The sequence below is a fragment of the Cricetulus griseus genome, assembly GCF_003668045.3.
Source record: "Cricetulus griseus strain 17A/GY chromosome 1 unlocalized genomic scaffold, alternate assembly CriGri-PICRH-1.0 chr1_1, whole genome shotgun sequence".
NCBI classification, from domain to species: domain Eukaryota; kingdom Metazoa; phylum Chordata; class Mammalia; order Rodentia; family Cricetidae; genus Cricetulus; species Cricetulus griseus.
Genome location: NW_023276807.1, coordinates 211852616 through 211921732, shown reverse-complemented (window position 1 = coordinate 211921732; position 69117 = coordinate 211852616). Strand labels below are relative to the sequence as shown.

Sequence of the window (69117 nt, the reverse complement as noted above, 5' to 3'; positions counted from 1 at the left end):
GGATTAGGAGGTATGCTCTCGTTTGAGGAAGTGTGTCACTAAGGGTTTTGAGGTTTCAAAAGCCAATATCATTCCTAGTTCTCTCTCTCTCTCTCTCTCTCTCTCTCTCTCTCTGCCTTCCACTCCAGAGTCACATGTAAGCTCTCAGCTACTGCTCCAGTGCCATGCTTGCCTGCCTGCTGCCATTTTCCCACCATGATGGTCATGGACTCTCCTACCCTTCGGAACCATAGTCCCTAAATAAATGCTTTCTTTTATAAATCACCTTAGTCATGGTTTGCCTTCACAGAAATAGAGAAGTAACTAAAAGAAAGCTATACTTCAAGACAAAGAATATTACTTTAATGGCAAGTAAGATAGCTTAGTCAGTCAGTATAGTACTTAAATGCAAGCCAGAACCTGAATTCATATACCTAAGAACCACACAAAGAGTTGGGCATAAGGGCACATCATTTTTGTTTGTTTGTTTATGTTTTTTGAGACAGGGTTTCTCTGTGTATTCTTGGCTGTCTGGAACTCACTCTGTAGACTAGGCTTGACTAAAACTCACAGAGATCCACCTGCCTCTGCCTCACTACTGCTGGGATTTGTGGGTCACCCCCCACCCCACCTCACCCTCCTAAACCCTCACTCTCCCTCCCCACCCCCCACAAGTTTCTTGGTTTGAGACAATTTTTCTCTACATGTCCCAGACTGGCCTAGAACTCACTATTCTTCTCCTCAGTGTGGGAATTACAGATGTGTACCAACATACTGGATCCCTGAATTTACTGGATTTAAAAAAAATAAATTATTGTCTCAGGATCCTGGGAAGATTACTGAAAGTTTGAGGCCAGCCTTATCTCAAAAATTAAATAAAGTAAAATAAAAAGACTTCTATCTTGATCATGTTGCATCTTTGATTCTTAAGTAAATGATTATGTTAATTATTTTTGTTTCTTTCCTTGTGTGTGTGTGTGTGTGTGTGTGTGTGTGTGTGTGTGTGTGTGTTTAAAAACAGATTACCTCAGCCAGGCAGTGGTAGCCCACACCTTTAATCCAAGTACTTGGGAGGCAGAGACAAACAGATCTCTGTGGGTTGAAGGCCAACCTGGTCTGTACAGTAAGTTCCATGACAGCCAGAGCAGTCACACATAGAAACACTGTCTCTTAAAAATAAATAAATTACTGTGGTGTGGTGGTGGCACACGCCTTTAATCCCAGCACTTGGGAGGCAGAGGCACATAGATCTCTGAGTTCTAGGCCAACATGATCTACAGAGTAAGTTCCAAGAGAGCCAAGGCTACACAGAGAAACCATCTCAAAAAAACAAAAATTAGTTAATTACCCCCAGTATGGATGTGTAGCCTTGGATGGCATTGCCCTCCAAGAAGGAAGAACTTGGCCTCTTGCCTCACGCTCTGTGCTGAGATTATAGGCTTGTACTCCCACCTTTGGAGCAAGCACTTCTCTGTATTGCTTTACATATTAAAGTGGAGGCTGGAGAACAGCTCTTGAGCTGCTTTTGCAAAGGACCCAGGTTCAGTTCCAAGATCCCTCATGTTGGTTCACAGATGTCTATAAACTCCAGTCCAAGGGAATCTGATGCCCTCTTCTGACCTCCTTAGGCATGTAGTACCCATGCATAAAACTATGTAAATTAACACAGAAAATATTCTTGTAAATAAATATTGAAAAATCCTAGAAGTGAATATTTATCAAAAGATAAGTAGCTTAGGAAAATATGTCTACAATGCTACTCAATGGCCTACAGGTCAATTTCCAAAGGCACAACCTTAATCCCAGCACTTAGGAGGCAGAGGCAGGTGGATCTCCAGGTTCAAGGTCCACAAAGTGAGTTCCAGGACAGCCAGAGCTACACAGAGAAATTTTGTCTTATAAAAGGAAAAATTTAAAAGACAGAAAGAGAGAGAGAGTTACTCAGTATGTACTCTATGTGGCCTTGAACTCTCTACGTCAGTGGTTCTCAGACTTCCTAAAGCTGCAACCCTTTAACACAGTTCCTCATGTTGTGGTGATCCCCACCCATACACTTGTCTGCACTGCTACTTTCATAACTGTAATTTTGTTACTGTTAAGAATTATAATGTAGGCCAGGCAGTGGTGGCACAAGCCTTAAATCCCAGCACTCAGGAGGCAGCACTCAGGAGGCAGAGGCAGTCAGATATCTGTGAATTCGAGGCCAGCCTACTCTACAGAGTGATGGCTACACAAAGAGACCCTGTCTCAAGCCCCCCCCCAAATAATCATAATGTAAATATCTGATATTCAGGATATTCTAATATTCGACTCCTATAAAAGGGTCATTCGACCCCTAGGTTGAGAACCACTTCCCTACATATGCCAAGTCACCTTGCATTTTCAATGCTCTGCTGCTTCAGCCTCTAAATCCTGGGATTAGAAGGTGTACTACCACACCTGGCTCCCAAGTTCTTAAACATTCTGCCTACTGTTGGAAACAAAGAATTATCTCAGTGTTGCACAAATAGAACACACAAACAAAGCACAAGTTACTTAGCTAGGCGATTCTTTTTCCAAAAAGTGCGCCAGAATCCAAATGGCTATCAATGCCCCAGGGTAGGAAGTGCATTTGATTTTTATTCTAATGTGAGTGGTGACCCCATTTGAGTCTGACCTCAAAATCTTCTGAGAGAGAAGGGGTTGGGAGCTTCACCATGGGACAGGGAGATTTTTTGAGGTGAAGACCTTAAAAGATTTGCATAAAAGCTTTATAAGGCAGGGAGATTCTTGATGGCCTTTGGCAGGCAAACTACCTTTAATAGAAAAAAAAGTATTTACCACACTACTGAACGGACCAGTTCCCCATTTCAGCAGCCAAAACAGCCTAACACATGCCTGCCTGACCTTGCCTTGGTCACTAGGAGGTCAGATGCCTGCCTCATGGCAAGGAACCAATCAGAAGTTAGCTGGTGGTACTACGCTTTATGGCTCTGGGTGTGCTTTACAGATAAGTGCACAGCAATGACGTGCGGAATTTAGCAACGGCCCTGGGAGGGCCTATAGGCTATAACAACCAGTTGACCAATAAACACAGGGCAAGTCCTCCAAGCCTGGAGGCACACCAATCCAGAGACTGTGCTTACCCCTTGACACTCCCCTAAGCTGCCCTATAAGATCTTTGTCCCATGGTTTCTTGGGGTCTTTTCCCAGCCATCCGCCAAGGTGGATGGATGAAAGGCCTGAACTAATGGGGTTAGCTCATTTGCCTGGTGATTGGGGTCACCCCGGTCCTCGGCCAACATCCTGGAGGCCTGAGCCTCCAGGGGTCTTTCACTACCAACCTATCTTCATCTCAAGTTTCCTTGGAAGACATACACTCTAGAATCACTGGATGATAAATTGCAAGCCTTCAATTTCTTCTAGGCAATTTCTTAGGTTCCTATAATTTCCCTGAAATTAGTATTTGGTTTTGCTTTGTTGTTGTTATTGCTTGTTTGTTTACTTTGTCTTGGAGAACAGGCTTGGCTTATTTTCATTTTTTGTTTTCTGGTTTTGGTTTTGGGGTTTTTTTTGGTTTTGTTTATTTTGTTGGGTTTTTTTGTTATTTTTGTTTTTGTTTTGTTTTGTTTTAGACATGGTCTCTCTTATATAGCCCTGGCTGTCTTGGAACACATTATGTAGATTAGACTGCTTCTGAAATCACTGACATCCACCAACCTCCACTTCCCAAGTGCTAGAATTAAAAGCATACACCCAGCTCTGTTTTTGTTTTTCCAGACAGGATCTCCTGTAGCCCAGGGAGGCCTGGAAGTCTGGCCTTGAACTCCTTACCCTCCTTCCTCTGTCTCTCAAATGATGAGATCACAGGTGAGCATCACCACTGGTAGCTTTTCTTTTTTTTAAAATAATTCATTTTTAAAACAAAATTCAGATTTTTCACCTGAGACTAGGTATGAGATGAATCCTTCAAGGGTCCTTCCAAAGAAGGGTTTGAAACTATGATGTAGACTTGAATGTGAAGAAGTGACAATGTCTGGGTGACAGATTTGGTCTCGTGATGAGTGTTTCTCAATCTCTAACTCAGACAGGATCTTGAGGTCTTGATGATCTTCCTACCTCAACCTCCCCAAGTGCTGAGATCACAGGCTGGAGCCATCATGTCTAGCTATTTCTTATTTTCAACAAAGTTGAATGTGAAAGACCCCCAGAGGCTCAGGCCCCCAGGATCTCAGACCAGGACTGAGGAGACCTCAATCACCAGGCAGAGGCGAAGACTTGATGCAAACAGAAAGAGGCTTTATTCAACCAGTGCACTGAGGTCCAAACTCAAGCCCACACAGGAGTCAAGGAGTCCGAGCCTGAACAAAAGTCCAAGGGCTTCTTAAAGGCAAAAACCACAACCAGGTGGGGCCAGGGGAATGTAGGGAATGCAAGGGTAAACTGTTCTGATTGGCTGGCTCCAGGTGGCTGGCCATAATCTCTGGGCCTATGGGGTCATGGAATGTTCAGGATGGTGACTTCCCTATTTCTGAGGATCATTTGCGGGCAGAACTGTTACCAGCAATAGAGATCTAACAACTCAATGGTTCATTCAGGTAAAGGTCCCAAGTTCAGGTTCCCATACATCTGTAAAGAAGACACCTCAGGCCAGGGTAGAGACACATTAGAACACATTTTAGCTCAGGGTCCTTCAAATGCAAATCCAATAGGAAGAAGGGAGGTGAGAAAAGGGGTGAGAGGAAGAAGGGTAGAAAATGAACAACCCGTGCTAATGAAAGGCAGAGAAAGTGGAACTGCCATCTATATGTATGGCATTGATAAGAGTGTATGTTAGTAAGTTGGTAGAAAATTAAAGCTTTATTTATAATTGCTCTGCTGGAACTTCCAGCTTACACCTGCTTGATCCAGAAAGGATAAGTTTGCTCCTTCCTTTAGCTCTGCCTTGTGACTTCTCCAGCTGATCTCTGGAGCTGGTTAGCTCACCCCAGAGTTGCTTTGCTCAAATATACCTGTTCTTTTACTTCTGCATCGTCGGAGAAGCCTAATAACATGTTACAGAAAAACTATTGATAATGTCCTACCATCGCTGGGCGTTGGTGGCCCACAACTTTAATCCCAGCACTCAGGAGGCAGAGGCAGGCGGATCTCTGTGAGTTCGAGACCAGCCTGCTGTACAAGAGCTAGTTCCAGGACAGCCTCCAAAGCCACAGAAAAACCCTGTCTCGAAAAACCAAATAATAATAATAATAATAATAATAACAATAATAATAATAATAATGTTCTACCATCAATACTCCATAGAATCAGATATATATTAAAGTTTAAAATAAAAATAATTGTGGTTCCATAAATAATTTAATGCCAGAACCTAAGGAACAGAGGAAGATAGATCTTTGTGAGTTTGAGGCCAGCCTTGTCTACATAATTAATTCCAGGGTTTTATAATGAAAACTTGTCTCAAAAAAAAAAAGAAAAGAAAAGAAAAAACAAGCTGGGCAGTACTGGCACACACCTTTAATCCCAGCACCTCAGAGGCAGAGGCAGGTAAATCTCTATGAGTTAGAGGTAAGCCTTGTCTAAAGAGCAAATCCCAGGACAACCAGAGCTGCTACACAGAGAAACCTGTCTTGAAAACCAAAAACCAAACCAAAACAAAACAAAAAAACCCAAAAAATTCTAAAACAAGATAGCTAAAACAATCTTGAAAAAATAAAGAACTGCGGGAGGAATCATTATCCTCAATCCCAAATTGTAATATAGAACTATAGTAATAATAACTGTTGGGACCTCTCTTGGAGCTGCCCTCTCCAGACCCCGCCCCTGAGAAGGTCAGCCAAGGGTCAGCTCCTCCCCCTGAGGTTCTTAGGAGCAGGCCTACAGGCTATTTAAGATTCGTCCCACCTGCTACATGGTTCTCCCTAGTGGTTTCTCTTCTTCCTCTGGGACCACCTGGGAATGCTTTGCGCAGATTAAAACCTGGACTTTGATTCAGTCTAATCTGATTTATTGCGTCAGTTGAGAGACTTAATATCAGGGTATAAAAACGTATCGGTGACATCATGGACAGACTCCAAAACTACATAGAGAAACCCTGTCTTGAAAAACAAACCAACAAACAAACAAACAAACAAGCCAGGATCCAGTTAGGCCATTCTTGAACAAGTACCCAAAGAACTCTACATCCTATTACAGAGATACTTTCTCATCCATGTTCATTGCTGCTTTATTCATAATAGCCAAAAATTGGAAACAGCCTATATGTCTATCTACTGAGGAATGAATAATGAAAATGTGGTATAGTCAAAAAGGAAATATAACGTGAAGTTACAGGTTAGGATATCTTCAAGTAATACTGGCCAAGCACCAGCCAGAGCGTGCCCAGAGGCAGCAAGCTAGGGAGGCCAGAGAAAAGGGGCTCCCCACGTGTCTGCTGCTCCTTAAGAATACCCCCCAATATCCTGAACCTCCCCTGACCACGCCCTCACGGGTGTAGCCAGGCACATCTGTAGTGGCTCCCAGGAGTCGGGGCTACAGTGTCTCCCTACAAGGAAATATTACTGTTTTAAGTGAAAGCATGAAATTCAAAGGTAAATGGATAGAACTAGAACAGAATCATCTGAGTGAGGTAACCCAGACCCCAAACACAAATATGGTATGTATTCTTTATATGTAGATGTTATTTGTTACGTTTTCTATGGACATGCTACAATCCATATAAACAGAGGTTAGGCACATTGAGTAAGAGACTATGAGGGAAGGGAAGGCTCTTCCAAGGAAGGGAAAATAAAGCATTTACTTATAAAAAGACAGGGGTGTGGGGACTATAATGAGAGGATTAAATGGAGAGAAGGAGTGAGGAGAAGGTAAGGGAGGGAATACAGGGAGGAACAGCTAACATTAAGGGGCATTATTAGAAGGGTCATATGGAAACTTACCTCAGTAGAAGCTTCTCAAAATATATACATATATGAAAGAAACCTAAGTGTAATCACCAAATAACAGGGGAGACAAAGCTCCAACTAGACTTCTCTTGCCACCAAGTGAAACCTCCAGTGCCAGGGAATGGGTTACATCTAGTTGAGTTGTTGGCCAAAGGATCCCATGGAAATCCCCAAAGAACTCAGACTATTTCCAAGTCTATTGGTTGCTCTCCACAAACTGACGGTAAGGCCCCATCGCAAAAGACAACACTTACGTATCTTATTGAACACAGGGAAGTTGAGCTGATGCCTTACTAGAGACTTCACCCCAAGTGACTAGTGTTTGTAATACTGGAAGGTACTTGTACACTGCCAGAGGAGAAAGATAAACAACAACACAGCAATAAGCCCTTTGATCTACAATAGTGACCTGACTGCGTGATGATACTGGTATACCAACATCACAAATATTGTGGGAGTAACCGATCACTATCTGACTGGGTTTAAGGCCTACTTCATAACATAGAACCCATGTCTGACACTGTGTGTTTTCATTTTGAGTCAAAATCTTGATATGTAGCCTTGGCTGGCCTGGAAGGTGCTATATAGATCAGGCTGGTCCCAAACGCATAGAGATCTCAAACCTTGGTTCACTTTTTAGTTTATTTTTGTTTTTGAGAGAGAGTCCCATTACATAACCCTGCCTGGCCATGAATTCACAAAGCTCCACCCACCTCTGTCTTGGGCCAATAAACAGGCCATGGACCTAGGGAAAAACTAAGTATTATTGAATTGCTAAAGGAACATAGAAAGATAATAACAACATTCTGCTATACCTGTAGATCATGTATAGCTCATCCATCACCAGAGAAGCTTCTCCCCAAAAGAGATGGGAACTAAAACGGGGACCCACAACTGAATAATATAGAGAGAGTGAGAGTCCTTGGAACACTTGGTCCTAAATGGGATGTGTTCATCAAACACCTCCCTCAGGGCTCAGGGAATTTTATGGAAGAAGAAGCAAAAAGATTCTAAAAGCCAGAGGTCCTCTCACCTCCACATGTGCACCATGGCATGTATGAGCACATGCCTACACACACACATGCCTAACAAAATGTAACAGCAACAACAAAAGAGGAAATACCTTAACCCATCATCAGCAGTTAACTTCTTATACCCATCTGGTGGAACAACTCGTGCCCCTCTATCCTGTCCTTGATGGAATATTTATAGACCAGTCTTGTGCAGAATTCATACAAGAAATCACAGCCACTGTGAGCTCAAGAGGACAAAGACCTTGTCATGTCTAAAGGACAGTGTTTCCACAACAGGAGAGTGTGTGTATGCATGGGTGGTACCACCACTTGGATGGTGGTCCTGGGTTCTCTAAGAAAGCAGTTTGAGCCAGCCAGTAAGCAGAACTCCATGGCCTCTGCATCACTTTCCAGTGATATTTATGGTTTTTAAAGCTTGCCTCAGGGTTCAGAATTCAAAGCTAGTCACAAGCCATAGAGCCAGGCAGTTGTGATACACAACTTTAATCCTAGAAGCCATACTTGCTAGCCCTAGAGCGAGGCAATGGTGGCACACACCTTTAGTCCCAGGACTCAGAAGACAGCCAGATGGATCTCTGTATGAGGCCACACTGAGCTACTCAGAATTGATCCAGCCCTAAAGAGGAACAGCTCACACAAAGGTGATCTCAGCAATTGGGATCACAAGCCTTAACCCTAGGATTTTAGAGGAATAAAAAGAAGAAGCAAAGTCAGTCTTGGAGATTTATTCTCCAGCCACTCGGAGGACAGGACAGCCCTTTCAGCCTAAGGTTTTGGTAAGAGCTAGTGGTCAGCTGCTTTGCTTCTCTGATCTTCAGCTTGAACCCCAATATCAGTAACTGGGTTTTTATTTATGTTACATCACTGCCCTGAGTTCCTGCCCTGATTTCTTTAGGCAACGAACTACAAACTATAAGAGGAAACAAACCCTTTCCTCCCCAAGTGCTGTGTTTTGTTATAATAGAGACCCTAACTAAGATAATTTTCAATCAGATAATCAACTATTGAACTTATTTATTTATTTATTTATTTATTATGTACACGGTGTGCTGCCTGCATGTATGTCTACATGCCAGAATTCGGCACCAGATCTCATTATAGATGGTTTTTAAGCCACCATATGGTTGCTGGGAATTGAACTCAGAACCTCCGGAAGAGCAGTCTGTGCTCTTAACCTCTGAGCCATCTCTCCAGCCCCAGGATTGAACTTCTAATCTTCTGCTTTTTACCTCCAGAATGTTTTGACAACAGTGATAAACTACAACCACTATTTTGGGATTTGTTTGTTTGGGTTTGGTTTGCTTTGCTTTTGGTTTTTCAGGACAGTTTCTCTGTGTAACAGCTCTGACTGTCCTGGAATTCACTCTGTAGACCAGGCTGGCTTCAAATTCACAGAGATCTGTCTACCTCTGCCTCCCCAGTGCTGATTGCAACTATTGTTCTATTCAAGGTTACTCACTGAACCTAAAGGTTTATGCATATTAGGAAAGCACTCCACTAACTGAGCTATACCTCCAGGCCTGTGCTAGATAAATATATTTTCAAACATTTTAAAGGGTTTATCTCTTTTTAAAAAGATTTTTTTTTTTTGGCTTTTTGAGACAGGGTTTCTCTGTGTAGCTTTGGAGCCTATCCTGGCACTCGCTCTGGGGACCAGGCTGGCCTCTGCCTCTGCTTCGATTAAAGGCATGCACCATTAATGCCCGGCTTTTAAAAAGATTTTTAAGTGGGTATACATATTTATCTACATGTATGCTTGTATTCTACATGGGTGCCCACAAGGGCCAGAAAATAACATTATCTCTCCTAGAATTGAAGCTAAACATTTACACAACGTTCATTGGTAAGAAGCAATGACATCTTTAAATTTTCAAGCAAATGGACAAAACTAGAAAAAAACAATCTGAATGAGGTAACCCAGATCCAGAAAGACAAATATAGTATGGACTCACTCATAAGTGAATACCAGACATAAAACAAAGTATAACCAGCCTACAAGCCACAACACCAGAGATACTAGATCCCTCTTCCAGAAACAGATGGGAGCAGATGCAGAGATCTATAACTAACCATTGGACTGACCTCCAGAGTACAGTCGAAGTGGGGGAGGAGCAGTAATATAAACACAGGAGTCAAGACCATGATGGGGAAACCCACAGAATCAGCTGACCTTGCTAGACCCCCGGAAAACTCAGGCCTCCAGGGTCTCAGCCTAGGGCCTCGGTCACCCCAATCACCAGGCAGATTCGAAAGCTTGATGCAAACTGCACGAGGCTTTATTGTTGTTTAACGAGCTAACCCCATGTTAGCTCGGGTCTTTCACCCAAACACCATGGCAGATGGCTAGCAAAGACAGCTCGAAGGGGCTGCATAGAGATCTTGTAGGGCAGCATAAGGGGAGTGTCTAGGGGTACGCACAGGCTCAGGATTGGTGTGCCTCCAGGCTTGAAGGGATTGCCCTGTGTTGATTGACCATGTTATGGCGCATAGGCCCTCCCAGGATGGTTGCTATGCTCTGTGCGTCATTGCTGTGCGCTTGTCTGTAAAGCACACCCAGAGCTGTAAAGCATAGCACCACCAGCTAACTTCTGATTGGTTCCTTGCCACGAGGCAGGCATCTGACGTTTTAGTGACTAGGACAAGGTCATGGCAAGCACGTGTTACTGTTATGGCTGCTGAAATGGGGAGCTGGTCCTGAAAGGACCTGAGCTAGTGAAAGATCACTGAATCAGGTCTGACAAATGGGGAACCTGCATAAGTCAGAACTAGACTCCTTAATATAGGTAACAATGGTGTGACTGGGACAATATATGAGGCCACTGGCATTGGGACCAAGATCTAACTATAATGCATAAACTGACTTTGTGGAGCCCATTTTCTATGGAAAGATACCTTGCTCAGCCTAGACATGGTGCGGTCTTGCCTCAACGATGTGATGGGACAGACTTAGTTGACATCCTAGGGGAGGCCTTACCCTCTCTGAGGAGCAGATGGGAGGTGGGATGGGGGGAAGGAGAGGAAGGAGGGGGAACTGGGATTGGAATGTAAAAATTAAATAATAAAAAGAATTGAAGTTAAAAATGGTTGGAAATCATCTGTGCAGTTGTGGTATACACCTTTAATCCCAGGACTTGAGAGGCAGAGGCAGGTGGATTTTTCTGAGTTTGAGGCCAGTCTGGTTTACAGAGTAAGTTTCAGAAAAGCCAGGGCTACAAAGAGAAACCCTGTCTCAAAAAACCAAAAATAAATAAATAAATAAAGGAAAGAAAAGATAAATTATCATGTAACAAAAAGTTTTAATTCTAGAAAAGTGACCCCTCCTTGTGACAGTCTACTCCCTAGAAAGAATTGCTATAGTTTTTTTGTAATGCAAGCAATTGTTTCATTTTCTTTCTTTCTGCCTTTCTTTCCTTCTTTCTTTTTCCTTTCTTACTTTCTTTCTTTCTTTCTTTCTTTTTTTGAAACAGAATTTATCTGTGTAATAGCTCTGACTGTCCTGGAACTCTCTAAGTAGACCAGGCTGGCCTTGAACTAACAGAGATTCTCCTGCCTCTGCCTCCTGAGTGCTGGGATTAAAGGTGTGCTTAATGTCCGGCTAGTTGTTTCATTTTTCAATCTCATCTTTAATCCCAGTACTCAGGAAACAGAGACAGACCGGTTTTGAGATTTCTAGATCAGCCTGGGCTACATAGCAAGACCCTGTCTTTAAAAAGAAGGGGCGGGGGGAATAAAAAAAGAAACAGAAAAAGGTGATCACAACTGAGGTTTTCTCCACACTCATAGGAACACATGGGCACCCATACGTTGAAAACCAAACAGAAAGTTCCTCTGGCTGGTTTCCATCTAATGAGGGTGCATTATTATGTAATAAATGCATCATCTGAACTGAGCCTTCTGCTTGTTTTGGCTTGTCAGCAAAAGCCTCTTACTCTCCCAGAGCTGTCTCTGGCCTGGAGGTGTGCTGGGTTAAATTCAGGCTTCCCAACTCATGCTCCTCTATTTTCAGGTCCTCCAGGGTTGCTCAGTTTTAGACATTCCTATCCCTCATATCTGATATATCCTCCTTCTGCTATCTGCAGGAGTAATCACTCTCTCCCCAAAACTCACACCTAGTTTTGAGGCTGGTGAGGTGTGGGCTTGTCTGATGGTAGGGCAGCCAGTATCTTTTACCAGAGCTATCTGGTCTACTTGTGAATGAAGCTTCTGTTTCTCCTCAACCTTGTGGGAAGCCCTCTAGCTGGAGTTATGTTCAGCTTTGCCATCTTTCTATATATTGTTTGCTTCCCTACCCCAGCCTCCCAGCCCCCCACCCCCCAACTTGGCAGTTGTTTTACAGTGCCTTTGTGAATTTCCAGAGCTCTTCTCTCTTCTATGTCTGGAATAGGGTCTCTCCTTCAACTTCAACTTTACTGGCTGTTTTTCTTCATACGTGGTGGATTCTCATCCACTGTCTTATTTGGCAATGTGTGCTTTTTATCCTTTGTTTTATTAATTATTCATAAAAGTTTTTGAGATAAGTTCTCACTCTTTAGCCAAGGATGGCCCAGTGTTCACTGTGTAGCCCAAACTGGCTTCATCAGCCTCTCAGGTGTTGGGATTACAGGTATGTGCTACCAAGCCTGATGAACTGTCTTTTATTGAGTCTTTTGTTAGTAAATTCAAAACAAACTTCAATAAAGTTGATGTCACCAATTTTTTAACGGCTATCATTTGTGCTCTTGTCTGTCTTAAGAACTCTTTCTAGGCTGGAGAGATGGCTCAGAGATTAAGAGCACTGACTACTTTTCCAGAGTAGTCCTGAGTTCAATTCTCAGCAACCACATGGTATCTCACAACCATCTGTAATGAGATCTGGTGCCCTTTTCTGGCATGCAGGGATACATGCAGGCAAAACACTATATACATGATAAATAAATCTAAAAAAAAAAAAACAAAAAAAAATCTTTCCATCTTTTAGTATAAATCTCTCTCTCTCTCTCTCTCTCTCTCTCTCTCTCTCTCTCTCTCTCTCTCTCTCATTTGCTCACACATACTCAGATTGAACCTAGAGCCTCATATGAGCTAGGCAAGGCAAGGGCTCAACCACTGGTATGTACTCCCAGCTCATTACCTATTATTCTGAGACCTGATCTGAGTTCTTTAGTGTGTCCTCTTGCCACAGCCTACTGAGGAAGGACATTCAACTAAGGTCTTATACATGCAAAGCATATGCTGTACTATACCTTCATATACCTTCAGCTCCACACTAGTATTTTCCTGTTTTGAGACAGGTTGGCCTCAAACTCACTGTGGAGGGCAGAATGGTCTTGAACCTCTGAACCTCCTGCCTCCACCTCTAGGCTTCTGGGATCGCAGACTCAGTTTATTTGGTGTTGGAGACCAAACCTAGGTCTTCATGTTAGGCAAGTACTCTACCCTCAAGCCATATCCTCAGGTACCAGATTAGAACATTTTAAACAGAATTGTGGAGTCTTAAAATTCATCTGAAATTGATTTTGTGGGGAATTAAGCCACTATCCTATGCCATTATGTCAACAAAACCTACAAATGCATTGTTTTGTTTTCTAGAGGCTTTGTATGAAGAAGGTAGCTGAAGGGGACTCCCACCCAGTGGGGACTACCTTCCAGACCCTGGATTAGGCAAAAAACATACCTAATCATCTGTTTTCACAAAGAATTAAAGTGGCTGCTTTCTGACTTGAGCAGAAGAACAACAGGTAATGCCATTGCAGGAGTCATTCTTAAGAAGAGAAGAAAGGGAGGTCTGTGTTAGAATGGGTTAGGGTGCTGTGGTAAAGGAGACCGGGGACAAGGGAGAAGTGGAAGGGGACAAGGGAAAGAGGCAGGGATATTTGTCCTGGAGGGACAAAGGACTGCCTCTGAACAGAGAGGAGACAGACATGGCCCATAGGCAAATGGTGGCTTATAAAGGAAAAGGGGGATGAGTGGTGTTAGCATCCAGGCACACCTTGACCAAGTCCCTTGGGGACCTGACACAGTGTGTCACCCCTCTGCAAATGGCAAGCAGTACCCTGGCTCTACACAGGCACAAAAGATCCCTTTAAGAGACAAGCTCCTCCTACCTCCTCTCTTTCCTGCTGTTCCTCTGCAGAGGCCTTCACCTCTCTCTCTCCATGTCTCTTTCTGTCTCTCTATCTGTCTCTATCTCTCTTCCCCTCTCTTTCTCTTTCTCCTCTCTCTCCCATTTCTTCACCCACTCCTTCCCTTGTCTCAATAAAACTTCCCATGTAGGGACTGGAAAGGTGGCTGAGAGGTTAACAGCACTGGCTGCTGTTAACCTCATGTGAGCAACCACATGGTGGCTCACAACCATCTGTAATGAGATCTGGTAACCTCTTCTGGCCTGCATGCATGCATGCATACAGGCATGCGACTGCATACATAATAAATAAATAATCTTAAAAAAAAAAACTTCAACTGGTTTAACTTCTGAACCATCTCTCTGGCCCCTGCATATGTGTGTGTGTGTGTGTTTTTGTTTTAAGTATGCCTTACAATTTTTTTTTTTGAGGTTTTTCAAGACAGGGTTCCTCTGTAGCTATGGAGGCTGTCATGGAACTTGCTCTGTAGACCAGACTGGTCTCGAACTCACGGAGATCCACCTGCCTCTGCCTCCCAAATGCTAGGATTAAAGGCATGTGTCACCACCAACCAGACTGTTTTCTTTTATTGTTGTTATTTGTTGTGTTTTTCAATTTAAAAAAAGTGTATTTATACATTGGTGTGAGTGTTTGTCATGTGTGTGTGGGTGCCCAGAGGGGACAGAAGGGGACCTCAGATCTCTTGTAGCTGGAGTTACAGTTGAGTGTAAACTCCCAGCACAGGTGTACACTTTGTGTATATGTTTTGCCTGAATGTATGTATGTGTGCCACATGAGTGTCTGGTGCCCATGGAGTTCAAAAGACGGCATTAGACCCCTAATCTTGGACTTACCGGTGGCTGAGACACCATGTATGTGCTGGGAACCTAACCTGGGTCCACAGCAAGAGCAAAAAGTCCTGGAGCAAAAAGTTCTTAACCATTGAACCAACTCTCCAGCCACAGATATGTTTTACTTTAGTGTGTGTGTGTGTGTGTGTGTGTGTGTGTGTGTCCCTGCCTACATAGATTAGGTTAGGCTGTCAGTCTGCAGGAGTTACTTGTATTGTGAACCACTTAATGTGAGTACTGGGAATAGAACTCGTGTCCTCTAGAAAAGGAGTGCCCACTCTTAACCACAGAATCATCTCTCTTGCCTCATATTTTTCTTTTTCATGCCATGTCTTATATTTATCTAATTTTACTTTCAAACTCTTTCATTGCTTGTAAATCTTATTTCTCTTTTTGTTTTGGGAGGCTTTTGAATTTTTATTTATTTTTGAAATTTCGTTTTGTTTTTTATTAGAGAGGATCCCATATATAGCGCTATTTGGCCTCACACTTAATAGAGATCTTGTGCTGGGACTACAAGTGTGAGCCATCAGAGCTGTCATTTGCTTGGTAGTTTTTCCTGAGAAAGGCTCTCATACAGCCAGGCTGGCCTCAGATTGAACTTGAACTCTTTATCCTTCTGCCTTAACCTTCAAGAGGTTGTGATTATTGACATGAGCCTCCACTTCCTGGTTTCCTTTCCCCCAGATCATCCTTCTGTGCCACTTCCTTCTGCCCCCATGGCTTGCACTGCCTTCATCATTTCCCCGGCTTCCACCTTTATCTCTATCATTTATTATTTCTACATTTTTTGAGCTTAATTTATTTGATGTATGAGTACTGTATCTGTATTATGAATTCAGGCCAGAAGAGGGCGCCAGATCTCATTGCGGATGGTTGTGAGCCACCATGTGGTTGCTGGGAATTGAACCCAGGACCTCTGGAAGAACAGCTCTTAACCTCTGAGCCATCTCTCCAGTCCTATTTCCACATTTATCCTAAATAGTTTTATCTTCATAGCACATTCTATATCACCTTTTCCACTGTCTGTTTTATAGTTTCTGATGATGTATTAGTGGATTCTCATTGATTTTTTTTTAAATGTATTTCAATATTTTGATCGGTTTCATGTTGTTCCTGTTTCAGCAACTTGTTTTTTTCTTCCCTGGATGGTACTGAGAATTGAGACATCACAGCGGGCTCCTCAATGAGAAGACCTGTATATAAAACTGAAGCAATAATCAAACCAGGAAATAACATGACTCCTCCAAATGATCAGAACTTCTTAACTTCTGAACTCAAAGATGCTAAAAATAGGTAAAATGCAAGAAGAGATCAAGAATTTTCTATAAAAAAAATGGTCAATGGCCTCAAAGGGAGGCTTATATATATGCCTGATACAAACAGGCTTATGAGTTCAACCCAGAAAGGCAGCAACAGAGAGGGGAAAAGTCAGCAACGTGGAATAAAAGAATTGACAGAAAACTGGAATTGTAAAGAAAAATAGAAATGTTGGAAATGAAAATTCAATGAATCAAAAGAACAAACACAGTGAAAAGAATTACTAATAATCTTGACCAAGCAGAAGGATATCAGTATGGAGGGCAAGGCCAAAGAAATACTACATTCAAACAGCAGCAAACCAAAAATTATTGAGCATCACCACCATAGCTTCCAGGACCCTGGGATATGATTAAGAGACCAAACCTAAGGATCCATAGGATAGAAAGGGAGCTGAGTCAGTTCAATGAGATTATAGCAGAAAATCTCTCAAATCTAGAGAAAGAATTGAATATCTGAACACAAAGGACATTTAGAACCACAAATAGACGTGCCCAGAAATGGGCAGGCTGTAGGAAAAGAAGAATGCTCATACTCTATTGATGAAGATGTTAACTACTGCAGCTATGACAGAAATCAGTGTAGAGGTCCCTGGAAATTACACTGACCCAGGCAGGGTGACACACATACATCTGTGGTCCTAGCACTAAGAAGCTGAAGAAAGAGAAATCAGTATTTCCAGCTCATGCTTGGCTACACAGTAAGTTTGAGTCCATCCTGTGTTATACGACACCCTGTATAAAAACAAAACCAAACAAAAACCTAAAAGTAGTACTACCATAGGATGAAGCTATACACCACCTGGTACAGACCTGAAGATTCTAGATCAACAGAACAACATGAACATCCAAGTTAACTGTTGCACTATCCACACTAGCAAGGAAACTGAACCAGCCCAGATGTCCACAAACAGATGAGTGGATGAAGAAATTGTGGTTTACGAAAGGGAATGTTTTTCAGCCATAAAGGAAAATGAAGTCATACGTTTGCAGGAAAATGGATGGAACTGGAAATAATTATGTCAAGTGACATAAGCCAGATTCAGAAAGGCAAATACCATATGTTTTTTCTCATATATATCGTGTGTGTGTGTGTGTGTGTGTGTGTGTGTGAGAGAGAGAGAGAGAGAGAGAGAGAGAGAGAGAGAGAAGAAGAAGAAGAAGAAGAAGAAGAAGAAGAAGAAGAAGAAGAAGAAGAAGAAGAAGAAAAAGAAGAGGACGACGAAGAAGAAGAAGAAGAAGACCATGAGAGAGGAGAAGTATGTCTTAACAGGGAAACAGGGAAGGGGTAGGGGACAGAGTATAATGGAATTCATATAACTTCATGTTAGAACGGAGGATGATTTCGGAGGAGGAAGGAGAAGCAGCATAAGGGTGGATGAGGGCGAAAGGGGAGGACAGGATGGGAGGGTAGTGAGTTAGAAAGACCTCTAATGCCGGGCGTTGGTGGCACACGCCTTTAATCCCAGCACTCGGGAGGCAAAGGCAGGTCGATCTCTGTGAGTTCGAGGCCAGCCTGGTCTCCAGAGCGAGTGCCAGGATAGGCTCCAAAGCTGCACAGAGAAACCCTGTCTCGAAAAACCAAAATAAATAAATAAATAAGTAATAAAATTTTTTAGACCCAGCAATTGAAAACTCTTAGAAGAGTTCAAGTTCATCCTCAACCACATAGTACATTCAAGGTCACCTGCCGAAATCAGAGTTCAAGTTCATCCTTGTTGTGCCGCGTCACAAGGATCCCCAAAGAGACCAGGGAGACAGGCCACTGATGCAAATGCACGAGGTTTATTAAATTGTTTATCCTACACCAAGGGAGGGACCCCGACCCCGTCTATCAAGCTGAGGCAGCAGCCTCCAGAGGGGGTGAAGTTCCCTGTCTACTGCTAGGTTTTAAAGACAAGAGTTACAGGATTATAACAGTAGGTACAGGTTGGTTTCTGATTGGTTGACATTTGGGAACAATCGGGAGAATTTTTCAAAGCCATATTTTGGCATGAAATACCTGTGTACCAGGTATTCTCATTGGTCAGTGCTGAGAGGGAACATTCTGTGGTCTCTATGGTTTTGTCTTGTTACTTGCAGGTGGCCTGTTGTTCGTAGATACCAATAGTTTTTAGAACTGTATCCTGGAGACTATCAGGTAGGTTTTGGTCTCCCCTGGAATTTCTTTTGTGGCCAAACAGTTCCCAGGAACCAAGTACCTAAGAGGCTGGGGTGGGGGAGTCTGGAGTTTCTTTGTGTTTAGTTTTGGCCCTAGGCTCCAGGAGTTTATTTGTGTCAGAGGCCTATGTGTCTTTTCTGTAGCCTGTCATGGCTGCCAAAGCAAGGGCTGAGTGAGAGTCTGGTTCCTTCATTTCTAAATTATTAGAACTGAAGCCTTTGAGTTTAGTTTTCCCCTTTCAATCCTCAACCACACAGTACATTCAAGGTCAGCCTGCCTAAATCAGAGTCTGCCTCAAAAGAAAAACCAGGGGCTAGGGAGAAAATTCACTTTTTGCTAAATCAAGAGAACTCAAGTTCAGGGCTGGAGAGATAGCTCAGAGGTTAAGAGCACTAGTTGCTCTTCCAAAGGTCCTGAGTTCAAATTCCCAGCAACCACATGGTGGCTCACAACCATCTATAATAAGACCTGGTGCCCTCTTCTGGCCTGCAGGCAGACATATAGACAGAACACTGTGTACATGATAAATAAATAAGTCTTTTTAAAAAGAGAGAGAGAGAGAGAACCAAAGTTCAAATCCCAAACCTCGTGTCAGTCTGTTGGAGGATTCCTGTTACTCTAGCTCCATGTTTGATGCCCTCCTGCGGCTTCCTTGGACACTCCAATGTGTTTTACATGCTCGCGTGTACACACACACACACACACACACACACACACACACACACACAGAAATATTTTTAAAAGTTGAACAAAGAAAGTACAAATCGGAGTGGGAGACGTGACTCAGTGGTGAAACCAGTGCCAAGACAATAACGGCTAGGGTGTGGCAGTGCAATGCCTTTAATGCTGCCTCTCCCTGTTTATGTAGTTCCGGGAAGTAAGGGATGCCTAGTACAACCGTGTCTTTAAAAAGAAAAGTAGGAAGAAAAGAGAGACATAGGTCTGTAGCAGGGCCTGTGAGGACTTGAGGAGGGAGTGGTTAGTAATTTTTGCCTTACAACCATTTCTAAGCTTAGGGAGGATTGGGGAAGGCCTCCCAAGCATAATTTCAAATGGGTGACACCTTTTTGGTACCAGGTGCACCCGGCCCTTAGGAGGGCAAAAGGTAGAAGTCTTCCAATTTTTGTGAATCTTAAGGATATATTTAGTTAAAGTCTCCTTTAAGGACCTATTTATTGGGGCTGAAGGGATGGCTCAGTAGTTAAGAGCACTGACTGCTCTTCCAGAGGACCTAGGTTCAATTCCCAGTACCCACATGGCAGCTCACACCTGTTTGTAACTCCAGTTCCAGGGCTTCTGCAACCCTTCCAGAGACATACATGCAGGCAAAACACCAATGAACATAAAATAAAAATTAAAAATTATATATAATATATATATAATATATTTTTTTTTCTGCCCTGAACTCTGGGAGTTGAACTCAGATTCTCATGCTTGTATTGCAAGCACTTTAGTTAACCCCACCTTTCAAGAATAAGACCACTACCACAATTTAAAGCAAATTTGAAGCAAACTTTAAATACTGGTCAGGTGGATGGGGGTCTGGCCAGGTGCATCTCTGGTTCCCCATAAAAATGGCCCAAGTCGCAATTTGCAGCTGCTTAAGTATTTCCTATCAAGTCCATTCTGGGCAAGCATACATCCTAGTATTTTTTTTTTTTCAATCAGGAACTAGAGTATGTCCTGACTCATTTCCTGCCTGTGACCCTCCCACCCATATGTGATCGAACAAATCCGGTGCAGATAGATCAAACAAACTTGTTTAGGGGTGTGAAAACATGTAGCTTATTATCACCCATACACAATAGCCTCCAGCATTTCAGGAACTATCTGTCCTTAGGCAAGGGGCTTGCCGATCAGAGGCATTTTTGTTTCATGGATCTCTTAGGCAAGGTCATTAAAACTTTGGCTTTCACACTTTATCAACTAAGTAATCTCCAAGCTCTATTTTCTGAAGTCAGCTTTTTATGCTAGCATACAAAACAATGGGTTTCCTCATGGCATCATTATATGTATAATGACATATGTGTCATTATCCTGTGTTCTCATTCCCCTCCCTCAGGATCTCTCTATTCTCCCAGCGATTCCCTTTCTTTCCCCAGTTAGTCCCCACTTTTGTATCCATTGCACACAAATTGTTATCATTTATTTACCACCTCCTTTAAGAGACATTTCCTCAGCCTGGCGTTGGTGGCGCACGCCTTTAATCCCAGCACTGGAGAAGCAGAGGCAGGCAGATCTCTGTGAGTTCAAGGCCAGCCTGGTCTACAAGAGCTACTTCTAGGATAGGCTCCAAAGCTACACAGAGAAACCCTGTCTCGAAAAACCAGAGAGAGAGAGAGAGAGAGAGAGAGAGAGAGAGAGAGAGAGAGAGAGATTTCCTCCTGTCTCATGATTCCCTTTCCAGCCTCATGATCTAAGTACATACATATAAATTTATTTTATTTCATTTATTATATGTGTGTGTGACAAGGGAGGGAGGGAGGGAGGGAGAGAGAGAGAGAGAGAGAGAGAGAGAGAACAACTGTGCACTATGGCATGCATGGAGAGGTCAGAGGACAACTTTGTGGAATCCTTCACCTTTACATGAGTTCTGTGGATGGAACTCAGGTCAACAAGTTTGTATGACAAGTGCTTTTATCTGCTGAGTCGTCTTGGCAAGCAAATGTACCCATGCATATAAACACACACACACACGTGTATGACCTTAAAATTTTATTTCCACACATACAGAAAACATATTTGTTGGGGACTGGAGAGATGGTTCAACGGTTAAGAGCACCAACGGCAACAGCACTCACATGGCAGCTAACAACTGTCTGTACTCCAAGTAGCTGTCTGTAACTTCAAGATTTGACACCTTCACACAGACATACATGCAGGCAAAACACCAGTGCACCTAAAAAAAATAAAAATAAGCATGTTTGTCTTCCCAAGTCTGGCTTATTTTGCTTAACATAATAATTTCTAGCTCTATCCATTTTCCTGAAAATGTTGTGGTTTCATTTTTTCTTCACCGGTGATAAAATCCCATTGTATGTATAATATAGTACCACATTTTCTTCATTCATCTTTTGATGGACATTTTGGCTGGTTATCACTACTGGTTACTGTGAATAGTGCAGCAATGAACATGGGATGTGCAAAAATCTTCAGTGCTGACATAGAGGCCCTCAGGCATATAGTAGTGAGTGGAATTACTGGGCTGTATAGTAGCTCTATTTTTGAGGAACTTCCATACCAATTTCCTTAGAGTCTTTACAAATTTACATTCTCATCAGTAGTGGACAATGGCTTTTCTTTTCCCATATCCTTGCCACCATTTGTTGTCATATTTTCTCTTTTTAAAAGATTTATTTATTTTCATTTATTTATTTATTTATTTATTTTTCTGTCTGCATGTGTCACTGCAGGCCAGAAGAGGGCACCAGATCTCATTACGGATGGTTGTGAGCCACCATGTTGTTGCTGGGAATTGAACTCAGGACCTTTGGAAGAGCAGTCAGTGCTCTTAACCTCTGAGCCATCTCTCCAGACCCTATTTTCTTTTTTATGTGTAGGACTATTTTGCTTGCATGTCTGTCTGTGCATCATATTTGTGCCTGGTACTACAGAGATCAGAAGAGGATGTTAGGTTCCCAGAAACTGGAGTTATGGGTGATTGTGAGCTGGGCTGGGATATGAACCTGGATCCTCTGCAAAAGCACCAAGTGCTCTTAACCACTGACCAATCTTTCCAGCCTCATTTTTTTTTTCTTTTCTCAGTGCAGCTTTGGAGGCTGTCCTGGAACTCCTATAGACCAGGCTGGCCTCAAACTCACAGAGATCTGCCTGCCTCCAACTCCCAAGTACTGGGATCAAAGGCATGTGCCACCACCACTCAGCTTCATTTGTCAATTCTTGCTATTATTTCCTAGGTTATAGGAATCCTATTCAGAATACCATTAGCTATCAATAATTTTTTTTTTTTTTTAAACAGAATCCCCTGTTTCCCAGGCTGGATTTAAACTTGATATGTGGCTGAGGATGACATTGAGCTGATGGTGGTGTTCCTGTCTGGCCTTCCTAGTGCTGTGGCTTCAAGCATCCATCACTTTGCCCACATTCCTAGAATTTTTGGTGTAGCAGGGGGGGTTCAAGGCAGGGTTTCTCTGTGGTTTTGGAGGCTGTCCTGGATCTAGCTTTGTAGACCAGGCTGGTCTCGAACTCACAGAGATCCGCCTGCCTCTGACTCCTGAGTGCTGGGACTAAAGGTGTAGGCCACCACCACCCAGCCCATTATATCTATTTTTATGCCAGTATCATACCATTTAAATTATTGTGGCTCTGTAGTTATAATTTAAAATCAGATATCGTGATACCTCTAATACTGCTCTTTTTGATCACTATAGCCTCGGTGACTCAAAGTCCTTTTTTGTTTCCTTGTGAATTTTAAAATTCACAATATTAAGCTCATTTCTATATAATGAAAATTTTATTGGAATTTTGATAAGAGCTACATTGAATCTTTGATTTTGGCAAAGTCACCATTTCAATGTATTAATTCTTTTTGTTTGTTTGTTTGTTTGTTCTTCGAGACAGGGTTTCTCTGTGGCTTTGGAGGCTGTCCTGGAACTAGCTCTTGTAGACCAGGCTTGTCTCAAACTCACAGAGATCTGCCTGCCTCTGCCTCCCAAGTGCTGGGACTAAAGGTGTGTGCCACCACCGCCGGGCAAATCCTGGGACCCTAATCATTAAAAAAAAAAACTTTTATTACTGCTTCAATATTGTCATTTATATGGATCTATTAGAGTTGTTCATATCTCTTAGTTCAATTTTGATAGTCATTATGTGCTGTGAATTTGTGTATTACAGGTTTTACAATTTATTTATTTTGATTTTTGGGGGGCAGGGTTTCTCTGTGAAACAGTCAGAGTTTCTCTGTAAAACAGTCCTGGCTGTCCTGGAACTCTCTGTAGACTAGGTTAGTCTCAAACTCACAGAGATCCACCTGCCTTTGCCTCCTGAGTGCTGGAATCAAAGGCATGTGCCATCACCACCTGGCAAGTTTTACAGTTTATTAGAGCATCAATTTCAGGTATTTACTAGTGATAATCTGGATTTCAGTGATGTTTGTAATCTCATCTTTTGCACCTCTCACTTATTCATTGGCTCATTCTCTTTCTTTTGGTTAGTCTGGCAAAGTATTTGAAACATATTTTTGCAAAGAATCAACTTTTCTTTTGTTGTTTGTATTATTCTTTCAGTCTTCACTTTATCCATTTCTTCCTTTCTGTTATCATTTCTTTCTATATACTAATTTTAGGTATAGTATGTGGAAATTTCTGTTCCTAGGATTTAGGTTTCTTGCTTGAGATACCTCAGATTGTTCAATGTGGCACTCATAGGTATAGACTTTCTTCTCAGGACTGATTTTTACTACACCCAAACATTTTGATTAGTTGTGCTTTTATTTTTGCTTCATTCTAGAAATGTGTAAATTCTTCCCTGAATTTTATCAATGGCCCATTTCATCATCAAAACGTGTATTGCTGCCAGGCATAGTGGTGTCCCTCTTTAATCTCAGCACTGGGGAGGCAGAGGAAGGAGGATCTCTGTGAGTTCCAGGCCAGCCTGGTCTATAGAGTGACTCTTGAAAACTGCCCTCTGATCTCTATACATGTGTCACAGCACATGGTGGCAGTGAGTTTGCGGTGGGGAGGAACAGAGAGAATAACTAAGTATAATTTTTTTTTAAGTGCTGGGTTTAGTGACACACACCTTTAATCCAGGACTTGGGAGGCAGAGGCTGGCAGATCTCTGAGAGTTTGAGGTCAGCCTGGTCTACAGAGCAAGTTCCAGGACAGCCAGGGCAACACAGAGAAAACCTGTCTCAAAAAACCAAAAAGTACTAATAATAATGATAATGATAATAATAATTTGAAACATCAGTTACTAACCCCCATTATGGGTGGGTGGGAAAAAAGAAAGAATCAAGATATTCATGACATAAACCAAAACCTTAAGATTTTTGGAACTAAGCCAGGTGTGGTGGCACACGCCTTTAATCGTAGTACTCAGGAGGCAGAGGCAGGCAGAGATCCCTGAGTTGCAGGCCAGCCTGGTCTACAGAGTGAATTCTAGGACAGCCAGGACTACACAGAAAAGCCCTATCTAAAAAAAAAAAAATCACATAACATAATTAAAACTAAAAGGTACTGATAAGTAAGGTGGGAAAGGAGTCATGCTACAGATGGGCATGTCTTAGAAAGATGCAAATTTGTTTAAGTGTTGTAGTCTACTTCCAGCAACTGTGAGGTGGAGGCAGGAGGCTCTGGAGCTGCTGTGGAGTATCCACCAGAGAAGATCGATTAGATATGTATTTAAGGGAACAGAGTCTTTATTATCCGGCCAGTGACTACACGGTGTGTACACTGGGTGCTCGGGATCCCAGTGTATCCCCAAGCCATTCTCAGGGTGAGTTTGAAATGCAAAAATCACATCCAGGGTTGGTACACTTTACGTTAACAAGAACAATTAGCCAGAATCAGAACTACAGAAGGCAAAAAGGTAAGGTTAGAACATTTAGAGACTTTCTCAGAATATGGGCTCTAATGGATTAGGTCTTTTAGTTTTGGCAAGTGGTGTCTGAGGAACCAGCCTATCTCCATTTTAGGCTTAAAAATCATCTTAAAGACTAGGTTCCTTCCTGTTTATGACTAAACCTCTGTTTCACAAAGATTAGGCTATTCCCCATCTGTAACCTTCACTGATAATGTTTCTGTATTTGCCTGTTCCCAGGAATGGCAATCATGTCTTTGTTTCAAAAAGTTGTTTAGAACTATCTTGCAAACCTTTGTTTCAAAAGGTTATACCTATGATTGCCTTGTTATAACTACCTGTTGTTATGACCACTTTGCAACCATGTCTTTGTTTCAGGAGGTAGCTAGTATTAAATTTTTGCCTAAATAAAGAAGAGGTGGATTAGACATATTAAGAGACATATTAACCAATTTATTATAGGCCAGGCAGATTAGGGAGACTAAGAGAGAAGAGGAAAAAGGGGTAATGGCTGACCGCCATGGCAGAGAGAGCACGTAGGTGGGAGAAGAGAAGAGCAGAGCAGAGAGAAGAGTAGAGAGAGAGTAAAGAGAGAGAAGTGTAGAGAGAGTAGAGAGGAGAGAGAGAGAGAGAGAGAGAGAGAGAGAGAGAGAGAGAGAGAGAGAGAGAGCATAAATGGGCAGGGATTAAAGGGTCCTCTGCACCTGCGTGCAGACTTAGTTCCCATGGAACCCTGGGCTGACCAGGGTACTGCCTGTTCCGTCAGGTAACAGGGGCAGGCCAGCATAATGCCTGAACCTTTCAATCCCACCTTTACTTATTATTTAAAAAAAGGTGGGGTGTTAGGCATGGCAGGTTAAGGAATAAGGACATTAAATTCTCAAGACTGCTTCCTGCAGACATGGGGTGCATTGACCATCTTTGGGGTGACCTAAGAAGGTTGGGGTGCTGCCATGTCCTGGGGTAGATGGTTGTTTCATGCAGTCCAGGCTGTATGGAACTCACTGGTGCCTCTTAGACCTGGCAAGATGTTGGCAGAGCAGAGACAAGGTTAAGTTTAGAAAAAAATTTTTCTTAGGTCCTGTCACTTGAGGGGAAGATTGTAAAATGAGGAAGGGGTTCCCGAGGAGTCCAAACATGAGGGAAGGGAGTCCTGGGACCAGGGAAAGATCGAATAACTGGAGTGAATCTGACCTGTTTGTTTGGATCCAATTCAGCTCCCTGGAACTTACAAGAATCCTTAGAGTTTTCGGAAACAGAAGTATTAGATATATTAGCAGCATATTTTGTTAGAAGCAACTTGGCTGAAAGCATTAACATTTTTAAATTGACAGATATTTTTCTAGGACAATTAAAAGCACCTTAATCTTGACCTTGTAGTTAGGATCCTATAGTGGTATTGTAGAACTTTACTATTGAAGGAACCGGCTTCCCTTTTGGCAGCCATAACAGCCGAACACGTGCTTGCCATAAACCTGCCTTGGTCACTTAGAGGTCAGATGCCTGTCTCGTGACAAGGAACCTTAGTCACTTAGAGGTCAGATGCCTGTCTTGTGACAAGGAACCAATCAGAAGTTAGCTGGTGGCACTATGCTTTACAATCCTGGGTGTGCTTTATGGACAAGTGCACAGCAATGACGTAGAGAGCATAGCAACCCTGGGAGGGCCTATGGGCCATAACAACCAGTTGACCAATCAACACAGGGCAAGCCCTCCAAGCCTGGAAGCACACCAATCGTGAGCCTGTGCGTAAGCCTGTGCGTACCCCTAGACACTCCCCTTACGCTGCCCTATAAGATCTTTTGGGAGACCCAAGGAGCCGTCTTTTCTAGCCGTCCGCCATGGCGGGTGGGTGAAAGACCCGAGCTAACATGGGGTTAACTTGTTAAATTACAATAAAGCCTCATGCAGTTTGCAGCAAGCTCTCGAATCCGCCTGGTGATTGGGGTGACCGAGAACGTGGCCTGGGACCCCGAATACTTGAGTTTTCGGGGGTCTAACACTATGAACAGTAGCATGAGAAATAAGAAATCAGGAACATATTTCAGTCTTTTTAATGTCTCAACTTTATCATTTATCCTCAGACCTTTATAATTTTAATTCATACACCTTACATTACCATCTTAGACCTTCCATTTTCAGACCTTTATATCTTCCATTCTCAGACCTTCGTAACTTGCATTTATCCACTGTGTTAGACCTTTCCATCCTCAGACCTTTGTAACTTACATTTTTAGACCTTCATAACTTTCATTTTATCCACCATGTTAGACCTTTCCATCCTCAGACCTTTGTAACTACATTCCCAGACTTTCATATGCCTTACACTTTCCTATCTTCACGTAGATAAACCCTAAAATACCTGTTCCTGAAATCTGTTTTGCTATAAGCTAGCAAGACTACCAGTCATCAAAAACATCAGAGTTGTTGAGAAGAATAAGATTTTACCTGAATTAACAATTAAAGAATAACAGAGACTTGCCGGCAGGCTGCATAGACAACTACCTCCAATGTCCTCCATCCATAGTAGTGGGCTGCAGGACACCTGCCTTCTTGCTGATAGCATGTGACCTGTGAATTACAGACTACAGGAAGGCTCACCCACCGTTGGCCTAAGCAACGTAGGGAAAGGCAATTCCACTGTCCTCTTGTCCACGGTCTGGAGTACTTTGTAGCAGCTGAGATGAAGGGCAGGGTTGCTCAGTGACTAGCATTGTCACTGACTCGAGATGAAGTTTCTTTAGTGCCCGCCCATCAGTCTTCTTGGAGGAAATGGGGTGGAGACAGCAGCTGGCCTATCTCTCTGTTATAGAAAGCTTTTTAACAAAACATTTTAAGTGCCATATTCTCTAGATCTCTGAGCATTTGAGGGCTGTCTGTCTGTTTAGTATCTCAGCAGTTAAAAATTTGCCTTTAGTTAGAGAAAAATCTCTTTTTGTATTAAAAATGCTGTACCTTTGTAAACAGCTTACAGGATTAACTGAGTGGTATAAATATTTTATTAATTTGAAATAGACCTTTATGGTTTTAAACTTTCATCATCATTTAAAAATACATGAGTTAAATTTAAGTTGTATTGACTTAGCTTAGATTTTAAATATAGTTAAATTAGACCTTTATGACTTGAAATGTTTACCCTCATTTAAAGATACATAGTGAAGGGACCAGCTCCCCATTTCGGCAGCCATAACACCGGAACACGTGCTTGTCTGACCTTCCCTTGGTCACTAGGAAGTCAGATGCCTGCCTCGTGGCAAGGAACCAATCAGAAGTTAGCTGGTGATGCTATGCTTTATGGCTCTGGGTGTGCTTTACGACCAAACACACAGCAATGACGCACAGAGCATAGCAACCACCCTGGGAGGGCCTATGGGCCATAACAACCAGTTGGCCAATCAACACAGGGCAAACCTTCCAAGCCTGGAGGCACACCAATCCTGAGCCTGTGCATACCCCTAGATACTCCCTTTACGCTGCCCTATAAGATCTCTATGCAGCCCCTTCGAGCTGTCTTTCCTAGCCATCCGCCATGGTGGATGGATGGAAGGCCCGAGATAACATGGGGCTAGCTCGTTAAACAACTATAATAAAGCCTGGTGCTGTTTGCATCAAGCTTTCGACTATGCATGGTGATTGGGGTGGCTGCAGTCCTGGGCTAAGATCCTGGAAGCCTGAGCTTTCCGGGGGTCTTACAATAGCAATTTAGGAATATGAGACTTAGAACAGTTTAATTTAAGTTGTATATAGTTAGATAGGTATAAAGTTAAATTACAGGTACAGACAGACACAAGCAGGACTAGATAAGAGTAAAAGGAGGAACCAGAATGCAATCTCTGATCTATACATGGAAGCAAACAGACAAGAGATTTAAAGGGACAGAGTAGACTTAAACAGAGGGCCCTGGAAAGGCACAGTATTCTGTAAACAAGCAATGAGCAATAGAGCCAGTGAAAGAAGAAATCACAGACAATAAAATAAAATAAAAAGCAAAAAAAAAAAAAATCTGACAGAGGGCTGGAGAGATGACTCAGAGGTTAAGAGCACTGACTGCTCTTCCAGAGGTCCTGAGTTCAATTCCCAGCAACCATATGGTGGCTCACAACCATCCACAATGAGATCTAGTTCCCTCTTCTGGTGTGCAGATATACATGGAAGCAGAATGTTGTATACATAATAAATAAATAAAATCTTTTTTTAAAAAAACTGCATCTTTTAAAAGAAAAAGAAGAATCTGACAGAAAGCAAAAGTCTGGCAGCTAGGTTTGCTGGCACCAGCTGCCGGGGAAGGCATGCCGACAGGTAGGTCACATGGCCAAGATGGCAGCCCCTAGGTCAGACCACATGTGCAAGATGGCAGTGACTAAAGGAACCAGCTTCCCTTTCCGCAGCCATAACAGCCAAACTCGTGCTTGCCATAAACCTGCCTTGGTCACTTAGAGGTCAGATGCCTGTCTCGTGACAAGGAACCTTAGCCCCTGTGGTTTATCTGGAACACTAACCTAAGGGGTGGGGTGCTTGACTAAATTGGCGGTTTGGCATGAAGGTCGCCAGCCTCTTGTAAAGGGGACTTTTATATCCGACCAGGGCTGGCTCCTGACATCTCCCCCTTCTATGTATAATAGAATGTAGCATCTGTCTTAGGCTACATGATGGGCATCAGCAGCCAGGACCCTATGTTTATGATATTGTCATTTATATGACAGTGAGGGGTAGAGCCTCTGTCTTAGGCTATGTGAGGTGAATCTGCCCCCAGCACTCAGGGGACCTTTCATAAGACTAGCAGCTCGAGAGTGCTTTGGAGTGGGCCCCTGGGGTCCGCCTCACGCTAATCCCGTCATGGAGGGAGGGCACTACAGCCGGTGAGATGGATCGGTGTCTGGTCTGCGGCATCACGATAATCCCGTCATGGACGGCTCCAAGGCCAAGGGAACCGAGAGGTTCGATGTTCAAGGCCCGAAAAATCTAGGCCTTTAGGAGGATTGTCGGGGTAGCAGCTGAACTGAAACACAATAGTCTCTTTTAGACAAGAAGGTAGAGGTGACAATATAAGTAGCCAATCCAGTAGAACAGGCAAGGTAGGAATTAAGTGCCTGCAATTCCCTCATAAAAGGGAGGGGTGGAAGAATAGCAGACCCAGCAGTCCTCTATGAGGAAGTGGTTGGCTTGATGAACAGTAGAGTTAATTAATGAGAGAATAAGGTCAGCGGAGGAGGGAGGTCCTGGGAGGAATAGGAAGGGGTGGTCGCAATAGTAGTGGAGGCGTTGGCAACATCACCGGCTTGGTTGATGATCATCCAGGTGTAGTTGTAGATCTGATAGGGGCTTGCAGTGGCAACGGCAATCGAAGGTGAGAAACACACAAGTAGCCAAAAAGACAGCATCTTTTATATAAAATTAAGCAGAATTAGAAGACTTCTCAGGGGCTTCCCTGGGTGGATTATATAGTTTTAAAAGGCGTTCAGGCAACCATCTAGCATTATTGGCCTGAGTATCAAAAATACATGCATGTCCTTTTCCCCAAATGAGGACCGGGTCTGGTCCGTGCCATTTGTGAGTTAGAGGATCTTTCCATAAGGCCTGTGCATAATTTTGAGCCGTTGATGGATGCCAGAGGCGATCCTCGGCTGATTTTCCTGTAGCATCATATGTAAGGAAATTTAGCACAAACAATGCATGATTGAGTAGGTTCTTATGATTGCCTTTAGTGGGGTAGAGAATTCCTCCTCCTGAATATAGTTTAAATAGCATGTTTTAAAGTGTTTGGTGAGCTCTCTCAACGATCCCCTGGCCCTGGGCGTAGAGAAGGCTCGACAAATAATGAGGAAACAAGTATCTGGGGGTGGTGGGCCAGAAATCCCTGTGGAGAGAATCTGTACACTGTCCTCAGGGTTTAGTATTGAGTCGGTGGCGGCACACAGGTCCAGTCCTGAGCTTCCGGGGGGTGCTCTGTAGAGCTTGGAGGCGCAGGTTGGAAGGATTTTGCCTGCAGGCTTGGCCCGGATGCTGGCAAGAAGGGGATTGGCTGTGGGGCCGTAATTTTTTGACCGCTGAGTGAAGTTCCTTAAGGGCTTTAAATTTTAATTCTTTAAAGGTGTTTTCGGTTATTTCTGTTTGTTTATCTTGGTCCTCATTATCTGACTCAGAGTCATTTTAATCCCTCTTATTAATTTTATCCTCTGAGTTTTCCTCCTCATCCTCCTCCCTAGTTGTATGAGTAGAGGAGGGGTCTTGGTCAGAGGAGGATGGTGTATGTCTGGAGCCCTGGGGGGTTAGGACAGGAAAGGCCAGCTTAGTGGATTTGGAGATTTTTGGCCTGGCGCCTGGTGGAAGGGAGGTTTTAGGGGCTGAGTGGGAATCCGAAGATCAATCGGGCAACTGTGGTCTGGAGGGATGTGAGGTCTAGAGAGAGCTGTGAAAACTCCTGCTGTAATTGTAAGACCTCTTTTAGTTCTGATATTTGTTGGGTGAGATGTTTTTTAGCTTGAATTAAGGCATCTGGGGAAGATGGGAGAAGGGGAGCCGAGGGATAGGGTGGAGGCCCTGTAGGGGCCGTAAAGCCCACGAAAGGGAGGCCAGTGATAAGCGGCCGCCGCTTCTTCTAGGTCCTCCTCATCTGAGGGACTTAGGTGATCGGTGGTTTCTGGTTTGGGGTTTGAACGAAAGACAGGGTAATTTTTAAGGTTTTTAGGGGAATGAGGCTTGGGGCCCTGTAAAGAGGGATAGAGATTATGGGGAAGTTTTTTTTTTTAAAGATTTTATTTATTTATTATGTATACAACATTCTGCTTCCATGTATATCTGCACACCAGAAGAGGGCACCAGATCTCATAGATGTTTGTGAGCCACCATGTGATTGCTGGGAATTGAACTCAGGACCTCTGGAAGAGCAGCTGGTGCTCTTAACCTCTGAGCCATCTCTCCAGCCCGGGTTTTCCTCTCTTAATTCAACTGGTCAGTTTGAAGAATGCTAGGGTGGCCAGGAACTGTGGTGTGACATGTCCTAAGCAGGCCTTGAACTTGTTGAGTTGGTCCATTAACAGAAGGCTGCTAGTGGGAGACAAAAGAATAAAGAGCCCTTGTTTTTCTTTCTTTCTTTTTTTTTCTTTCTTGTTTTGTTTTCTTTTGGTTTTTCCAGATAGGATTTCTCTGTATAACAGCCCTAGTTGTCCTGAAACTAGCTCTGTAGACCAGGCTGGCATCGAACTCACAAAGATCCACCTGCCTCTGCCTCCGTGTTGGGATTAAAGACATTTGCCACCACCACCTGGCTATTCTTCTGGGGTTTGTTTTGTTTTTCGAGACAGGGTTTCTTGTGTAGCTCTGGCTGTCCTGGAACTAGCTCTGTAGACCAGGATGACCTCGAACTCACAGAGATCTGCCTGCCTCTGTCTCTGCCACCACTGCCCAGTTCTTTTCAGTTTTTGTTTTTTGGTTTTTTTTTTGAGACAGGTTTTCACTGTGTAGCCTTGGTGATCCTGGAACTTACTGTGTAGACCAGACTGGCCTTGAACTCAGAGATTGCCCAGCCTCTGCCTCTTAGAGTGCTGGGATTAAAGATTTATGCCATCACCGCCTGGCCAGAGTCTTTGTTTTAAGGTGACAGCCTCCTGTCTCAAGGGAAGAAGGCAGGGAAGTAGCTGAACATCTTGAGAATTTGACACCTTTATTACCTTGTTAGGGCCCCTCTTCCAATTTGTCTGCCTACCTAGTTGTCTAACTCCTAGTCTCTAGGGATAAAATGATAAATTATAGTGAAAGAGAACAAAGTAAATCCAGAGAAGCAAAGCAGTTTCTAAAGTCAGTATTTGTTCCCCGATCCAGAAGGAGATGGAAAAGGTGCTGTTCCCACAGCCTGGTCTTTTTTATCTGACTTTATGTTGGGAGCAGTCATTCTCTCTGAAGTCAAAACAGGTTGAACCAGAAATGGCTGTTTCCAGGCTGAGCCCAGCTCTGCCTTTCCTAACAGGGTGGGAGGTGCTAAATTCCTCTGAGCACTTTTCAATATGTAGGCTTGGCAATGCAAGGATCTTCAAGCTTCTCCTGCTCTGAGCTTGAGGACCCATGGTTGGATGCCAGTCTATTACTTTTAATTGGTTACTGTGATTGGTTTAATTTTAAAGAAATTACTGATAAAGACTTGTAACTGGCATTTTGCTCATTCTCCACATCTTGGTTTGCTCCCTCCTGTCTTGGTTTTGTCACTGTTTGTCTCCACTCTTCCTTCTGTTAATCACACCAGTCAAGAATAAGATCACTACCACAGTTTAAAGCCAAATTTGAAGCAAGCTTTAATTAAATACTGGCCAGGTGGATGCACTCTCTGCCTCGGTTTATCTCTGGTTTGCCAAAAATGCTCTGAGTCATGGTTTGCAAGTATTTCCTATCAGGTCCAATCAGGGGCAAGCATACATCCTGACTTTCTTCCTGCTTGTGAACCTCCGGTCCACATGTGATGAAGCACATCCGGTGCAGATAGATGGGTCAAGCAAATGTGTTTAGGGGAGTGAAAACATGCCGATTGTTATCTCCCATGAACAACAGCCTCCAGCATTGCAGGAACTATCTGTCCTTGGGCAAGGGGCTTGCAGATCAGAGGCATTTTTGTTTCATGGATTGCTTAGGCATGGTAATTAAAACTGTAACTGTAACTTTGGTTTTTACACTTCCTCTGCATAGCTGATGTCTATCTGTTTACACCTTTCCTACATCCAGGCAGCCACTATTCTGCCTTTTTGTGTTTTTGAATATGAGTACTTTAAATATCTTTGTTTTTTTCTGAGACAGGGTTTCTCTGTATTACTTTGGAGCCTGTCCTGGAACTCCATCTGTAGACCAGGCTGTCCTTGAACTCACATAGATTCACCTGCTTCTGCCTCTCAAGTGCTGGGACTAAAGGTGTGCGCCACCAACGCCTAGCTGAGTACTTTAAATATCTTATAAGGACAGTACTTGTCCTTTTGTGATTCATAATTCACTTTATGTGGCATCCCTTCAAGTTTCATCATGTTGTAACAGGGTCAGAATGCCCTTTTTTTAAAAAATGGGTCAATATTGGTCCATTGTATGCATATACCACATTCTGTGGATTGATTTATGCACCTCTAAATACTCAGTTACAGCAACATTTTACCTAATGTAAATAGTAGTGGTAATATGAATACACATGTAAAGATACTATTATCATCCAGGTACATCTGCCGGGTATACCTGGCAGAGTGTGCACATGGCAAGCAGTACCTTGGCTCTGTATGCAGGTGCAAAAGGGCCTATAAGAGACAAACTGCCTGGCCTGCTGTCGGTGGCACACGCCTTTAGTCCCAGGACTAGGGAGGCAGAGGCAGGAGGATCTCTGTGAGTTCGAGTCCTGCCTGGTCTACAGAGCAAGTTCCAGGACAGGCTCCAAAGCAGTACAGCATAACTCTGTGTCAAAAAAAAGAGAGAGAGAGAGAGAGAGAGAGAGAGAGAGACAAACTGCTCTCTCTTTCTGCCTTTCCTCCGAAGAGGCAGACAGGTCTCTTTTTCTCTTCCCTTTCCCCACTCCCTTCCCTTCCCTTCCCCTAATAAAACTTCCCATGTTAAGTTCTGTCTGTATGGCATATCTGTCTCTCAGCTACTGTGGGGCTTCCCATCAAGGTCCCACCCACCACATATCATAACATTGGTGCCAGACCCCAATTACAAATATGTTAGCTTCCCTTTATATGTTAGGATCCCCAGGCCAGGGGATCCCTCCAGGGAACTGACTAACAACCTGATTTTACTCCCATGCCCACAGTCAGACGGGTTAAGTATCTCCTGTTCTAGGAAGAACATTATCAGGCTGGAATGAAGCTTTTCCAGTTACTAACAAAAGAACTCAGACAGTCTCTGACCTCCTTCTCCAGGAGACTATTCCCCATTTTGGGATTCCTGCCTCTCTCCACTCTGACAACAGCCCTGCATTCACCTCCCAGATTTCCCAAACCTCATCTAAAGCTCTCAACATACCTTGGCATTTTCATAACCCATATCACTTATAGTCCTAGGAAAAACAGAAAGAACTAACTGCTCCTTAAAAAAATATTCTTATTAAAAAGTCACAAGAGGTCTGGAGAGATGGCTCAGAGGTTAAGAGCACTGGCTGCTCTTCCAGAGGTCCTGAGTTCAATTCCCAGCAACCACATGGTGGCTCACAACCATCCATTATGAGATCTGGTGCCCTCTTCTGGTGTGCAGATATACATGGAAGCAGAATGTTGTATACATAATAAATAAATAAAATCTTTAAAAAAAAAAAAAGTCACAGGAACAGCTAGGTGGTAGTGGTATATACCTTTAATCCCCGCACTCAGGAAGGTGACCACGAAGATCTCTGAGTTTGAGTGAGTTCCAGGACAGGCAGGATCATTTCTCAGAGAATCCCTGTCTTGAAGGAAAAAAAAAAGTAACAGGAACTTCCCTGTTGTTCTCTTGTTTAGGATAAAGGAAAAGCGTGCTAGATGTTACACGAAAACCAGAGTTTATTCCAGGTGGGGGAGAGATGAGAAGAGACAAAGAGGGTAAGAGGAAGAGAGAGAAGAGAGCAAAGAGGAAGAGGAAGAGAAGAGAGCAAGAGAGTAAGAGAATGTAAGAGGGCAGGGATCTGTCTTTTAAAGGGGTCCTTTACACCTGCATGCAGACGAGTAGTACCCATGGAACCCTAGGCTGACCAGAGTCCTGCCTGAGTGCATTCTGCCTGGTAACCAAGGCAGGCTAGCATAATGCCTGAACCTTTCCTTCACCTTGATTGGGTAAAACTCTTGCCTCAGGCTCCTTTTAGGATCTGGGCTCTCCCCAAATGACCCCTTTAAATCTCTCCCTTTGAACTCATGTATGGGCGGCTGGTTCTAACCCCTGGTCTCTCATCTGAACCCTCACCTCTCCCTGACCACCTGGTTACACCCTTACTTTATTGCCTCCATTTCTTCATATGGAACTTTACTGACTACTCCCTGCCTCGATCCTGTGCTGACCCCTGTCCATTTCCAATCAACATTGTGGACCAGGTCCTTTTCTCTCCCCCAGACCAACACCTCTCACTCCTTTCCCCTTAATGGCAGAGCCCCTTTCAGGTAATTCTTGTAATCCCACAGCTGCTAGGCTTGAGGGCCTTGCTCATTGGATTCATCTATCTCACCTTATACACAGTGAATCAAAGAGGGCCCTGTTCCCCTAAGTTCCAGAGGACAACAAGACCAACTACTTTGTCTCCAATTCCAGGAGAATGAGGTCTCATCCCACAATGGAACTCAACTCTACTGGATTGGGAACTCCTTATGTTTTCCTTCCTGGACCCCCCCCACCCCACCCAATTCTCCTGTCTCTACTGAATACACCATGCTTCTTCATTTCCCTTCTTTGTCTCCAATGACATCTTCAATTTCTAATTAACTACTCAGCTGTTGTTACAGGGACCACCATTAGCCACAGAGCCGAAGGTACAAAGACTGTCAGACATGCCCAGGCAGTAACGAACAGTAACACTCCAGAGATATTCACACACATACCCAGACTTGAAAGGGAGACTCGCAAAACAGATGTTAATATAACATGTTTATTATCGACTGCCCTCAGCAATTAACCTCCTGTGTCTCTTGAATGTTTAGATGGTACCTAAACATGATGATGGAAAAGGAACAGGTGCCTTAAGGTTTGTTTCAGGTAGAAATTAGAAAATTTAATTGGTGACTTTCTCTCTATCCACAATAAGCTATTAACTCAACTATAGTACTCTACTATATTATCATAGCCACAAGCTCAGGATTTTAAATTCCCTTTGGTTGTGTCTTAATGTGTCTAAAACTTATCTGTTTTATAAACTTAAAAATTCTTTAAGCTGGGGTTGGAGAGATGGCTCAGAGGTTAAGAGCACTGGCTGTTCTTCCAGAGGTCCCGAGTTCAATTCCCAGCAACCACATGGTGGCTCTCAAACATCTATAATGAGATCTGGTGCTCTATTCTGGTATGCAGACAGAACACTGTATACATAATAAATAAATCTTTAAAAAAAAAAAATTCTTTAAGCTCCAGGGAACCGAAATGGCCTGCCCAAACATCTTGGTCCCAGCTGTGCCTTAGGATTCCACAGAGCTCAAACAACAGGAAAGACAGCCACCTCAAGACAAGCCCCCTCGGGGATGACTGATGCCCACCAAGTCAGCTTGAAGCAGTTTCGAGAGACCCGAAGCTCCCATTCAGGCTCATCTGCTACCCTTAACACCTCACTTTCTATAATAAACAAAAGGGTGGAATGCTACCATTTCCAGCACGTGTGAGGTCTCGCGGCTGTGCATGCTGCCGTCAGCATTCAGGCAAAATACCTAGGCATTCCAGGGCTTTATGTAATCTATGGACAAGTGCAGCATGGCCATGTAATCTATGGGCATGTATGGCGTGGCTACATAAGCCCCCATATGCATGCGCATGCGCTAAGCAACCTTTAAAAGCTGATGTGCCGCTTGGTGGTGGTGGCACCAATGCCAGCACTCCCGAGGCAGAGGCAGGTGGATCTCTGTGAGTTCGAGACCAGCCTGGTCTACAAGAGCTAGTTCCAGGACAGCCTCCAAAGCCACAGAGAAACCCTGTCTCGAAAAACCAAAAAAACAAAACAAAACAAAACAAACAAACAAAAAACCCAGAGTTTTCCCTGTGGAAGCCTGCAAAACAAAACAAAACAAAACAACAACAACAACAAAAACAGCCGACGTGCCTACCCCACTCTCTCCGCCATGTCTCTTCCAGGCAGTCCCGCACACTCTGCCTTCCCTTTCCCGGTGTCCTTACTAATAAAACTATTAAAGTGGGGTTTGCAGTATGTCTTGTGGTCCATTCTCATGCACAGTAAATAACAGATACCTTTTTGTGTCTCTGCTTGCAGTTCTTTTGGTATGCACATAGAAGAGGAATTGCCAGACAATGTAGTAATAATTTTTTAAATATTTGTTTGGTTACCTGTGTAACCCTGGTTGTCCTGAAACTCCCTCTGTAGACCAGGCTAGCCTGGAACTCAGATATCTGCCTTTTTTTTGCTTCCCCAGTGCTGGGATTAATGGCATGGGCAGCACACATGGCTTTTAAATTTACTGGTTTTTTTGTTTTTGTTTTTGTTTTTTTTATGTATACAGTCTTCTGCCTGCATGCCAGCAGAGGGCACCAGATCTCATTACGGATGGTTGGGAGCCACCATGTGGTTGGTCAGAATTGAACTCAGGCCCTATGGAAGAACAGTCAGCGCTTTTAACCGCTGAGCCATCTCTCCAGCCCTTAACCTTACTGTTAATGTGTTGAAGAAAAGCCATGCTGTATAAACTCACAGAGTCTGAGGCGGCGGCATGCACACGGCCTGCGTGGGTCTGCCCCACATCGTCTGTATAAGGCTTTTGGTGGTTTTTTTTTTTGTTTTTTTTTTCTGGGAGTCCTGAATGTGCAAATGAGTGAGTCTCTGATACTTATGTCTTTCTCTTAGGCTCTTGTTTTCTCTTTGTCACAGCTCTGATGTGGTAGGTTTTGTTTTATCTCATTATATTTTGATATATTTTATTATTATCCCGTAGAAGCCTGTTTGTCTTCTAATGAAAGACAGAAAGGGATCAGATCTGGATGGGAGGGGAAGTGGAGAACCGAGGGGAGTAGAGGGAGGGGAATTGTAACCAGGGTATATTATGTGAGGGGAAAATCTGTTTTTGATAAAAGGAGGAAAAAATTTAAAAAGACTAGCTATGCTATGTTTTTCATAGATGCTGCCCAGTTTTAACTTCTTTCCACCAATGCACAAGAGTTCCCATTTCTTTACAACCACACCAAAACGTATTTCATAACTTACATACATACACATACCTGTACTAATACGTGTGTAAATAAAACACTTAAAATGTTTTTTGTGTGTAGATGTTTTGGTTATATGTATTTCTGTGCATCACATGAGGCAGATGAGGGAATTAGATCTCCCAGAACTAGAGATACAGAAGACGTGAGTCACCATATACATGCTGGGGATCAAACCTGGGTTTCCAGCAAGAGCAGTTAGTGCTCTTTTATTATTATTATTATTATTATTAGTTCAAATTAGGAACAAGCTTGCTTCACATGTCAATCCCTGCAGTTAGTGCTCTTAACTGCTGAGCCATCTCTCTAGCCACCCAGAACAACATTTTGATCAGTGACCGACTTCATGTACAGATACAGTCCCAACACCTCTTTTTATTTTCTTACAATGTTGTTTTAAAGGTTTTTTGTTTGTTTGTTTGTCTTGTTTTGTTTTTGAGACAGTTTCTCTGTAGTTTTGGGGCCTATCCTAGAACTTGATCTGTAGACCAGGCTGGCCTCGAACTCACAGAGATTCTCCTGCCTCTGCCTCCTGAGTGTTGGGACTAAAGGCGTGCGCCACCACTGCCCAGCTATTTTTGCTTCAGAGTTTTCTTTAGAATAGATCTCATTTAGTAGGTCTTACTGGCCTTGAATTTGTAGCAATTCTGCCTCAGCCACCCAAGTGCTAGCATTTCAGGCATGTGTCACCTAGGCTACACAATATTGTTATTTTAGATTATAATTTTTTCTTCTTATGTATAAAGAAGGTTTACTGAACCAGACATGGTGGCTCACAACTTTAATCTTAGCACTCTGGAGGCAGATGCAGGTAGAGCTCTGTGAGTGGCAAACAAGCATGTTTTACAAAGTTAGTTCCGGACCAGCCAGGGCAAATGGTGAGAACCCGTTCCAAAAAATAAAAGTAAAAAGCTTGCTGTAGAACCGTGCGCAGTATTGCACCAACAGCTACCTCATACATCTTTGCTGGTGTCTCCTGATTGTATCAAGAGTATTTAGCCTAGCACAGTGGTAGACATTTAGGACACAGAAAAAGAGAATTCTACCGGGTGGTGGTGGCGCACAACTTTAGTCCCAGCACTTGGGAGGCAGACACAGGTGGATCTCTGTGAGCTCAAGACCAGCCTGGTCTACAAGAGCTAGTTCCAGGACAGCCTCCAAAGCCACAGAGAAACCCTGTCTCAAAAAAAAAAAAAAAAAGAAGTTATTGAATTATACAGTGTAGGTTTTTATTTTAATTATGTATATATTGGGGGAGGAATATTGTAGGGTATTGTAGCGGGAAATGCTGGTCATGCCTGCTTGGGGGCTGGCACATGTGATGCTGACCATGAACACTTGGGCATGGTCAGAGTGATGTAGCAAGGCCTTAAATATGAGGGTTGCAGGCATGGGGCTCTCTCTGTTCCCTCACCTGCCTGGTTGTACAGGACTGGCTCTGTCGCATTAATACTTTCCTAATAAACCATCTGCTTTCAAACTAGCTCTGACTCCATTTGGATCCACATTAATTGTGTTTCACTTTAGGGTATGGTGTATACATCCACATAAGTGTGGGTACCAGGAAGACTGGAAGAGGTTATTGAAGTCCCTGGAGCAGAAGATACAAGTGAATGTGAGCTTCCCAATATGGTTAGATATGGTTCCTGGGAACTGAATTTGCAAGGGCAGTGTGTGCTCATAACCGCTGAGCTATCTTTCCAGCCCCTCTCCCTTGTAGGTTAAAATGTAACCTAGGATATTCATACAATGGCAATTTCATCTGACCTTGCATATCTCTGAATGTTTTTCTGTAGTTTAGCTGTTCCCTCCAATTGGACATAAGCTGACTGGCAGCTGTTATGACTCACATGTGATATGGACAATTAAAATTCTCTCCTGAGGATGGGGTGTTGTGTGGCTCATGAGACACCTAGGAGGCTTTCAATAGATCTCTCTCCACTACAGTGGGAACTCTCCAGTGGTACATTGCTGCTAAAGTTAGTCATGATCCAAGTAGAACTTCCCAATGGTACAGATGTCTCTGAATAATAAGTAACCTAAGAAAACTCATTCTTTCACCAACCTGGACATGGATGGGATGTTTTCTTTGTTATGTTGGTGCCCTCATACTCTCTCTGTCTCTGTCTCTCTGTCTCTGTCCCTCTCTCTCTCTCTCTCTCTCTCTCTCTCTCTCTCTCTCTCTCACACACACACACACAGAATGCATATTGAATAGTCATCCTAATGGTATAAGGTGGTATTTTTTAAAAGACACTATAAAGGCTGCTCTCATGTATCACCAACCAGATTTAGTAGGGTGAGTAATGGCCCCCAAAAGATATCAGACTTAGTCTCTGGAATAGGCTAATGTTTTCCACTGAGTCAGAGATCAGATTCAGGCCATTGAGTTAGGGAGAAGGTAGGATATGGATTCTTGGCTGTCCTAGCATTCACTATGTGAGTTGGGGATTCAGCTCAGTGGTAGAGCATTGCCTAGTGGTTAGATCCTTAGCTCTGAAAAAAAAAAAAAAACTCACTCTGTATCATCTTAACTCTCCTCAACTTAAGTGATTATTCATTTCTCCAAGTAATTATTTACATTTTCCAACATGTACACACATGGTTTATTTAACTATCACTTCCTGAATTCTGTTTTAGATTTTGATGAAAATTCATGCTCACTGCAGTACAATTGGCCCTTGATATCCACAGATTTGCAACTGTGGATTCAACTAAACCAAATGGAAAACAGAAAAAGCAATGTGCCTATATCAAGTTTATGCAGACTTTTCATGCTCTTATTAATTAATCAACACAGTATAGTAACTGTTTTCATATCATTTACATTTTACTGGATATTATAAGTCATTTAGAGATGATTCAAGTATATAGGACAATGTGTATAAGTTCAAAGGAAATACTCTGCCATTTTTACTTTAGGGCATGCAGTGTACTTTGTTTCACAAGTCAGGACCCGGATCAAATCCCTCACAGACACAGAGGGACAGACGAGAGCCTGTGAAAAATAAACTTATTTTTACAGCTGTTCTTTGGGGCCTGGAGAGAGTTCAGTGGTTAAGAGCACTTGCTGCTCTCCCAGAGGACCTGAAATTGGTTCCCAGCACCCACCAATGGCAGCTCAGTTACCTGTAGGTGATCTGATACTCTCTTTGGGCCTCTGTGAGAAACACATGCATGCGAACAAACCCACACACAGATACATAACTAAAAATAAAATAAGAGAGGAACTGAGTTCAATTCCCAGCACTTACATTAGGCAGCTCACAATGACCTACAACAACAGCTCCAGAAGAGCTGTTGGTTTCTCTGGGCAGAAACGAGCACACACAAACAAACAATTTTTTTTAAGATTTTATTTATTTATGTGTACAACATTCTGCTTCCATGTATATCTGCACACCAGAAGAAGGCACCAGATCTCACGACAGATGGTTGTGAGCCACCATGTGGTTGCTGAGAATTGAACTCAGGACCTCTGGAGGAGCAGTTAGTGCTCTTAATCTCTGAGCCATCTCTCCAGCCCCCACACAAACAATTTTAAAACTAAGATATTCTTTAAAAAAAAATGCTAGGTGTGAGAAGCACAGGTTTTTTTTTTTTTTTTTTTTTTTTTTTTTTTTTTTTTTTTTTTTTGAGACAGGATTTCTCTGTGGCTTTGGAGGCTGTCCTGGAACTAGCTGTTGTAGACCAGGCTGGTCTCGAACTCACAGAGATCTGCCTTCCTCTGCCTCCCGAGTGCTGGGATTAAAGGCATGTGCCACCAACTCCTAGCTTAAATGTGTAGCCCAGGCTGGCCTCGAACTCATGATCCTCCTGCCTCTGCCTCCTTCAGCAAATCCTACTGGCTTGCACCACCACAACCCAAGAGGCACAGGCCTTTAATCCCAACACCTGGAAAGCAAGGCAGGTTAATCTCTGTGAGTTCGAGATCAGCCTGTCAACAGAGCAAGATCCAGGACAGCCAGGGAAATATAGCAAGACGTTGAATTACTAAACAAAACTTTAAAAAATGAATTTATGTATTGTGTACGGGTGTTTTGCCTGCATGTATGTCTGCAGAACCTCAATTACACAGGACTTCTAGAGGTCAGTAAAGGGTGTGAGATCCTCTGGTACTATGTTATAGATGGCTTTGAGCTGCCAAGTTGGTGCTTGGAACTGGAACTGAGTCCTATGCAAAACAACAAGTGCTTTTAACTGCTAAACCATCTATCCATTCTTTAAAAATAAAATCTTAGTTTTTTGTTTGTTTTTCAAGATACGATTTCTCTGTGTAGCCTTGGCTGTCCTGGAACTCACTCTAGACCAGGCTGGCCTTGAACTCACAGAGATCTACCTGCTAGTTTCTATCATTTCTCCCCATCTCTTTTAGTCTGGTATAGTCCTCTCACTAGTCAATTTAGCACATGAGAGGTTGTTTAGACCATCCTGGCCTGCACAATGAGAGCTTGTCTCAAAAAACAAACCAACCACTGGGCTTTGGTAGCACACACCTTTAATCCTAGCACTCTGGAGGCAGAGGCAGGCAATCTCTGTGAGTTCGAGGCCAGCCTGGTCTACTGAGCGAGTTCCAGGACAGGCTCCAAAACAATACAGAGAAACCCTGTCTCGAAAAAAAAAAAAAAACCAACCAAACAAACAAAAAATTTATTTTTCAGGCAAGATCTCATTACTTTCCACAGGTTTGGCCTCAGTCTCTCAGTCTCTAAGGGTCTGGGTTACAAGCATGTGCCACTATGCCTGGGGCTTATTATGAAAGATTTACCATATACATTTTTAAATTTATTTTTCTTTTTTTGAAATCCTAGTAGGTCTTGAACTCTCAATCTTTCTGCTTCACTGTCCCAAATGTTGGCCCTATAGACATGCACCATCATACACAACTCCAAGTTTTTTTGTTTTTTTTTTAATTTTGTGATTTTGTTTTCTTTGCTTTTTGAAACAGGGTCTCATTATGTAGCTCTTGTGGGTTTGGAACACACTGTATAGGCAAGGTTACCCCCAAACTCACAGAAATATGTCTGCCTCTGTCTACTGAGTCCTGGAAATAAAGAAGTGTGCCACTATCTGACAGTAAATTTATGAAAGAAATAATTATCAGTAATGAAAAAACTTTGGGGCTGGAGAGATGGCTCAGTAGTTAAGAGCACTGACTGCTCTTCCAGAGGTCCTGAGTTCAATTACTGGCAACCACATGGTGGCTCCCAACCACCTTGAATGAGATCTGGTACCCTCTGCAGGCATGCAGGCAGAAGACTGTATACATAATAAATAAATAAAATCTTTAAAAAAAAAAAAAAACTTTGTTCCAAATTTTCAAAACTCCATTATCCTTTGAACATTCCCTCCAAAATTTAAACTTTTTCTGAGGCAAAAATACAAGTTTAGACCATCCTGGGCTGCACAGTGAGAGTTTGTCTCAAAAAACAAACCAACAGCTGGGCTTGATGAGATTGTCAAGGAAATCAGGACATTGAGAGATGCCTGGGTCATGGGCATTCTGCCATTTTAGGTGGCCTTATGGTGAAATCCTGGGAGTCAAGAATCTATTGAAGGAGTGGATTCATTATAAATGTGAGTTTCTAGAGTGCTCTGTTCCTGGCCTCCTTATCTAGCACTTATGACACTTCAAAAGTTGCTCACCAGATGTTGCTCTCTGTTGAAATAAATAAAACAAACCATTAGCCAAATAAACGCCTTAGGTTCTTCAACCTGACTGACACTCCTGGAACATGGCAGTTGTCATTCTTGTCATTACTAGGGAAAGCATGTTGCAACTTTTAAATTATGAACAGTACTAATGCTAAAAAAATGTGGTGATAGGGCTTCAGAAAATAGATGACTTATAGCTACCAAACCAAACATTTAATCTGTTCAAATCTAAGGAGCCCAGATTATAAGCATTTCGACCTATCAGATGAGATGCACAGAGATTCTTGCACACAGGCATCACAGAATACTGAGTATTGTAGCTCGGATGGAAAGGTATTCTGGCAACCAGGAGCCAAGAATTACCACAGGTGACAGTAAGCATAGCAGTTTACAGCCCTGCTTCAGGGAAAGGCTTTCCCAGTGTATCAGCTCTGCTATGGCAGGAGAGGGTTTCCCCAGCCAAGTTGCTCCAGTCCCAGGAGAGCAGAATGTAATAACTTTGCTTTGCCAGGGGAAGGTTTCCCAGGCACAAAGTGTTACAGCCCAGCTCCAGTCTGAAAGAAGGTCACCCAAACCTCATTCAAGAGATTTATTGGGAGGGAAGAATCCAGGAGAGTGCCTGCCCTTTGCCAGGGTGGCAGAGGACAGCCAGGCAGCCCAAACATCAAGAAGTTGAACAGGCACAGGGTTTCTCTGTGTAGCTTTGAAGCCTGTCCTGACACTCGCTCTGGAGACCAGGCTGGCCTCAAACTCACAGAGACATAGAGATCCACCTGCCTCTGCCTTCCCAGTGCTGGGATTAAAGGCATGCACCACCAACGCCCGGCTTATATGGGGATTCTTAGATGGCGGAGTTTTCCAGGGAGATTTTAAGGGTGGGGATTGGTCAGATTTCAATCCTTGAGCTCAGATTGGCTAGCTCTCCTGCTCAGAGATTGGTTGGTTTTCTACACAGGTTTAGGGTCAGATTTGGCTCTGGTTTGAGGGCAAAGGGTATTTCTTTGGCACTTTGGTTTCAGCGTCAGGGTGCATTTCTTTGGTTCTTGTGGCAGGGCCAAAGTGTGTTTCTTTGGCTCTTTTCAGGGTGTGTTTCTTTAGCTGGCCCTTTTCCCTTACAGTTATGTATCAACTCAGTGTACCTACAGCTTCATATTTCAAGTGCTTAACAGAAAAAAAAAATGGTTATTATCTTCAGCAGTCATTGAAATGTTATGGTTATTTATTTCCAAATCGTCATTGAAGCCAAATAAATGCTGGTGATGATGGGAAGTAAAGCATTATGTAATGTAAAAGCTTACTCAGCTCTTCCATTAACCTATGGACAAGATCATGACTTAGGTTTATATGCTTGTCATTGAATAAATGTGCTTTTATTGTACTTCAGAAGAGAAAAAAGGGGGATAGACCTGTGTTTTAAACGCTGAAAAAAAATTTTCAGCTTTTTTGTACATTTGTATGCATGCTTATGAATGTGTAGCTGCATGCATGCACTCACTTATTGGTATAGGTACGCCAGAGGGGGGCATTGGCTCTCCTGGAACTGGAATTGCTGGCAGTTAGAAATTGTCACACGAGGATGCAAATCCTGGTAGTCTCTAAGAACAGTATGCACCTTTTTTTTTTTTTTTTGGCTTTTCAAGACAGGGTTTCTCTGAAGCTTTACGGCATCTGTCTGGGAACTTGCTCTATAGAACCGACTGGCCTCAAATTGAGAGATACACTTGTCTCTGCCTCCAGGGTGCTGGGATTAAAGGCGAACAAGGTCACCGCTCGCCCTACCTCCATCTCTTAAATGCTGGGATTATAGGCATGTATCACAAGGTGTGGGATTTGTTTTGAAATTATAGCTAGGGGCTGGAGCAATGGCTTAGAGGTTAAAAGCACTGAATGCTCTTCCAGAGGGCCTGGGTTCAATTCCTGGGACTCACATGGCAGCTCACAACTGTCTGTGATTCAAGTTCTGTGGGAAAACACCAATGTACATAAGAAACAAATTAAAAAGAAATCATATCTAAGGCAAAACCAAAACTCGTGAAATGCTTACAATCCCATTATTCCAGAGGCAGGAAAAGGATCTAGAGTTCAAGGGCTGTCTGTGCTAGATAAACACTGTCTCAAAAGAAAAAGAATCGGGTATTTTCGCATGGAATATAGCAACTTGGTCTATCACCAACTGCTTCGATGCAACTCAACAGCATCAGTTGTCATCCCGCTAACAACCGCCAGGGCGAGGCGCATCTCTCAGGTCTTTACTGGAGTCCTGGAAATCCGGCACCATGACATCCGTAGGTGTAGACGAGGAACAAAAGACCCTCGTGCCGCCCTCCCGCGGCTCCGCTCCGAACGCGCCCGGCGGGGCTCCCGGGCGAGGGTCGCTGCCCACGGGGCCACGGCGGGCAGGAGGAGCGGAGGGCGCGCGGTGGCCCGAGGCCCCGTCAACGTAGAGGACAGACGCCGGGCAGGCCCGGGAGCGCGCGCCCTGCCGGGCACCGACGGCCGAGCCCGCACAGCCCCGGACCTGGGGCGCGAGCCCGCTAGGGGGCCCGCGGCTTCCGGCGGCTGCACCTGGGCCCCGCACCGTCGTGTGGCCCCGCCGCAGCCTAGGCGCGCACGCCCTCAGCGGCCGAGCGCATGGTCGATGGTAGAGCGCGGTCCGGGCTGCTGCGGGCCAAGTTTCCCGGCCCCACGGGGCCCGGTGCTGATGGCACCAAGTTCTCCCAACAGATCCCACAAAATGGAGGACGACGTCTCCTCCCGCCGCAGCCATGGCGGAGGTGGGGGGCCGGCCATTCCCACGGGCGAGGCAAGGTGGAAGCGCCCGCGCGGCCGCCAGCGCGCCAGTGCCCTGCAGCCACGGCCCGGCCCGCCCCCTCGGCCCGCCGCAGGCACCGCGGGGCTCGCCCGTCTCCCGGGCCCTGGGAGGGGGGCGGGGGTCTGGACAGGGAGGACGCTGGGGCATCGAGGCCGCGCGCGTCTCTCCTCGGGCAGAGTCGCGGGGGACCGCGGCGACCGTCTGCAGGCCGAGGCCCGGTGGCCCGATCCCGGGCCCACGGGAAGCCTCGACGAAGATGCCCCGCCCCGAGGCCCGAACCGCGAGCCCTGTACTGCGGGCCTCGCCACTCGGGCTCCTGACCCGGGCGGACCCGGCGAGTGGGGGCGGGGCGGGGCGGGGGCACGAGGGGGAGGGAGGGAGAGGGAGGGAGGGAGGGCTGGCGAAGCCCGAGGCTGGCGGCAGGGGGGAGGGAACGGCAGGCCCGAGGGCGTGGCCCACATTTGACGGACAGCCGCTGCGACTACCTCACCGAGGAGGGTCGTGAAAGAAGGCCGGCAGAGCCAATGGACATGCCCGAGGCATTCCGGGCCGCCTTCGGCAGCAGCCAATGAGCGTGCGGAGGGCGGGGCGTCCCCGGGCTCCGCCGCGCCGCCGCCTCCTCTGCCTCCTCCTCACCAGCGCTAAAGCCGGGACTGGACCGAGCGGAATTGTGCGTGTCGCCGAAGGGGGGTGGGCCGGGGGAGGGGAGGTTCGTTCCGCGGAGCTGCAGCCAGAACCGGGTGAGGCTTATCCCCGCTGTCTTTCCTGTCGAGGGCCGCGGAGAGTGGGGGTGGCTGGGAGCAGCGCAGCCTCGGGAGGAGGAGACGGAGGTGGGTGAGGGCAGCGTCGGGAGCCTCCCACCGACCGGGTCTGAGACCGCGGTGGCGGATGTCGCCGCTGCTGCATTGCTGCTGCATCGCTGCTGCGTCGGGGCCTCGGGGCGCGTCGGGGGCCGCGCTCATGTCCCGGATGTCTTTGCGTGCGGCCCGAGGGAGTGCGCGAGCGCGGCGGGTGGGCTGGGTGGGGCGGACGCCTGGGCGGGGGCGGGGCACGCAGGGCGGGGCGGGGCGGCGGCTACCCGAGGTCGCGGGAGGTCGCGGGGTGTTTTCCTCGTTTTGTAGGCGGGTGAGGGGCCCGTTGGCCCTCCCGCCTGGTGGCTGCTTTCCCCATCTGCCCGATCGAGACCCCAAGTTTTCGGTGGTGACGGAGCCGCTTGAGTCCTGCGGCGTTTTCGCTTTTGCTCTTCTCCACCGAGCTGAGCAGCTTATATTCTTACGTGAGGCAATTTCTCCTGGCTGACTTGGTTGGTGCCTATCGCGGGCCTACGAGGCGTAGGAACCTTAGGTCCCGGGCAGGTGCTTGCCGCAATTGGGACCAGTTGTTGAACCGCTTCCCCCTTCTTGATACTGTTGTGGTGGTGGGGCGGTAACGCAGGGTGGGCTTGGGAGAAATAGGAATCCCTTACTGGCACTGGAGGACGCGTTTATCCTTCTGCAGAACTACTGGTAATAATGAAACTGGAAAGAATAGATCTTGGTCTGCTGTAGTATTTTAATAGTTGATCGCTATTTATTTGGAGAAGGTTGCTAGAAAAGCTCGGGACCGACTTCGCCTTGGTTTACTTCCTCCTCTGGTGTTCAGGGTTGAATGCTACCTCCTCCATTTGCTATTGGTGCTAAAGGGTGTTTTGTTTTGTCCTTGTACTCTAGGACTTTCAAGCCAATCTGGTGAAACATTTGGCAGAAATAAGGAAAACATCTCCATCGTGAGTCATTTTGCATAGCTTTCCTGTTTAAACTTACTAGGATACACTGTTCCATATGAGGTTTGCTCTCTTCTGTTATGTCAAGTTGCTGCTTGAGTGGTCTCTGCCCGGATAGTAGAGGCAGTGCCACCTGTGGGTACCACTAACATTTTTTTCTCTAGAACTCCTAAATAGTACTAAGCACCAATTCATTAAAATCCTGTGCACTTAATATTTTTGACCTCCTTTCCAATAGATATTTCTGTTGTTTTTTTTTTAAACTAGTAGTAACTATTTAAAGTAAGTTTTAAAATAAACGTTAAATACCTAAAAATTACTGGCAAATGTTTTAAGATTGAGGGAGAAAAAATTGAGTTCTTTTGGTTTGTAAAATATTTTATTTTATTTGTATAGGTGTTTTGCTGCTCGGGTGCAATGTTCAAGAACACCAGAAGAGGGCAGTAAATCCTTTAGAACTAGAGAGCAGGTTGGGAGCTGCACTGGAAGTGTGGGGACTTAAATCCTGGTCCCTTGGAAGAGCAGCCACTGAGCCATCTCTCCAGCCCTTGTGATTTTTCTTCCTCTTCTCTCTACCACCACCTCCTCCTCCTCCTCCTCCTCCTCCTCCTCCTCTTTTTTTTTTTTTTTTTTTTTTGGTTTTTCGAGACAGGGTTTCTCTGTGTAGCTTTGGAGCCTATCCTGGCACTTGCTCTGTAGACCAGGCTGGCCTCGAACTCACAGAGATCCACCTGCCTCTGCCTCCCGAGTGCTGGGATTAAAGGTGTGCGCCACCAACCCCGGCCCTATATAGTACTTGTTAACCCTATCTTTTTTATTTTTGAGAGAGAGAGTTGGATTCGCTGGAGCTGGAGTTCCAGGTATTTGCAAGTGGGATTAGTTGGGTGCTGGAATCAGAACTCTTCCTCTGGAAGAACAGCAAATGCTCTTAACTGTGAGCCATCTCTCCAGTATCCATCAGATGTGCCTTTTTAAAGTTAGGGTAGTGTCAGACTGTAGAATTCTCTGTCTAGTTTTTAAGAATGGATATTTGACTGGGTGTAGTGGCACATGCCTTTGATCCCTGTACTCAGGAGATAGAGGCAGGGGGAACTCTGAATTCAAGGCCAGACTGGACTATATAGAGAAACCCTGTTGGAGAGATGTGGTAGGGGGGAACCAGACACACAAAATTAAATAAACATTTTAAAAAATCATACAATTAAATAATACTAAATAAACATTTAAAAGAATTTAGACACTATAATATGGTGGGTTGTGACACATGCCTTTAATCCTAGCAGTTAGGAGTCAGAGGCAGGCAAATGTCTACAAAGTGTCAGGACAGCCAGGGCTATACAGGGAAACACTGTCTCAAAAAGAAAAAATACAATGGTTTTGATAAAGGTTTGCCAAAGGTGTTATGATCCACATGTTGCTGCTGCTTTAGAATTTCAAAGCCCTAGGGCATTGGTGGTGCACACCTTTAATCCCAGCACTTAGGAGGCAGAGGCAGGCAGATCTCTGTGAGTTCGAGGCCAGCCTGGTCTCCAGAGTGAGTGCCAGGATAGACTCCAAAGCTACACAGAGAAACCCTGTCTCTGAAAAACCAAAAAAAAAAAAAAAAGTAGTAGTAGTAGTTCAAAGCCTTGGGGCTAAAGAAATGGCTCAGACATTAAGAACATTTGCACTTGAATATTAACACCCACGTGGCAGCTAACAACTGTTTGTAACTCCAGTTCTAGGGGGATCTGACACCTTCATACAGAGACATACCTGTGAGCAAAACATCAATTCACATGAGATAAAAATAAATTATTTTTTAAAAAGAGTAATGAATTGGGGATTTAGCTCAGTGGTAGAGCTCTTAGCTAGCAAGCATAAGTTCCTGAATTTTGTCCTCAATTTGCAGTGTGTGTGTGGGGGGGGCGGCTGGGGGTTGAAAGTGGTTCAGTTCCCAGCATTCACGACTTCATTCATGGCTCCGAACTGTTTGTAACTCCAGTTCCAGGGAACTGGGCACCAGGCCTACAGGCAGTGCATAGATAAGCATTCGGGCAAAACATCCATATATGCTAAATAATTTTTTAAATATTTACAATAAGTAAAAGTCCACAAAGTTTCTTAACTGGGTACTCATAAATAAAACATAGTTACACATTTATTATTCCAAGAGAGAAGAACCATGCAGTTACAATTGATGAAAGCGAAACCAGAATTTGACAATATAAACAAACAGTTCAGTCTGACATATGGGATTTGACTCATGATCTTTTGGGCTCCAGAGACCTTTGGGCAGCTTCACTTTCTGAAGCTCTGCCATCTGCACACACAGGGCTGTCTCCTGACTCCAACCTGCTCCGCTTCACACCTGCATCTGTCTTTGGCCTTTTCAGAATCCTGGACTCTCCAAAATGCATCCCAGCACTTGGGAGGCAGAGACAGGCAGATGTCTTGAGTTTGAGGCCAGCCTGGTCTACAGAGTTCCAGGATAGCCTGGACTGTTGCACTGTTGCACAGTGAAACCTGTCTTGAAAGACCCAAAAAAAAAAAAAAAAAAAAAAAACAAGAGGAAGAGCAGAAAAGGCCTTTGTCTGACAAAAGGACTTAAGTAAGCTTCCTAAGGTGGGGGTAGGGACAGACAAGAAAAAATATAAAGATAAAAATAATTGACAACGTGAGAGAAATGGGAGTTACAGTATTATAGACATTAGTTAATAAGATCATCTGGTATAGTAATTATGTAAGGACCGTGAGTTGCTGGTATTTGGTGGAATTTTATTATTTTTTTTTTTTATTTTGGTTTCAGTTTTTTTGAGACAGGGTCTCTGTAGCTCTGTTTGTCCTGGAACTTTTCTGTGTAGACCAGACTCGCCTCAAACTTAGAGCTCCTCTTGCCTCTGCTTCTGCCTCTTAAGTGCTGAGCACTGGCTGCTCTTCCAGAGGTTCTGAGTTCAATACCCAGCAACCACATGGTAGCTCACAACCAATCTACAATAGGTTCATAGGTTCTGATGCCGTCTTCTGGCCTGCAGCTATACATGCAGAGCACTCATGCATTAAAAAAAAAAGTACAAATTAATAAAATTAGAAAAACATTTTTTTTTAAGTTGTGTGCCACTGGCCTCTCTATAGATAGAGGCCTCTCGATAGATAGATAGATAGATAGATAGATAGATAGATAGATAGACAGACAGACAGATTGATTTTTTTTTTTTAAATTGTGTCTGTGTGGACATGTACAGTTGTGGATGTATGTAGGTCCCTGTGGAGTCTAGATGAGGTATCAGGACCCCTGGAGCTGAAGTTAAATGCAGTTGTGATTCTCTTGGTATGGATGCTGGAAACTGAACTCAGGTCTTATAAGAGAACAGTAGACCCTCCTAACTGCCAAGCAATCTCTCCAGCCCAAATTTTGTTAAAATTTAAAGAAAGCATAGGCTATTTTTGTTGTGAATGGAGAGTAGTATAAAGTGGACATAGTTATTATCAAACTGCATAATTTTCATTAAACTCCACAAAGAAGTGGAATTTAACAAAGTGGTTAACAGGAAATCAGAATAAGTATCACATAATTTTTTTTTTTTAAACAGTGTTATTGGTGCAGTAAAATGAAAATAATCCTCTTTGTTTTCTGTCTCTTACAGATTCTCTGGCATGGATAAATATTCAGTGGGATGATTAGGTGACTGTACAGGCTTATGCTTTACTAGGAAATTTAGCCATGGCAGCTCATCTCACAGATGTGGATTCATTTGGTGATCCAGCTAGTTCGTTAGTCAATGCATCTAGAAACTCACCTGTGGAAGATGATGATGTTGTGTTTGTTGAATCAGTACAGCCTCCAGTTTGTACTCCAGCAAGAGCTGAGGAAAGGAACTTTGTATTTGCATCTTCAAAACACGAAAATCCACAGGGAAATTATTCCATAATTCCTCCTTCTTTGAAAGATTTGACTTCTCAAAAGGGAAATACATATGAAACAATTGTTATTGATGATGAAGGGGACACAGAAACAAATGGAGGGGATGAGAAAAATCCTACCAATTTTACTGAATGGGAACCTCATGGAAACAAACATAGTACCAAGAATTTGGATTTCTTCATTTCCAGTCTATCAAGAAGTAAGGTAAATTCATGAATGAGTATTATTGGTGTCACTACAGAATTGACTCTAATAATACTAATGTTACAACTTTAGAAACAGTTGTAAGCCCTGAATGCTGGGTGAGATAGAAGCTTAATGATTGTACATCACTGTAGAGTACCAGTTTGGGAGATGTCACTCAAGGATGTAATGTTAATGTACAAATATATACCTCATCTTTAACTTCACAGACCAAGACTGGTGTAGGACCTTTTAATCCTGGTAGGATGGATGCAGCAGATGCACTTCAGAATGGAAGATTTGCAGCACACCACAATCCTGGTACGCAGTAAGTTGTATGAACTTTCTGTGTGAGTCGGTACATATGTGTCTGGAGGCCAGAGCTGTCTTCCTCTGCTAACCTCCCTCCCTCCCTCCCTCCCTCCCCCTCCCTTCCTCCCTTCCTTCCTTCCTTCCTTCCTTCCTTTCTTTCTATGTTAATTTATTTTTTACATTCCAATCCCAGTTCCCCCTCCTCTCCTCCCTATCCCCTTACTTCACCTCCCATCTGCTCCTCGGAGAGGGGAAGACTTCCTCTGGGAGTCTACTAAATCTGTCCCATCATCTCGTTGAGGCAGGACCAAGGCACCTCCCCATTCCCCACAACCCTGTGTCTAGGCTGAGCAAGGTATCTCTCCATATAGAATGGGCTCCACTTAGTTTGTACATTAGAGTTAGATCTTGGACCCACTGCCAGAGGCCTCATATATTATCCCAGCTGCACTACTGTCACCTATTCAGGGAGTCTAGTTTGGTCTTTTGCAGGTTCCCCATTTGTCAGACTTGAGTTAGTGATCTCTCACTAGTTCACATCAGCTGATTCTGTGGGTTCCCCATCATGGTCTTGACTCCTTTGTTCATATTATCCCTCCTCCTTCACTTCGGTTGTATTCCAGGAGCTTGGCCTGATTGTTAGTTGTGGATTTTTGCATCTGCTTCCATCTGTTTCTAGAAGAGAGTTCTAGCTTCTCTGGGGTTGTGGATTATAGGCTGGGTATCTTTTGCGTTATGTCTGGTATACATTTACGAGTGAGTACATGCTGTATTTGTCTTTCTGGGTCTGGGTTACCTAACTCAGGATGGCTTTTTCTGGTTCTGTACATTTGCCTGAAAATTTTAGGATGTCATTGTTTCTTACCACTGAGTAGTACTACATTGTGTAAATGTACCACATTTTCTTTATCCATTCTTCAGTTGTGGGGAATCTAGGTTGTTTCCAAGTTCTGGCTATTACGAATAATGTTGTTATGAACGTAGTTGAGCAAATGTCCTTGTGGTTTGAGTATGCCTCCTTTGGATATATGCCCAAAAGTGGAATTGGAGGTCATGAGGTAGGTCAATTTCTAATTTTCTGAGAAATCGCCATACTGATTTCCACAGCAGCTATACAAGTTTGCACTCCCACCAGAATGGAGTAGTGTTCCCCTTTCTCCATATCCTTTCTAGCATAAGCTGTCATTGATGTTTTAATTTTAGCCATTCTGATGAATGGGTATCTCATCTACCTTATTTTTTGAAATAGTGGTTGGTTTTTTGTTTGTTTTTTTCCTGACCCTGATGCTTACCAGTTCAGCTAGACTTGTTAGCTGGCAAGTCCCAGGTTTCCCTTTTTCTATTTTCCCAACAATGGGATTATAGATGCATGCTCTTTTTTTGTTCCTTTTTTTTTTTCTGTGTCTTCTTGGCCATCCTGGAACTCACACTGTAGACCAGCCTGACCTCGAACTCACAAAAAATTTTTTTTTCCTTTTTAACCTTAAAAAAAAATCTTGAAGGGTCTCACTATGTAATCATGACAGCTTTTAAACTCAGACTGCCCTCAGCCTCACAGATCCTCCTGTCTCTGTCTCCTGGGTGTAAGGATTAAAGGTATGTGCCACCATTACTGGCTTAACTTAAAAAGAAATTCCCTATTATTTATATTAAGAGTGTAAGAGTGAGAGAGAGAGAGAGAGAGTGTGTGTGTGTGTGTGTGTGTGTGTGTGTGTGTGTGTGTGTGTGTGTGTGTGGTTTTTGTTTGTTTGTTTTTTGAGACAGGGTCTCACTGTATCTCTGACTGCCCTGAAACTCACTATGCAGAACAGGATAGCCTCAAACTCACAAATTCCAGAGTACAGAAAATAAAAGAGTGTACCATCACACCCAGCTTCCCTTGCATCTATGGAAAGATCTGGGATAAATAATATAGGCCTCAAAAACACATAGCAGGCCCAGTCTCTCTTTCTCGCTTCCTGCTGCCTGCTGATCAGCATGTAAAGTTCTCAGCTACTGCTCCAGCACCATGCCTGTCTGCTTTCAGCAATATTAATCATGGAATGACACTCTGAAAGTGTAAGCAAGCACCTAACTAAATGGTTTCTTTTAGAAGACTAGTCTTGGTCATGATGTCTTTTCATAGCAACAGAACAGTGATTAAGACAGACTCTTGTAATCTTAAAATGTATCCTGAAGATGTGATGTTGGAGTTTTGGCTATAAGTTGACCAGAAACACTAATACCTCCTCCTCTGCTCTGCCAGTTGGTAAATTAACTGACTTGTTTTGGTTTTTGTTTTGTTTTTTTGCAGCAGGGTTTCACTGTGTAGCTTTGGAACCTGTCCTGGAACTCACTCTGTAGACCAGGCTGGCTTCGAACTCAGGGAGACCTTCCTGTCTCTGCCTCCTGAGTGCTGGGATTAAAGTGGTGCAACACCACCGCCCCGGCATTAACTGATGTATTTAAAGACAGGGTGTCTAGAACCTAGACTAGGCCTAGGACTCATTCCGTCATCTTGCCTCTGTAGCACTTGGGATTGCAGGCATGCAGAACCATACCCAGCTAAAAGTTCTATTTAGGAATTTAAATATTTACATTGGAAAAATGGACACAATTGCTTTATGTATGTGCCAAACCTAAAGTGATTTTTTTTTTTTTCAGATAAACTACATCTTAGGCAATATAGTAAGGGTATCTTAGTTTCCTAATTATATATAAATATGCTTCCCTTAAGTATCAGTAAGTCCACAAGACTGTATTGAGAGTTGAGATTTTATTTCTCCCATAGTATTAGTAATGACAAATCTTGTAGAGATTGCTGTGTTTTATTCCTGCTGCTGCCTAAATCTGGTTTGTATCTGAATTTAAGTTAGCAGAGAAAGTTTAACCCCAGAGTATAACTTCTATTTATTATTACTTATTTTTATTTATGTACTGGGGAATTAGTTATAATTTCAGTATATAACATAAAAAACAATACAGAGGGATGAGAATTTTATCTAGCATGTATATCCCTAGCATCACAGAAAAGTAACAACAAACCCTAAGAGCTTATTGTACTTGCATAATCTAGTAAATTCAGGAGACAGATTTTGTCTGAGGAGTCTGACAATAAATAGCTGGTGATTTGCCACATGTCATAATCTTAGGAAACATTTACTTTTTCCCTGATGAAAGGTAATTCCTAGAATGCAAATGAAGTAGTTGTATTAGCTACTTTTTAAAAATATTTGTTATTAAATACCTGAAAAAAGCAGCTTGAGGTAGAAGGGACATATTTTGGCTCATAGTTTGAGAGAGTATAATCCACTGCAGCAGGGAATGATGACAGGCATCCCCAAAGCTAGAGGAGCCAGTGGCAGCTGCCTGTAACATTTGATTTTAGAGGTGGTGTTGCCCAGGCTAGCCTCAAACTTGTGGTCATCCTACTGTTTCCATCATACCAGGATTATAGATTACACCACCACCCAGGGTAGTACTTGCTTCTTACATGACACCACAGAGAGCTGGGCCGTAACTAGTAAGCTAGTGCTGTAACCTTACGACCTTCCCCTTAATCCCTGTCTCTACCAGGTAGGCCCTGTATACACCAGCTGGATACAACTGTTGAAACAAATGAACTCACAGGAAACATTTCATACCCAGTCAAACAGTGGGAGGAATCCTGGATTGATTGTCAAAGATATTTTGCCTTAACCACGTACTTAAGAATCTCTTCAAGATTTAAATTCAAATGTGTCCTAATGTGTATTTTTATTTATTCCATAACTTTTTCTTATGTGTTTCATTTTTAAGATTCATGGATCTCACAATCAGCATCATTTCCTCGTAACCAGAAACAGCAAGGGATGGATTCTTTATCACCAGTGGCCTCACTTCCTAAACAGAATTTCCAGCCCTCAAACCAGTATCTTACTAAACCTAAAATCACTTGTGCAAACTGCAAAAATCCTCTACAGAAGGGACAGACGGCTTATCAGCGAAAAGGATCAGCTCATCTCTTCTGTTCAACTACCTGCCTTTCTTCTTTCTCTCATAAACGCACTCGAAAGACACGGAATGTAACATGTAAAAAGTAAGCAGACCTCAGTGTTTCTCCATGTGGTTTAATGCTACCGGTATAAATAAATACTCTGGATATAAATGTAAGCTAGACTTGTGGTAGATGTTACAGAGATGTTTTCAAGGTTTTTTTGTTTGTTTTTTGTTTGTTTTTAAAGATTTTATTTATTTATTATGTATACAGTCTTCTGCCGGCATGCCAGCAGAGGGTACCAGATCTCATTCAGAGTGGTTGGGAGCCACCATGTGGTTGCCAGTAATTGAACTCAGGACCTCTGGAAGAGCAGTCAGTGCTCTTAACTGCTGAGCCATCTCTCCAGCCCAATGTTTTCAAGTTTTAAGATTGGGTTATTCTAGAACTTTAGGCTCATCTATACTGTAGGGGTTTTTTTTGGTTTATTTTCCAGACCCCCTATATACTGTAGTTTGAACAGAAGAATGTGTGGAGGTACAGAAATATAGTACCCTTCTCTTGGGTGCTACATTTGCCTTTCCCTTTTTACATGTGGGTTTTGTTTTGGTTACATTGTGTGTGTGTGCCTCTGTGTCTGTGTGTGGTGTGCTCACAAATAACCCACTGAAGTTGGTCCTTTCCCTCTACAATGTGGGTCCCAGGAGATCGAACCTAGGTCATCAAGCTTGACAGTAAGTACCTTTTCCGTTCGGGCCATCTCTCTGGGCCCACTCCCAAAATTTTTTAAGAGTTATTTTTATGGGGCTGGAGAGATGGCTCAGTGCTATAGAGTACTGGCTGCTCTTGGTTTTTCCAGCATCCAGATTAACTGTAGTTAACTCCAGTCCCAGGGGATTCAACACCATCTTTTGGCTCCTGTAGGCATTGCACCCATATGGTAAAAAGACATACATGTAGGCAAAATAACCATATACATAAAATAGAAATAAAGGCAAAAAATTTTTTAAGTTGTGTTTGTTTGTGTGTAGGTACATGTGAGTACAGGTGCACTCAAAAGTCAGATGTTGCATCACTCTGTAGCTAGGGTTGAAAGGTGGTACTTCATGTAGGCTAGGTACCAAGCCCAGGTTCTCTATGAGCAGCAGTACAATGCACCAACAAGCCATCTCTTTAGCAGCATTGGTTTCTTCCTACCAGTATTTTTTTGTTTTGTTTTGCATGTGTCTATGTAAGTATACTTCATGCATGCCTGGTACTCTCAGAGGCCCGAAGAAGATGCTCGGTTCACTGGAACTGGGGTTAAGGACAGTTATGAGCCTCCATGTGAGCACTAGGAACCAAACCTGGGTCGTCTGCAAGAGCAACCAGCACTCTTTTTCGACAGGGTTTCTTCACATAGCCCTCGCTGTCCTGGAACTAGCTCTGTAGATGAGGCTGGCCTCAAACTCAGATCCACCTGCATCTGCATCCTGAGTGCTGGGATCAAAGGTGTGTGCCACCACCACCCAGTGCAGCCAGTACCCTTAACCACTAAGCCATCTATAGCCCAACTACTAGCATTTTTTAATCCTTGAATTCTATGAACTTTAGTGCATTTTTGATGTTACAAAGGAGTTTTCTCCTGTATTATTTAGGAAATAGTGGAAGTAACACTGGGAGTGGATTTTCAAGTACAGTGATCTTAACACATTTCTTTCTCCCTTGTATTCCAGAGATTATCCTATGAAGACAGCAACTGTTATTCCTCCAGTGGAGTCAAGCAAGTCTTTACCAGAACTTCATAGTGCATCTCTGTCTTCCTGTGAATACTCCCAGAGTCTCAGAAAAGAAGTTTTTACTAAGTCAAGATGTATAATGTGTAATAAATTAGGAGAGGTCTGGCTTTTTATACTGCTACTATTTAGGCTCCTAGGAATAATGCTGAGTTTTAAGTACCAGAGTAAGCTCTGCCATCTACATAATGTCCATATTCCAAACGCTCAGGTTGGAAGAACTACTGAGATGTTAGAATTCTGTTTATTGAAAGAATTTACCAATAAGCGGTGGTGCACATTTTTAATTCCAGCATCTGAGGAGCAGGGGCAGGCAGATCTCTGTGAATTTGAGGCCAACCAGGTCTATATACATTGAGTTTCAGGACAGCCAAGGCTGTTTAAAAGTGAGGCCTTGCCAGGTAGTGATGTCAGCGCATACCTTCAGTTATAACACTCGGGAGGCAGAGACTGGCGGATCTCTGTGAGTTCCAGACCAGCCTGGTCTATAAGAGTTAGTTCCAGAATCTCTTCCACCCCTCAAAAAAATATATGTACTATAGAAAGTACATGTCTGTTTCTGTGGATTTAGTTGTAATAATACAGTAATTTTAGGACAGTGAAAGAAGCAACAGATCCTATAAGAATGTGTGGGACAAATGGCTTGATGCATGTTCAAGAGAAAGAGTCAGACATTATTCAGGGGGTCCTTTATTTTACATTGTCCTTGGTACCTCATTCTGATGTTAGGTAGCTTTGGGGGCATTCAGGTTGTTTCAATTACAGCTGTAGAACCACCTTACTGCTGTGTGCACAGACAGCATTCTAAGTATGGATAATGATTCCCCTCATCCTCCTCCCAAGTATTGTAAGGAAGGATCCAAATACTGTAGGGTGGTAAATTGTATACTACTGTCTTAAGAAATTTTGTTTTCTTTTAGGTTCGCCATGAAATCAGTGTTAACAATGTAACACATAAACTGTGTAGTAACAATTGCTTTAATGAATACAGATTTACTAATGGTTTAATAATGAACTGCTGTGAGCAATGTGGCAAGTACATGCCCAAAAACACTGGACACAGGGTCCTGATTACAGGTCAGCAAAAGAGCTTCTGCTGCCAGAATTGTGCCACTGAATATAAAGAGGTAATTCATTGTTTGATTTGTTCCTGAAATATTATTTTATGTACATGTTTGTCTGCGCATCACATGCATCCTTTATGCCCTCAAAGGCCAGAAAACAATGTTGGATCCTCTGGACCTGTAGTTACAGACAGATGTGAGCCAACATGTGAGTTCTAGGAATGTAACCCAGATCCTCTGGAAGAGCAAGCACCACAGTGCTCTTAATTGCTTAACTTCTCTAGCCCCTAATAACCCCCCCTTTTGCTTGTGTGTGCATATGCATGCGTGTTTATGTGAATGCAAGTGCCTGTGTGTGAAAGTTGGAAGACAACCTGGGGTCTGTCCTTGCCTTCTACCTTGTTTGAGACAATTATCTCATGTAATTAGTGTACCAGGCTATCTGGCCTTAAAGCTCTGTCGATTCTCTTGTTGCCGTCTCCCATTGTACTGCAGGAGTACTCAGCTTCAAGTGTTTACTGCTATGCTGGGCTCTTAAGTTTTAATACCTGTGATGATGGCATGTGCCAGCACTAGGGAGGCAGGGGCAGGTGGATCTCTGAGGTGGAAGCCACTCTGTTCTACCTAGGAAGTTAGATCATCCAAGGCTACAAAACAAGACCTTGTCTCAGAGATGTGGCTAAATACTATTATTAATTTTTTTTTCTTCAAGACAGGGTTTCTCTGTGTCTTTGGAGGCGGTCCTGGAACTTGCTCTTACAGACAAGGCTGGTCTCAAACTCAGAGATCCGCCTGCCTCTGCCTCTGCCTCTGCCTCTGCCTCTGCCTCCCAAGTGCTGGGACTAAAGGTGTTCGCCACTACTGCCCAGCTATTATTATTTTTTTTCTTTAGCAATTTCATAAATAGCTGGGTGGTGGTGGTGCACGCCTTTAATTCCAACACTTGGGAGGCAGAGGCAGGTGGTGAATCTCTGTGAATTCGAGGCCAGCCTGGTCTACCGAGCTAGTGCCAGGATAGGCTCCAAAGCTATACAGAGAAACACTGTCTCGAAAAACCAAAAAAGAAGAAAAGGTTTGAAGAGAAGAAAGTAAGATGGGGAAATATGTGTAATCAAAAGGCCGCAGCTGTCTATCTTGATCTTATTTAAAAGTGGGCAGTAGCAGGTCTTCAGAGAAGAGCAGTAGAGAAACCTAAGTGATATATGAACCTTTTAAGAAAAAGCAGAGGGCTTCCTTGGTATACACATAGTTCTGGGTTAAGTCCCTGATAGCACCACCACCACCACCACCCACACACACACAGAAAAAGAAAAAAAATAGTTGCTTATCACTGAATAATGAGTAGAGTCATAAAATATAAAGCTATTCTTTTTTTAATAAGGAGCTAGATGGTTCAGTGGTTAAGAGCATTTGCTGCTTTTCCAGAGGACAGAAGTTCAATTCCCAGGACCTACATCAGGTGGATCACTACCACCTGTAACTCCCAAGAGATACGACGTCTGGCCTCTACTGGCACCACTCCCCAAATAAAAACAAAAATAAAGTTTAAGAAAATACTTAGTTATATGAAATAAATGGTTACTATGGTGTGTGGCTAATATATGAGTGTGAGTGCAGGTGAACTTCATACCCTCGTATACAGGTGAGAGGACATTGGAGTCAGTGCTCTTCTCATTGAGTTTCAGCAAGTGTATTTATTGGCTGAGAAACCGAAGTTCCCCAAATCACTTGATCTAAGCCAGTGATTGGGGGAACATTTTTTACTGCCAATGCTTTAAGGGTGCTCTTGGCATCTAGTGGGTAGATGCTCAGTATGATCTTCTACATCCTGTTGGCACATGATAGACCCTCAACAAATCATTTTGCCTAAGGCATCCTGTGACTGGGTGTGTGGCTGGGTTATGTGAATGTGAATTCCCATCATCCTTACTGAGAAGTCTGTTGATACCAGGTGTGGTAGTAAATGCCTTTAAAATCAAAGCACTCAGGAGGCAAAGGCAGGTGGCTCTTAGTGAGTTCAAAGCCAGCCTGGTAGTAAGTTCCAGAACAGCCAGGGATTTGTAGAAAGCCCCTGTCTCCAAAAAAAAATCAAAACGAGAAGTCAGTGATTATTTTTGTTTGTTTGTTTGGTTTTTGTTTTTGTTTTTCCCCAAGAAAGGGTTTCTCTGTGTAGCCCTGGCTATCCTGGAAGTTTTTGTAGACCAGGCCTTCCTCGACCATAAAGAGATCTACCTGCCTCTGCCTCCTGAATGCTGGGACTAAAGGCATGTACCACCACACGCAGCCCAAGTTGATGATTCTTAAATTAGGAACAAAATAATTAAAGGATAATCCATGATTTGCAAATTAAGGGGATTGGTATATAGCTCATTATTGCTTACCTAGCATGCATAAAACTCTGGGTTCATTCCAAGTACCTCATAAAACTGGCGTGTAGGTACATTCCTGTATTCCTGGCACTCAGGAGGTAGAAACTGAAGGATCAGAGTTTTAGGGTCAGGCTAGAGAGAGGGTTCAGTGGATAGACACTTGTCACCAAGTCTGACAATTTGGGTTCAATCCTATAGCCTACAGGATGAGACTGAACTGAATTGTCCTCTGACTTCCACATTTGTGTCATGGTCTATGTATATACATTTACATCTACCTAAAATAAAGAAATGAAAGTTCAAAGTCATCCTTGGCTATGGAACAAACTTGGGGCCAGCCTGGGCTACATAAAAATCTGTTTTAAGTGCTGATTGGTCGCCAGGTGGTTCATGCCTTTAATCCCAGCACATGGGAAGCAGAGGTGAGTTCCAGGACAGCCAAGGCTCACACAGAAACCCTGTCTCAAAAAGTTTTTTAAAAAGGAATAAAGAAAATCGTTTAAAATGCCTTCCTTGTCTGCCATAATAAAATACAGTTCTGCCATGTATAGCAGGGAAAAGTCAAGGCCAGCCTGGCATTTAGAGAGACCATGTTTAAAAATTTAGTAAGGACTGGGTTGGGGGGGGGTCCTGGAAACATGGCTCAGAGGTTAAGAGCACTGACTACTACTCTTCCAGAGGTACCGAGTTCAAGTCCCAGCAACCACATGGTACCTCAAAACCATCTATAATGAGATCTGATGCCCTCTTCTGACCTGTAGGCATACATGAAGAGAATACTTTTTCATAATAAATCTTCAAAAATTAGGAAGGAAGAAAGAAAGAAAAACAAAAATATATTTAAAAATTTAGTAAGGGAATGGCACTTTCCTATGTTTAAGATATTGCTTTAATTTTTAGATATTTTATGTGCATGAGTGTATTGCCTGTGTTTTTATATGTGCGCCACATTCATGCCTGGTGCCCTTGTTGGTCAAAAGAAGTCATTGGATTCCCCTGGATTGGGATTACAAATAGTTGTAAGCCACCATGTTGTTGCTGGGATCAAAAACCAGGTTTTCTGAAAGAACACTGAGTGCTCTTAGGGACTGAGTTAACTCCCAAGCCCTCAGATTTTGTTTTAATTTTAATTGCATGTGTATGTGATTGTGTGCTTATGATTGCAGTTACCCATGGAGGCTAAAAGAGGCATCAGATCCCCTGGAAGATCCCCTGGAGCTTGAGTTACAGGCCTTTGTGAGCTAGCTGTACAACACTGGAACAGAACTTAGGTCCTCTTCAAAAGCCACACACTATACTGCTGAGCGATCTCTTGTTTTGCTTTTTGAGACAGTTTCTAGTCCAGCCTGGCTTGAAACTAGTTACGTTGCTGAGGATAACGTTGAATTTCTGACATCCCCCTGTAACCCTCCCAACCCAAAATTACAGGCATGTGTTACCCCCCCCCCCAGCTAGCTTATGTGATGCTGTGTATCAAACCCAGAGCTTTGTGAGTGCTATAAAATAAAGACAACCTGAGCCCATGAATAAGGAAGGAAGGAAATGGTGTGTAAGTCTCACTTAAAATCCACAAATGCTTTTTTTCTATAATGGATTTGAAAAGTAATGATAAAAATGAAGAATGTGCCATGTCTGGTCATGGTGGCCACCTTTTTTTTTTTTTCTTTTTTTCTGAGACAGCGTTTCTCTGAATGTTTGGAGGCTGTCCTGGAATTCTCTTTGAAGACCAGGCTGGCCTTGAACTCACAGAGATCCCCCAGCCTCTGCCTCCTGAGTGCTGGGATTAAAGGCCCAAGCCACAAATGACCCACATGGTGGCAGACCTTTAATACTAGCACTTGGGATGTCTGTGGAGTTTGAGGCCAGGTGGAACTACATAGTGAAGCCTCTCAAAAAAAAAAAAAAATCTAATAGAGCTGGGCATGGTGGTGCACACATTTAATCCAGTACTCAGGAGGCAGGTGGAATTCTGTGAGTTCAAGGCCAGCCCGGTCTACAAAGAGTTTCAGCACAGCCAAGACTGTAACACTGAGAAACCCTGTCTTGGAAAACCAAAAAATAAATAAATAAATGAAGAATACTGAACAGAATATTGGTAACTACAGAAATAGAGATCTTTGTTACATATATACACTTGTGTACATGTGTAAAAAGGATTATGGCAATTTTGCCATTAAATTGCTTTTGTGGGGTGGGGGTACTGGGGAGGTGGCTCAGAAGTTTAGAGTACTTGTTGCTCTTGCAAGGGGCTCAAATTTGATTCCCAACACCCATATACTGGCTTACAATCATCTATAACCAGGCATGCACATAACTCATACCTGGGGGCAAAATACCTTTGTATAAGTAAATAAGCCTTAAAAAAAAAAAAAAAAAAAAAAAAAAAACTGGACTAGATGGATGGATACCTTTAGTCAGAACAGAAGTAGGCAGATCTACATAGATTCAGGGCAGCCAGGCTACATAGTGGCATACTGCCTTGAAGGGTGGAGGATATATATATATACACACACACACATAAAATTTATTGTTTGTTGAAATGGTTTCTCTGTGTTGTGGCATCTGAGATACAACTAAGTCCGAGTATTGGGCAAAAGCCTGGAGATGTAACTAAAAGATGACATGTCCAGTGGTTTGTGCTAGGAGAGGGTGTGTCTGTCCAGCTTGATTCCAGGGAAGCAGCAGCCTTATATACAGACTTATAGCACCGTGGAAAAACCCCAGGTGTAAGAGCTCATGTTTTTGATGCCAGCTGGGCAAGGCCCAGGCTGAATTCATGGAGACCCTGTTGCAGCTGGGGCCCAACATCTCTCCCAACACTTAACAGTTCAAACTGCTTTCCCAATTCAACTTACATTGTTAAATTCCCATCAGAGCTTTAGTGAATATCCACTTGTCACTGTCAGTTGCAGCCATCTAGGTAGGTATGCTATGCCTATTTTTGTTTTTATATTTTAAGAGTATGAGTGCTTTTGTGAATATATGTACACTGAGTGCGTGCTTGGTATGCCTTACTTCTTTGAAAGCTAACAATAAGCCATTGCCTGGTCTTATTTTTGTATTTCATTTTTTTTTTTTTTTTTGGTTTTTTGAGACTGGGTTTCTCTGTAGCTTTGAAGCCTATCCTGGCATTCACTCTGGAGACCAGGCTGGCCTCGAACTCACAGAGTTCTCTGCCTCCCGAGTGCTGGGATTAAAGGCGTGCGCCACCAACGCCTGGCTGTATTTCAATTTTATAAATGCCAATAAAATCGTAATCTATTTCTTCACAGATAATGGAAACAAAATCAAAAATAGCACTTTTACAGAACAGGAAAAGGAATGCTGTCAGAGAAGAAAATGAAAGAAAATTACATGAATCAAGTACACTTTCAGAAAAAATAGGAGAAATACCAGAGAAAAAGGAAAAGGTTTCAGAGGTAATAGGAGTTGCAGTACAATGTAGCCAGGATGCATCACGGGAGGAGCGGCTTGTGAACTCGCCCCCAGTGACAGCGGGACCTGATATGGTGAAAGAGCAACTGGAAGACAGTTCAGAAGACTCTGAGATGTCAGGAGTGCTGCCTTCAGACCCAGGTTCATGGCCCCGAATATTGAATATGAAACAACGTGATACTCTTGTCAAAAATAATCCACCTCAAGTAAGAAATTTTAATTTTCCAAAAGACAGCACTGGAAGGAAGTTTTCAGAAGCGTACTACACACGGATTCTTCCAAGTGGTGAGAAAACCACCAGGTCCTGGCTACTCTATTCGGCCTCCAAAGACTCGGTGTTCTGCCTCTATTGCAGACTCTTTGGGGAAGGGAAAAACCAACTGAGAAATGAGAACGGGTGCAAAGATTGGCAGCATTTGTCACATATTCTTAGTAAACACGAAGAGAGTGAAATGCACATCAACAACAGTGTTAAGTATTCAAAATTAAAATCTTACCTGGAAAATAAAACCAGTGAAGCTACAGAGCATGGACTGTGTGAAGTTGAGGAAGATGGTGTGCTGCTCTTGTATACATAACTTCCTGTCTGCTCTAGACATGACAGTCAGTGCAGTACCCAGAGAAGTTTGTACCAGGAGCCAGTGCCAGTACATTGTGGCACTTAAGTGGAGGGACTTAGAGGATTGTGTGTTACCAACATATCTAATAGCAAATAAGTAGTAAAAAAAAATCCTGTTACAGATGGAAAAACAATTGGAGCGAATAGTCATTCTTGCAGATTTTAGTAAAGACAGTTTGAGTTTTTTGTCTATGTGGGGTCTCACCTTATAAAGTTGTTCTTAGATGACTTCCACTTTATGGCCTGAGAACCAGAAATGACAAGATACAAGCATTTTTTAACATTGTTAAAGAAAATATATTCAGGCTGTGAGTGTTGACACGTGACTTTTATCCCAGCACTCAGGTGGCAGAGGCAGGTGTATCTCTTGAGTTTGAGGTCAGCCTAGACCAGGACAGCCAGGGCTACACAGAGAAACCCTGTCTTGAAAAACCAAAAAGGACAATATATTCAAGCAGCTTAAGAACGGAGTAAGATCTGAAGCTACAGATGTTTGCTAATAAACCAAATTCTCATGTTTTCTTTCTTTACAACATTTTTCTATTTGTGCAAATAAGTTCATTTGTTATAATAAAGTAATTTGAATTTTATTGGTTTGTATTGGTTTTCAATTTAATATATACATGTTTTAGCTTTTGTTACAAGAATTATAATTACTAAGAATATACAGCTATTTTTATCTTAGTATGAATATAAGAAACATAAAAATGTATGTAGCTAGGCAGTGGTGGCACACACCTTTAACCCCAGCACTTGGGAGGCAGAGGTAGTTAGATCTCTGTGAGTTCAAGGCCATCCTGGTCTACAAAGCAAGTTCCATAACAGCCAGAGTTACATAAACTATCTCAACAAAATACAAGTGTTCGTGTATTTAACTTTTCAGTGTTATACTTCTTCCTGTGCAAGTATACGCCAGGCCAGGTGTTGGTGGCTCAAGCCTTTAGTTCCAGCACTTGGAAGGCAGAGGCAGGTGGATCTCTGAGTTTGAGACCAGACTGGTCTACAAGAGCTAGTTCCAGGACAGGCTGCAAAAGCCACAGAGAAACTCTGCCAGAAATCCTGCCTCCTCTCCTGCCTAACTACTGGCCTTTCAGGAGACTCCTCAAGTCCTGTAGCGAGCCTTTAAGTAATATGAGTTGTTACCCAGTCTGGAGCGGGCTTTTTGGTGACAAAGCTGTCTTCAAGTCACCCATGCTCCTGAAACTAAACCTGAATCCATACTGCTGTAGATAGCCCCTATAAATTTATTGACTTACTAACTTGGAATTAGATCTATCATTTCTTTACTCTATCATTGATATCCTATATGGGGTTAGTAGTTTGACACCATGTTTCAAAAGTAGAATGGACATCTCGGGAAAGATACCCAAGGTTGACCTCTGGCCTCTACATGAGCACACATGTACCTGCACACAAAATTACCTGTTCCTGTGCTTGGTATAAATAAAAGGGCTGAATACAAAGCATGGTTTTATTTTCACCAAAATATATTTTCAGTTGTGATGTTTTAAGTGTTGTCAGTGTGAAGAAATCTAGATCACCTGGGAGATGGGCCACTCAGCATTATGTTAGTTGGGGTGGGAAGACCCAGCTTTTTGTTTATCTTTCAAGACAGTGTTTCCCTGTACAGCGGTGACTGTCCTGGAATTCACTCTGAGGCCAGGCTGGTCTGGGAACTCTTTGAGCTTGGATTAAAGGTGAGCACCACCACTACCACCCTACAGGAAGACCCATCTTAATTGTGGGTGGGACCATTGCCTAGACAAAGGACGTGTGAGAAGAATGTATGCATGAATTCAATGTTCCCTTGACTGTAGTTGGAATGTCACAGTCTGCTTCAAATTACTGCTACTTCAACTTCTTTGGGATGATGAACTGTGAGTTAAAATGAATCCTTTCTTCCTTAAATTACCTTTTTTTCCAGAGTATTTTATCAAAGCAACAGGAAATGAAACAGACAGTTTTAAAGAGGGGAGAGAGAACTGGAGAGATAGCTTGGAGGTTAGGAGAAATTGTTGATTTTGTAGGAAACTTGGGTTGGGTTCCCTGCACCTATTTGGCAGCTAACAACTATCTGTAGCTGGAGTTACAGGCAATTGTAAGCTGCTGAATGTGGGTGCTGGAAACAGAACTTGGTTCTTTTCCAAGAACAATAGGTTTCATTAACCACTGAGTCAACTCTCCAGCCCCTCATTTATTTATTTATTTATTTGTTTATTTGATTATTTATTTTGAGACAGAGTTGTTTCTCTGTGTGGCCTTGGCTGTCCTGAAACTCAATCTGTAGTTCAGGCTGGCCTTGAGCTCTCAACAGAACTCTTCCTGCTGCCTTCCGAATGCTGGGACTAAAGATATGAGCTACCACTTCCTGGCTGACTTCTTAAAGTGCTATGTGTTGCTGGCATTTTCTTGTCCCACCAGGTCCCAATGCCACTTCATCCCCAAATAAACACACAAAGACTTACATTAATTATTAAATTGTTGGCAGATGGCTAGGGCTTCTTATTGGCTAACTCTGTCTT

The 69117-nt window shown here is 43.3% G+C and overlaps 1 protein-coding gene across 13 annotated transcripts; it reads left to right on the top strand.

Annotated features, from left to right (window-relative positions):
- Positions 1–47813: 47813 nt before the first annotated feature.
- Positions 47814–67185, top strand: Zmym5 (zinc finger MYM-type containing 5). 13 transcript variants are annotated; one of them, XM_027390490.2, is made up of 10 exons: positions 47827–47957; positions 48927–48982; positions 49376–49448; positions 51355–51569; positions 52606–53087; positions 53297–53387; positions 57156–57435; positions 59049–59211; positions 60029–60235; positions 65814–67185. In XM_027390490.2, exons 5-10 carry the CDS (start codon positions 52683–52685, stop codon positions 66552–66554), a joined length of 1887 nt encoding a protein of 628 aa, XP_027246291.1. In that variant the 5' UTR covers positions 47827–47957; positions 48927–48982; positions 49376–49448; positions 51355–51569; positions 52606–52682; the 3' UTR covers positions 66555–67185. The 13 variants fall into 13 exon arrangements, with proteins under 13 accessions (XP_027246299.1, XP_027246294.1, XP_035308880.1 ...); XM_027390493.2 differs by lacking the exon at positions 51355–51569 and having other exon boundaries at positions 47820–47887; XM_035452989.1 differs by lacking the exon at positions 51355–51569 and having other exon boundaries at positions 47820–47887; positions 49376–49529.
- The last annotated feature ends 1932 nt before the right edge of the window (positions 67186–69117 follow it).

What these genes read in the sequence shown, in the direction of transcription:
- Zmym5 (XM_027390498.2), top strand. Translation starts at nt 52,683, where the DNA reads ATGGCAGCTCATCTCACAGATGTGGATTCATTTGGTGATCCAGCTAGT. An exon ending in CCAGTCTATCAAGAAGTAAG is followed by an intron (nt 53,088 to 53,296) that starts GTAAATTCATGA and finishes TTAACTTCACAG; the next exon opens with ACCAAGACTGGTGTAGGACC. An exon ending in TGTGTAATAAATTAGGAGAG is followed by an intron (nt 59,212 to 60,028) that starts GTCTGGCTTTTT and finishes GTTTTCTTTTAG; the next exon opens with GTTCGCCATGAAATCAGTGT.